At 39.8% G+C, this 72089-nt stretch overlaps 4 protein-coding genes across 4 annotated transcripts; 1 reads left to right on the top strand and 3 right to left on the bottom strand.

Annotated features, from left to right (window-relative positions):
• Positions 1-2145: 2145 nt before the first annotated feature.
• On the bottom strand, positions 2146-30637 carry ahnak (AHNAK nucleoprotein). The gene is given in 17 exon segments (XM_078260527.1): positions 2146-5977; positions 5980-6488; positions 6490-7031; positions 7033-7229; positions 7346-7390; positions 7393-7456; positions 7458-7619; positions 7621-10407; positions 10409-10516; positions 10518-10610; positions 10613-10804; positions 10806-17306; positions 17432-17658; positions 17778-17931; positions 18059-18117; positions 22969-23032; positions 30437-30637. Coding segments are annotated over 14 exon segments (14442 nt in total). The 5' UTR covers positions 18059-18117; positions 22969-23032; positions 30437-30637; the 3' UTR covers positions 2146-3116.
• A 16086-nt stretch (positions 30638-46723) lies between these two features.
• Positions 46724-54312, bottom strand: eef1g (eukaryotic translation elongation factor 1 gamma). Its single transcript, XM_078260529.1, has 10 exons — positions 54208-54312; positions 53080-53238; positions 52771-52834; positions 52094-52236; positions 51779-51922; positions 51551-51680; positions 50303-50507; positions 48776-48948; positions 47614-47738; positions 46724-47089 (listed from the first exon to the last, which is right to left on the bottom strand). The coding sequence occupies exons 1-10, from the start codon at positions 54217-54219 to the stop codon at positions 46931-46933; spliced, it is 1314 nt and encodes a 437-aa protein (XP_078116655.1). The 5' UTR covers positions 54220-54312; the 3' UTR covers positions 46724-46930.
• A 136-nt stretch (positions 54313-54448) lies between these two features.
• On the bottom strand, positions 54449-58233 carry polr2g (RNA polymerase II subunit G). Its single transcript, XM_078260531.1, has 8 exons — positions 58096-58233; positions 57674-57783; positions 56930-57089; positions 55982-56032; positions 55804-55869; positions 55394-55465; positions 55233-55266; positions 54449-54808 (listed from the first exon to the last, which is right to left on the bottom strand). Exons 1-8 carry the CDS (start codon positions 58105-58107, stop codon positions 54795-54797), a joined length of 519 nt encoding a protein of 172 aa, XP_078116657.1. The 5' UTR covers positions 58108-58233; the 3' UTR covers positions 54449-54794.
• Positions 58234-59089: 856 nt separating this feature from the next.
• LOC144524348 (uncharacterized) lies at positions 59090-62847 on the top strand. The gene is made up of 5 exons (XM_078260530.1): positions 59090-59440; positions 59515-59676; positions 59804-59903; positions 61478-61608; positions 61797-62847. The coding sequence occupies exons 1-5, from the start codon at positions 59387-59389 to the stop codon at positions 62085-62087; spliced, it is 738 nt and encodes a 245-aa protein (XP_078116656.1). The 5' UTR covers positions 59090-59386; the 3' UTR covers positions 62088-62847.
• Positions 62848-72089: the final 9242 nt, after the last annotated feature.

Consider the following 72089-nt stretch of genomic DNA (forward strand, 5'->3'; position numbering starts at 1 on the left):
TCAGACTGACCGGCAGGTCGCCGGTCATGGCCGATGACGTGAAAATCGGCCAATTCCGGTCACCGGCCGGTCAATCGGTGCATCTCTACTATCTTTATATTCTTTTATATATGTATATAGCGTCTCAGAACTGTGCATCTTACCCCCCCTTTTGCACTACTTATTTTATTACATGTTGTTACATTTCTCCTACATACATGTTGACACTGGAAAAGGAGTTGCTTTTAATCTCGTTGTACATGTGTATAATGACAATAAAAGGCATTCTATTCTATTAAGTAGGCTAGGTAGGAAGGCTATCTTCATTTTGATTTGTTGGTATTTTCCTGTAACAAAGTATATTCATCAAGTACTGTACTTCAGTACAATTTTGAGGTAACTACTTTTTAATTTCCATTTAATGTTACTGTCTACTTAGACTAGGCTTGACAGCTTTAGTTACTAGTTACTTTGCAGATTTAGATTATTAATGCAACTATAAATCAACTAATATTTCGGATTATTCCCTGTATTCTTTGCCTGAACTAGGGCACTTCCGCATTCTGTCGTTTTGTAAACCTACTTACGTTTTAGAGTGGAAGTGCGATTACTTCATTTAGCGTTGAAAACTTCATTACCCTTCATAAGAATATACACTTGCGGTATATGTGCAATTGATGCTTACCTGATTCTTTGTATACTGCATTTTGTCAATACATTTTTTTTTTTAAATCCTTTAATTGCCAGAAATGCTGTTTTTTAAACTTCAAAAAAGCAGTTTTTTGCATTTTAACATTTTATCAGGCGAGAACCATATAGACTCCCAGTGTGTGATTAGTTTATACAAATAATGCCTGCTCTTTGCAATGACATTTTCAGAGCTGTAAATATTAATTAATATAATATATATAATATTGGGAGTAAGGACTGAAAGATAAAGGCATATACAATTGTGTTGGAACTGGTAGAGAAAAATGGACAGGGCAGCATAATGTGAATAAGTTACCAAGCAGTGTATAAAATAATTAAAATTAGTCACACCTTTACCAGCTTCATCATTAAAGGACAATTCCGGCGCAAAACGAACCTAAGGGTTATTAACAGTATAAACTGTCTGTACACTTACAAAGTTCTCAATGCTTTGGTTAACATTTTGGGACCCTCATTATGCTACCGTTGAAGTGTGGTGACATTTTGAGCCTTTTTAGTGGTATAAATAGCTATTTGTTTTTACTTTCCCTGTGCCCCGAATACTAGCGTTGTAAGCTAGCGTCTTTCAAACTACAAACACATTCAATTAGCATGAAAACATGTCCCTAGGTTCGTTTTGTGCCGGAATTGTCCTTTAATGTACGTTAATTCATCAATAGTAGTATATATGATTCTGAAATGGGACATTCGGCATAATGAGTACTTTAAGTGCATTTTGATGCTAATACTTTTGTACTTTTACTTAAATACATTAAGAGATTGATGCAGGACTTTTACTTGTAACAGAGTAAGTAAAATACCTGAATACTTCCTTCACCACTGGTATGTTTATGTCTATTCCAAAGTACCACACAGTTTCCTGCTTTACCGAATTATGAAACTTCTGACTCCATAAAGGTAAAAAAGAGAGGGAAAATAGTAAAGAACAATTTTGGGGTACTTGTACTTTACTTGAGTTTTTTGTCCATGTCATGCTACTTCATTCTTTTACTCCACTATATCTCAGAGGCAAATAGTTCTTTTAATCCACTACATTATTTATTATTTATGTATTAGACAGATTTAGTTGATATTACTTTTCAGTTAATAAAACACATGGTAAGCTTATAAAATGCATGATGCATTAGTATTAACCTAATGATGAAATGTATAATAATATATCTGTCATAGAGAATATTTTTCTGTGGAATGAGTACTTTTACTTTCAATACTTTATGTTTTACTTAACTAGGATTTTGAATGCAGGACTATTACTTGTAGTGGAGTATTTGTATTAGTACTTTTGCTTAAAAGATCTTAATCCATCTTCTGCCTCTTTTGTGTAATGAACTGTTCACTAGATTTAATGTATCCTTGTATCCAGTGTAATCAGTGGTGACATAACCAGTATCAAGACTCATAAATACAAATGATAATTCAAGTTGGATTGATTGATGAATCAATTAATTCCATAAATCATTTTGTTTAGTTTATTTGGCAAAATGCACACAAAAGAATAGACCCAAAGAGTCATGCTTTATCTCCATCATATCTGATCAAAACTATGCAACTCTCTATAAACTCAGATTCTTGCAATCAAAAAGTGACAGTTTATTTGTGATTTTGTTAACATTATCATAATGTGTGTGTACAAAGAGAGAGAGAGTGACAGAAAAATAAAATACAGAGGATCATAAAACAGGTAAAAATGTAAATGACAGGATTAGGAAGCAAAACATGTTAAAAACTAATAAAACAATGCATATTTTGGTAAATGTCAGAATAAGGTTTCTTAAAATATGAACAGAAACATAATGACAGCACTTTAGAGAGTTGGTGGTTTCCAAACAGTGGTTGTCTTTGCAATTATGTTGTATACAACACCATTAATCTTTAGAATGTGTTACAAGGGGCCATCTCTATGTTGCCTAAATATGCTCCTGCACTGATTATATAACTATAAAGCTTGAAAATAAAATAATTTCATTCATAAAAAAACTGATAACTGTTTATATTTGTGTCTGGATGTATAAACAACATTTTCCTTCAAAATAACTATTTTAACGATCTGTCCTGTGCAATATACCCCTGAATACAAATATACCACACCCGTTCATTTATAAAATTCATTTAATAGAATGAAATAGGACAAAATGACAAACCCTGTAATAAACTATGAAAATTTGGTAAGATGGCATATGCTCAATAAATCTGGACTATGTACAAAAAACATTTATTATTACAATACAAATTAATCTTATTTACAGTTTGAAGGGATTTTAAACAATCTCATGCACTCGTGTATAACTACTGAAAAAAGAATTACTCATAGTTAACGATATTGAGATGACTATGTACGTCCCCTTAGGTTTTAAAGATCTATAGCTGACATATTAGGAGAGTGTATTTGGGGGTACATGAGAAAGTTTAATTTACCTCATAATTAATCATTTTTTTGGTGAAACAGATAGTTCAAGTCTTGGGAACCTGAAACCACCTCTTGAACCACTGTCACTGCTGGAAGATGAAGACAATCTCGATTTTTTAGAGGGAAGAGAAACACCTCCACCTGCTTCACCCTCCTCACCAAGTGACACCTCATATGAGCCCTTTGACTTTGAACCAAAACCTCCGAAGGTGCCAAACTTCAACTTGCCTTTCTTTCCTTTGACCTTGCTTCCTCCTAGGTCTAATGAAATGTCGCCACCCTCAGCTTCTAAGTGAGATGGAGAACTAACTGCAAGCCCCCCCTCATCACACAGAGAAGAAGACAGATGCCTTGTTTTCTGAAATAGATCCAGTGAGGCTGACTTGCCTTTAGTTGACACACTGAGCCCAGGATCACCCTCTAATTCTAATTTTCCACCCATCAGTTCTGCAGTATGTACCTTACTCGATTCTACCTTTGGTCCCCGAAGATCACCTGCACTACTGCCTTTTGCTTTTGAGTTGCCAAACAGTTTTGGCATCTTTCCCTTTACTTTACCTTCTCTATGCCTCAGTTCTGGACTGGGAACCTCAATATTTTGTGCACTGACTTGGCAACTAACAGATGGAGACTGTATGCTTATGTCTCCACTAGCTGATTCAACATTCCCTCCACCTCCCTGGCCTTCCAACTGAGGCAGTGCAATACCAAATTTTGGTACCTTGATTTTGGGAAATGTTACAGTGCCTTCTGGGTAATGAAGGTCACCACTTGCACTGCCCCCTGAAGCACTTGCATCAATCTCTGCACCACCTTTCACATTTATTTTTGGGCCTTTAAAACCTGCAGACATGTTTGCCTCTCCTTGTCTGTTTAGATTTGTATCAATATCAGGAGTGGACACACTCACATTTGGCATTTTAATATTGGGAGTCTTTAATTTCAGATCTTTCACTCCCAAATGAACATTTGGACTGTCAATACCAGATCCTTCAATAGCGGTGTTCAAGCTAGCAGATGGAAAATCTATGTCAGATGATTTTAATCCCTCTGATATAGATCCATCACCTTTCAATTTTGGTGATTTGATATCAAATTCCACATCAGGAAAATGAAGCTTACCAAAAAGCGGCTTCTTTACCTTTGTTCCTTTGACATGAATATTGGGAGTGTCTACATCCAGGTCTACTGCTGGTCTTTCTATGTGAACATCAGGCTTCTTTGCCTTTCCTTTGACTTTAGGAAGTTTGAATTTCCCTGTTTTTCCTTTTACATTGATATCAATGTCAGGGGCATCAAGACTTGCTTCTGGAAGACTAATTTCTGTTTTGGAACCTTTTGCTCCCACACTGAACATGGGTGTCTTCCCCTCTACTTCTGGGGATTTCATTCCAAACTTGGGACCTTTGAACTTGGGAAATGTAACACCTGTCTTTACAGGATCAATAGACACACCTTCCATAGTGATGGTGGGTCCTGCAATGTTAGCATTGTGACCTTTAATATCTGCTTCCAAATTGGGCACTGTTGCATCCATCTTTCCTTTGACTTTAGGCCCTTTTAGCTTGATGTCAACATCAGGTGCTTTAACATCAATGTTTCCTTTGGGAAGTTTTATATCAACATCTGAACCCTCCACTTTTGGACCTTTAATGTTAAGTGATGGCATTGTAATTTGAGGCATTTCAAATCCACCCTTAGGCCCTTTAAAATTGACCTCTGGACCTTTAATGTCAACGTCGGGTGTTTGTATGTCTCCCCCTATCTTTGGCACTGATACATCCACATCACCTTTGAGTGTAGGACCTCTCAGATTGAAATCCATATCTGGCATGTTAAATTTGGGCCCTTTCAGTTTTGCATTAGCTCCTTCAATGTCAATCTCTGGTCCTTTAATGTCAACTTCAGGTACTTTCACATCAATATTTGTTTTGGGAAGGCTTAAATCAACTTCTGGCCCTTCAATATTTGGACCTGTCATGCCAAAGGAAGGCATTTTCAATTTAGGCATTTTAAACCCTCCTTTCTGGTCATCAAAGTCAACATCTGGTCCTTCAATATCCACCTTGGGAGCTTTTATGTCTCCTTCAATCTTTGGAACTGATACGTCAACATCTCCCTTTATATTGGGGCCTTTCAGACTCATATCCCAATCTGGCAGCTTGGGCCCTGATATTGATGGCATCTTAAATTTTGATCCTTTGATTTTTGCTTCTGAACCTCCAGTATCAACGTCTAGCCCTTTCAGATCAATGTCAGGTGCATTTATGTCAATGTTAGCTTTGGGAAGGTTTATATCAACATCTGGACCCTCCAGTTTTGGACCTTTAATGTTCCATGATGGCATTGTCATTTTAGGCATTTTGAATCCTCCTTTGTGGCCCTCGATGTCAACATGTGGTCCTTCGATATCAACCTTGGGAGCTTTTATATCAGCCTCAATCTTTGGAACGGACACATCGAAATCTTCGCCATCTCCCTTTATTTTGGGTCCTTTCAGGCCAATGTCCACATCTGGCATACTAAGTTTTGGTCCTGAAATGCTTGGCATGCTGAATTTGGGTCCTTTGATTTTACCACTTGGACTCCCAATGTCAAAATCTGGTCCTTCGATATCCAACTCAGGGGCTTTAATATCAATATCAGCTTTTGGGAAGCTGGCATCAACTTCTGGCCCTTGAACATGTGGACCTTTCCCCCCAAAGGACGGCAATTTAAATTTAGGCATTTTAAATCCTCCTTTGTGACCCTCAATGTCAATATCTGGTCCTTCAATATCGACCTTGGGAGCTTTTATGTCACCCTCAATCTTTGGAACTGACACATCCACATCTCCCTTTATTGTAGGACCCATATCTGGGATGTTGGGTCCTGCTAGATGGCATTTTGATGTTTAGGGATGTCAAATCCACCCTTGGGCCCCAATATCAAACTCTGCCCTTTAAGAGCAATGTCAGGTGCATTTACATCAATGTTTCCTTTGGGAAGGTTTATATCTACATCTGGACCTTCCACTTTTGGACCTTTAATTCCAAATGATGGCATTTTGATTTTAGGCATGTCAAATCCACCCTTTGGCCCCTTGATATCAAACTCTGGACCTTTGATGTCAACTTCAGGTGCTTTCACATCAATGTTAGCTTTGGGAAGGTTTATATCAACATCTGGACCCTCCATTTTTGGACCTTTAATGTTCCATGATGGCATTGTCATTTTAGGCATTTTGAATCCTCCTTTGTGGCCCTCGATGTCAACATCTGGTCCTTCGATATCAGCGTTGGGGGCTTTTATTTGACCCTCAATTTTTGGAATGGACACATCGCCATCTCCCTTTATTTTGGGCCCTTTTAGATGTAAATCCACATCTGGCATGGAAAGTTTGGGTCCCTGAAATGCTTGGCATACTGAATTTGGGTCCTTTGATTTTACCACTTGGACTCTCAATGTCAAAATCTGGTCCTTTGATATCCAACTCAGGGGCTTTAATATCAATATCAGCTTTCGGCAGGCTAATATCAACTTCTGGCCCTTCAACATTTGGTCCTTTCAGCCCAATGGATGGCATTTTAAATTTAGGCATTTTAAATCCTCCTTTATGGCAATCGATGTGAACATCTGGTCCTTCGATATCGACTTCAGGAGCTTTTATCTCACCATCAATCTTTGGAACTGACACATCAACATCTCCCTTTATTTTGGGCCCACTCAGACTCACATCCCAGTCTGGCAGTTTGGGTCCTGATATTGATGGCATTTTGATTTTAGGCATGTCAAATCCACTCTTTGGCCCTTTGATATCAAACTCTGGACCTTTGATGTCAACTTCAGGGGCTTTCACATCAATGTTAGCTTTGGGAAGGTGTATATCAACATCTGGACCCTCCATTTTTGGACCTTTAATGTTCCATGATGGCATTGACATTTTAGGCATTTTAAATCCTCCTTTGTGGCCCCTCAATGTCAATATCTGGTCCTTCAATATCAACTTTGGGAGCTTTTATGTCACCCTCAATCTTTGGAACTGACACATCAACATCTCCCTTTATTTTGGGCCCACTCAGACTCACATCCCAGTCTGGCAGTTTGGGTCCTGATATTGATGGCATTTTGAATTTGGGCATGTCAAATCCACCTTTTGGGCTCTCATGTTCAAATCTTTAATGCACTCAACTTTCACTATGCTTTTGGGAAAGTCCATATCTGACTATGTTTGGGCCCTAATGCTTGGCATGTGATTTTGCATTTTACCACTTGGACCCTCAATGTCAAAATCTGGTCCTTTGATGTCAACTCAGGGGCTTTTATATCAATATCAGCTTTGGGGAGACTGACATCAACTTCTGGGCCCTTCCATTTTAGGACCTTTAATGTTCCATGATGGCATTGTCATTTTAGGCATTTTAAATCCTCCTTTGTGGCCCTCAATGTCAATATCTGGTCCTTCGATATCAACCTTGGGAGCTTTTATCTCACCCTCAATCTTTGGAACTGACACATCAACATCTCCCTTTATTTTTGGGCCCACTCAGACTCATATTCAAATCTGGCAGTTTGGGTCCTGACATAGATGGCAATTTGATTTTGGGTCCTTTGAATTTTGCATCAGGGCCTTCAATATCAACATCTGGCCCTTTGAGATCAATGTCAGGTGTATGTACATCAATGTTGGCTTTGGGAAGGTTTATATCAACATCTGGACCCTCCACCTTTGGACCTTTAATGCCAAATGATGGCATTTTGATTTTAGGCATGTCAAATCCACCCTTAGGTCCTTTGATATCAAACTCTGGAACTTTGATGTCGACTTCAGGTATTGATATGTCTCCTTCAATCTTTGGAGATGACACATCCATGTCACCTTTGAGTTTCGGACCTTTCAGATTGAAATCCACATTTGGCATGGAAATGTTTGGTCCTGAGATAGTTGGCATTTTGAGTTTTGCTCCTTTTATTTTGCCATCTGGATTCTCAATTTTAACATGTGGTCCTTCAATGTCAACATCTGGGGATTTTATTTCAATGTCAGCTTTAGGAAGATTAATATCAACTTCTGGCATTTCAACCTTTGGGCCTTTGAAACCAAATTTAGGCATCTTGAATTTCGATCCTTTAGTTTTCGGACCAGTCAATCCCAGGTCAAGATCAAGACCTTCAGAGCTACCAGTCTTCCCCTTGATGCCGATATCCCCTTTAACCATTTTCACATCAGCTTCTGGGGCCTTTATCTTTGAGCCCTTAAATCCAAACTTTGGCATTTTAAATTTAGTTTTCTTTGTGCCAATTTCCGGAACGTCAACTGTAACATCTGGTCCCTCAAGTTCAGCTTTTGGCAATTGAACATCCCCTTTCAAGTCACCCTTCAACTTTGGCCCCTTCAGATTGATGTCAACATCTGGCAATGATATTTTCGGTCCAGATATCTTTGGTAACTTCATCTTTTGCCCACTAAGCTGGCCGTCTGGAGTTTCAAAGTCAATGTTAGAACCTTTGATCTCAACTTCAGGGGTTTTTAAAACTCCCTCAATATTTGGAGCTGAGACATCAACCTTTATTTTGGGTCCTTTCAGACTGATGTCGCAATCTGGCAGCTTTGGTCCTGATATTGATGGCATTTTGATTTTAGGCATATCAAACCCACCTTTAGGCCCTTTGACGTCAATCTCTGGACCTTTGATGTCAACTTCAGGTGTTTTTATTTCACCCTTAATCTTTGGAACTGACACATCAACATCTCCCTTTATTTGGGGCCCTTTCAGGCCACCCGTTGGCCCTTTGATATCAAACTCTGGACCTTTGATGTCAACTTCAGGTGCTTTCACATCAATGTTAGCTTTGGGAAGATTCATATCAACATCTGGACCCTCCATTTTAGGACCTTTAATGTTCCATGATGGCATTGTCATTTTAGGCATTTTGAATCCTCCTTTGTGGCCCTCAATGTCAACATCTGGTCCTGCAATATCAAGCTTGGGTGCTTTTATGTCACCCTCAATCTTTGGAACTGAAACATCAACATCTCCCTTTATTTTGGGCCCTTTCAGATGGAAATCCACATCTGGCATGGAAAGTTTGGGTCCTGAAATGCTTGGCATGCTGAATTTGGGTCCTTTGATTTTACCACTTGGACTCTCAATGTTCAAATCTGGTCCTTTAATGTCAACGTCAGGGGCTTTCATATCAATGTTAGCTTTGGGAAGGTTTATATCAACATCTGGACCCTCCATGTTTGGACCTTTCATGCCAAATGATGGAATTTTGATTTTAGGCATGTCAAATCCACCCTTTGGCCCTTTGATATCAAACTCTGGACCTTTGATGTCAACTTCAGGTGCTTTCACATCAATGTTAGTTTTGGGAAGATTCATATCAACATCTGGACCCTCCATTTTAGGACCTTTAATGTTCCATGATGGCATTGTCATTTTAGGCATTTTGAATCCTCCTTTGTGGCCCTCGATGTCAACATCTGGTCCTTCAATATCAAGCTTGGGTGCTTTTATGTCACCCTCAATCTTTGGAACTGAAACATCAACATCTCCCTTTATTTTGGGCCCTTTCAGATGGAAATCCACATCTGGCATGGAAAGTTTGGGTCCTGAAATGCTTGGCATGCTGAATTTGGGTCCTTTGATTTTACCACTTGGACTCTCAATGTTCAAATCTGGTCCTTTAATGTCAACGTCAGGGGCTTTCACATCAATGTTAGCTTTGGGAAGGTTTATATTAACATCTGGACCCTCCATGTTTGGACCTTTCATGCCAAATGATGGCATTTTGATTTTAGGCATGTCAAATCCACCCTTTGACCCTTTGATATCAAACTCTGGCCCTTTGATGTCAACTTCAGGTGCTTTCACATCAATGTTAGCTTTGGGAAGATTTATATCAACATCTGGACCTTCCATTTTGGGACCTTTAATGTTCCACGATGGCATTGTCATTTTAGGCATTTTGAATCCTCCTTTGTGGCCCTCAATGTCAACATCTGGTCCTTCAATATCAAGCTTGGGTGCTTTTATGTCGCCCTCAATCTTTGGAACTGAAACATCAACATCTCCCTTTATTTTGGGCCCTTTCAGATGGAAATCCACATCTGGCATGGAAAGTTTGGGTCCTGAAATACTTGGCATGCTGAATTTGGGTCCTTTGATTTTACCACTTGGACTCTCAATGTCAATATCTGGTCCTTTGATATCCAACTCAGGGGCTTTGATATCAATATCAGCTTTCGGGAGGCTGACATCAACTTCTGGACCTTCAACATTTGGACCTTTCAGCCCAAAGGATGGCATTTTAAATTTAGGCATTTTGAATCCTCCTTTGGGGGCCCTCGATGTCAAAATCTGGTCCTTCGATTTCAACCTTGGGAGCTTTTATCTCACCCTCAATTGTTGGAACTGACACATCAATATCTCCCTTTGATTTTGGGCCCACTCAGACTCATATCCAAATCTGGCAGTTTGGGTCCTGATACTGATGGCATTTTGATTTTAGGCATGTCAAATCCACCCTTTAGGCCCCTTTGATATCAAACTCTGGTCCTTTCATGTCAACGGCAGGTGCTTTCACATCAATGTTAGCTTTGGGAAGATTTATATCAACATCGGGACCCTCCATGTTTGGACCTTTAATGTTCCATGATGGCATTGTCATTTTAGGCATTTTGAATCCTCCTTTGTGGCCCTCGATGTCAACATCTGGTCCTTTCGATATCAACCTTGGGTGCTTTTATGTCACCCTCAATCTTTGGAACTGACACATCAACATCTCCCTTCATTTTGTGACCTTTAAGACCGAAATCCACATCTGGCATACTAAGTTTGGGTCCTGAAATGCTTGGCATGCTGAATTTGGGTCCTTTGATTTTACCACTTGGACTCTCAATGTTCAAATCTGGTCCTTTAATATCAACGTCAGGGGCTTTCACATCAATGTTAGCTTTGGGAAGGTTTATATTAACATCTGGACCCTCCATGTTTGGACCTTTCATGCCAAATGATGGCATTTTGATTTTAGGCATGTCAAATCCACCCTTTGGCCCTTTGATATCAACTTCAGGTGCTTTCACATCAATGTTAGCTTTGGGAAGGTTTATATCAACATCTGGACCCTCCATTTTAGGACCTTTAATGTTCCATGATGGCATTGTCATTTTAGGCATTTTGAATCCTCCTTTGTGGCCCTCGATGTCAATATCTGGTCCTTCAATATCAACTTTAGGAGCTTTTATGTCACCCTCAATCTTTGGAACTGACACATCAACATCTCCCTTCATTTTGGGCCCTTTAAGATTTAAATCCACATCTGGCATGGAAAGTTTTGGTCCTGAAACGCTTGGCAGGCTGAATTTAGGTCCTTTGATTTTACCACTTGGACTCTTAGTGTCAAACTCTGGTCTTTTGATATCCAACTCAGGGGCTTTAACATCAATATCAGCTTTTGGGATGCTGACATCAACTTCTGGCCCTTCAACATTTGGACCTTTCAGCCCAAAGGATGGCATTTTAAATTTAGGCATTTTGAATCCTCCTTTGTGGCCCTCGATGTCAATATCTGGTCCTTCGATTTCGACTTTAGGAGCTTTTACGTCACCCTCAATCTTCGGAACTGACACATCAATATCTCCTTTTATTTTGGGCCCACTCAGACTCATATCCAAATCTGGCAGTTTGGGTCCTGATATTGATGGCATTTTGATTTTAGGCATGTCAAATCCAGCTTTAGGCCCTTTGATATCCAACTCTGGACCTTTGATGTCCACTTCAGGGGCTTTCACATCAATGTTAGCTTTGGGAAGATTTATATCAACATCTGCACGCTCCATGTTTGGACCTTTAATGTTCAATGATGGCATTTTGATTTTAGGCATTTTGAATCCTCCTTTGTGGCCATTAATGTCAACGTCTGGTCCTTTGATATCAACCTTGGGTGCTTTTATGTCACCCTCAATCTTTGGAACTGACATATCAACATCTCCCTTTATTTTGGGACCTTTAAGATGTAAATCCACATCTGGCATGGAAAGGTTCGGTCCTGAAATGCTTGGCAGGCTGAATTTGGGTCCTTTGATTTTACCACTTGGACCCTCAGTGTCAAATTCTGGTCCTTTGATATCCAACTCAGGGGCTTTAATATCTATATCAGCTTTTGGGAGGCTGACATCAACTTCTGGCCCTTCAACATTTGGACCTCTCAGTCCGAAGGACGGCATTTTAAATTTAGGCATTTTGAATCCTCCTTTGTGGCCCTCAATGTCAATATCTGGTCCTTCGATTTTGACCTTGGGAGCTTTTATCTCACCCTCAATCTTTGGAATTGACACATCAACATCTCCCTTTATTTTGGGCCCACTCAGACTCATATCCCAGTCTGGCAGTTTGGGTCCTGATATTGATGGCATTTTGATTTTAGGTATGTCAAATCCACCCTTTGGCCCCTTGATATCAAACTCTGGACCTTTGATGTCAACGTCAGGTGCTTTCACATCAATGTTAGCTTTGGGAAGGTTTATATCAACATCTGCACCCTCCATGTTTGGACCTTTAATGTTCAATGATGGCATTTTGATTTTAGGCATTTTGAATCCTCCTTTGTGGCCATCAATGTCAACATCTGGTCCTTCGATATTAACCTTGGGAGCTTTTATGTCACCCTCAATCTTTGGAACTGACACATCAACATCTCCCTTTATTTTGGGCCCTTTAAGATTTAAATCCACATCTGGCAGTTTTGGTCCTGATATTGAAGGCATTTTAATTTTGGGCATGTCAAATCCACTTTTAGGTCCTTTGAAATCCAACTCCGGACCTTTGATGTCAATGTCAGGGGCTTTCACATCAATGTTAGCTTTGGGCAGGTTTATATCAACATCTGGACCCTCCATGTTTGGACCTTTGATGCCAAATGATGGCATTTTGATTTTAGGCATGTCAAATCCACCCTTTGGCCCTTTGATATCAAACTCTGGACCTTTGATGTCAATGTCAGGTGCTTTCCCATCAATGTTAGCTTTGGGAAGGTTTATATCAACATCTGGACCTTCCATTTTTGGACCTTTAATGTTCAATGATGGCATTTTGATTTTGGGCATTTTGAATCCTCCTTTGTGGCCATCAATGTCAACATCTGGTCCTTCAATATCAAGCTTGGGAGCTTTTATGTCACCCTCAATCTTTGGAACTGACACATCAACATCTCCCTTTATTTTGGGCCCTTTAAGATGTAAATCCACATCTGGCATGGAAAGGTTCGGTCCTGAAATGCTTGGCATGCTGAATTTGGGTCCTTTGATTTTACCACTTGGACTCTCAATATCAAAATCTGGTCCTTTGATATCCAACTCAGGGGCTTTAATATCAATATCAGCTTTTGGGAGGCTGATATCAACGTCTGGCCCTTCAACAGTTGGACCTTTTAGTCCAAGGGATGGCATTTTAAATTTGGGCATTTTGAATCCTCCTTTGTGGCCATCGATGTCAATATCTGGTCCTTCGATTTCGACTTTGGGAGCTTTAATGTCACCCTCAATCTTTGGAACTGATACATCAACATCTCCCTTTATTTTGGGCCCACTCAGACTCATATCCCAATCTGGCAGTTTGGGTCCTGATATAGATGGCATTTTGATTTTAGGCATGTCAAATCCACCCTTTGGCCCTTTCATATCAAGCTCTGGACCTTTGATGTCCACGTTAGGGGCTCTCACATCAATGTTAGCTTTGGGAAGATTTATATCAACATCTGCACCCTCCATGTTTGGACCTTTAATGTTCAATGATGGCATTTTGATTTTAGGCATTTTGAATCCTCCTTTGTGGACATCAGTGTCAACATCTGGTCCTTTGATATCAATCTTGGGAGCTTTTATGTGACCCTCAATCTTTGGAACTGACACATCAACATCTCCCTTTATTTTGGGCCCTTTCTGATGTAAATCCACATCTGGCAGTTTGGGTCCTGATGGCATTTTAATTTTGGGCATGTCAAATCCACCTTTAGACCCTTTGAAATCCAACTCTGGACCTTTGATGTCAACCTCAGGTGCTTTCACATCAATGTTAGCTTTGGGTAGGTTTATATTAACATCTGGACCTTCCATTTTCTGACCTTTGATTTTTAGTGATGGCATTTTTATTTTTGGCATGTCAAATCCACCCTTTGGCCCTTTGATATCAATCTCTGGACCTTCCATGTCCACTTCAGGGGCTTTCACATCAATGTTTGCGTTGGGAAGGTTTATATCAACATCTGGACCTTCCATTTTAGGACCTTTAATGTTCAATGACGGCATTTTGATTTTAGGCATTTTGAATCCTCCTTTGTGGCCATCAACGTCAACATCTGGTCCTTCAATATCAACCTTGGGAGCTTTTATGTCACCCTCAATCTTTAGAACCGACACATCGACATTTCCCTTTATTTTGGGCCCTTTCATATGTAAATCCACATCTGGCATGGAAAGGTTCGGTCCTGAAATGTTTGGCAGGCTGAACTTGGGTCCTTTGATTTTACTACTTGGACTCTCAGTATCAAAATCTGGTCTTTTGATATCCAACTCAGGGGCTTTAATATCAATATCAGCTTTTGGGAGGCTGACATCAACTTCTGGCCCTTCAACATTCGGACCTCTCAGTCCAAAGGATGGCAGTTTAAATTTAGGCATTTTGAATCCTCCTTTGTGGCCCTCGATGTCAACATCTGGTCCTTCTATTTCGACCTTGGGAGCATTAATGTCACCCTCAATCTTTGGAACTGACACATCAACATCTCCCTTTACTTTGATGTCAACTTCAGGTGTTTTTTTGTCACCTTTTATCTTTGGAGCGGAGACATCCACATTTGGCCTGGAGATTTTCGGTCCTGATATGGTTGGCATGTTGAATTTGGCTCCTTTGAGTGATGTATTCAGTCCTTCAATGTCAACTCCTGGCCCTGAGAGGGTAATATCAACATCTGGGCCTTCAGCCTTTGGACCTTTGATGCCAAATGATGGGATTTTGATTTTAGGCATTTCAAATTCACCCTTTGGCCCCTCAATATTGACCTCTGGACCTTTGATGTCAACATCAGGTACTGTTTTATCTCCTTTAATCTTTGGTACTGACACAGCCAAATCCCCTTCAAGTTTCTGACCTTTCAGGTTAATTGATGGCTTTGTAAATTTAGACCGGTTGGATCCATCTTTTGGTCCCTCAATGTCAATATCCAATTTTGGAGATTTTATGTCCACATGTGGGGTTTCAACATTAACTTTGGATGCTTTAATGTCGACCTCAGGTGCCTTAATGTCAATTTCAGGTTTGGTAAGTTTTATATCAACATCTGGAGCTTCCACCTTAGGATCTGTTAAGCCAAATGATTTAATTTTGATTCCAGGCATCTTATATCCACCTTTAGGCCTTTCAGTATCAACTTCTGGTCCTTTGATCTCAACTTCAGGTTTTGTTGTGTGTCCCTCAATCTTTGGAACTGACACATCCACATCTCCCTTCACCTGACTTCCTTTCAGAGTGATATCCCATTCTGGAATTATGGTTCCTGTTTTGGATGGCATCTTGATTGTCACTCCTTCAATTTTTACATTAGAGTCCCCACCATCAACCTTTGGTGTTTTAATGTCAACCTCAGGAGCGTTAACATCAACTTTTGGTCCCTTGGCCCCAATTGATGGTATCTTTATCTGAGGCATTTTTAAATCTCCTTTCCCCTCAATATTTATAGCTGGACCTTTAATGTCTATTTTAGGTGCCTTAACTTCTCCCTCAGTCTTTGACACTGTTACATCAATATTTCCCTCTACCTTGGAACCCTTCAAGTTTACATCTATATCTGGCCCAGATAAAGATGGAATTTTAACCTCAGACACTTTCATTTTGTATTTGCTATCACTCTTTGGTACTTTAGTTTGAATGCTAGAATTGATTTCAGGTGCTTTGAAGTCAGCCTCTGGAAGTTTTACATTGACAGCTGGTCCTTCAATGTTAGCACTAGGACCTCTGACCTGCATATCTTTCCCTTTGGTGTCTAGTTCTGTCACAGGTACTGATATACCTGCATCACCAAGTTTAACTTCAACACTAGTTCCATCTTTCTTGTTTCCTTTCATTCCAAACACAGGCGTCTTGATTGTTTTTATGCCACTCACAGTGCCCTCATTTTCATAGCCTGGAACTTCAGTGTCTATTCCAGATGCTTTTATTCCTCCCTTTGTGCTTGGCAGGTTGCCATCAACCTCACCTTTCAACGTGGAACCTGTAAGGTTGACATCCACACCTGCCACTGAAATCTTGCCTGGCCCCGAGGTATATCCTGAGGTAACATTGCCTAATGTTTTTGCTGATCCTCCTATCCTGCCACTTCTCGATTCAGTATCAATACCTATGGAACATCCACCAAGTATGACATTTGGAATATCAATACTGCCTGATCCCTTTGCCTGCGAGGGACTGATGGTAGTTTCAGATACCTTCACTTTTGTCCTTTCACCTAAACTAGTGTCAACACTTCCCTTCTGTGTTTTTTTCATGGATGAAGTCAAAATATGCATGCTTTCTCCTGGTAAAGACATACTAATTGACCCTCTGTTCTCATCAGTTGAGGTTATCTCTGCACCTCCAAACTCTCCTATTGTAACATGCCTACTACCAGTGTTTGTGCTGTCTCTTAGTGTCGTGCTTGTTCCTGACACCTGAATGATTCCATCACCTTGTTCTCCACTTCCTCTTGAGATCTCAAAGCCTCCCTGTTCTTTACCTCCTGTTACTCCAAAGTTAGGCCCTTTAAATCTGAGACCTTCTATCTCTCTTGTAGTTGTTGTGGTCTGAACTCCCCCACTGCCCCAGCATGTCTCTGTGGAGCTAACTTGGGGCCCAGTGTAAGAGACATTGCTTGACTCAAAACTCCCTTCTGCTCCCACTTTACCTGAAGGGCTGCCATGTGAGATTCTGATATGAGGAGAGCCATCTCCAGATTCGTGCCTTAGGCCCCTGAACTCTGGGCCTGAAAGTTCAAGTTGCTCACTTATGCCACCGGGCATATCCACGGTGTAGGTAGTGATGCGGCGGGTGATGGTAGTAATTGTGCTGCCATCGCTGCTTGTGCTGCTATGCCGCTCTGTTCGAACATCTACTCCCTCTGCAAGGTCTTCAGACTTCAGCCTTGGTTTAATCTTTTTTTTGTATATTCTCTTATAGTCCTCATCCTCCCCACTCTGTTGATAGAAAAAGACAGGAAGATATACAATATTGAAATGTTATTATAACATGTATTTCTTTCAGAAATTTCCCCATAAACAAATCACTGATCATATAATAATAATTTAAAAAAAGAACTTACAAGGACGATGTCTGGACTGGAACCTCCGAACCGGGTCTTCCCTTCCCATGTCAGGGTGCCGATTGGTGAACGGCATGGTGTGCTAAAGGGCGAGCAGCAAGGTGATTTGTCTCCTTTGTTTTGTAGTTTCAGCCCAACCTTGTGGCGGTTCAATGTCTTCAGTAGCTCAGCAGTTTCTTCTGAGCTCATGTTATCAAAGTAGACAGTGGCACCCACAATCTGGTCACCTATGAGTTTTGAAGAGACAGCAGCAAAGTCTGTTAAGTATACTAGAATAATAGTCAGTATGTGGGTGAGACCAATATTACTTCATACTTTCTGATTTGAGAAAACAATTATTTGCTACCTTCATATACTTTTCCAGAGCGTGCTGCAGGTGACTCTCCTTTAACCTCCTTAACAAAGATCTCTCCTCCACTCTGTTCAATGGTCAAGCCAGTTTTGTCTGGACCCTCCCAATCTGGAAAGAGCACCTCTCTGGTTTCCTCCTCTTCAGCCATCTGTAAACATTACCATACAAATAATGTGTTTGGGAGAAAAATACAAGGAAGTCACCAAGGTATACAGGATGACATATATAGGTACAAGGGATTTATTGTGAATTATGTATTTAACTTTATAAAATACCTTGTTTTTGCTTTACTCTATTTAAGCCCTGCTGTCTTGGAAACTTTATCTTGGTTTTCCTGCATAAAGAAAAGACAGTAATAATCATTAAGACAAAATCATGACACACAATGCATCACTTTATGTTCACAAAGTCTTTTATTCCAGACAAAATGCTCTTCTTTCACCCTTAGGATAAACCCTATATTTATCATTTACCAACCCCATTCTGTAAGTATGTCTGACTTGTAGGACCCAATGATGAACACTAGATGGTGATAAAACCCTTTCAGAAAACACAGCCTCGACCCCCTTCCTCCCTCCTGGGCGTTCTGTGTTTTGGAAATTTGGTTGGAGTCAGACCACACCCTGCCCTGAGGAAAGCAGCTTAATCCTGCGCCTATACCACAGCTCCAATGTCAATAGAGAGAACAATGATTGTTAAAGCTGCCTTGCTTTATGAAAACACACACAGGGGTGCAGAAGTGCACAGTAACGCATACACCAGCATGTTGGTTCATGCCGTCTGTTTAACACACAGGCAAATTCACTCACAGTAGTCAAATACTAAAATGAGTACACATTGGTATATGCTCACAAACACAATGCACTCAAACTTCTTATTCTGTCAATTAATGACAGCTACATATATCAGTTTCAATCTAGGTTGATATTCGTTGTAATTGTATTCATGACTACTACTGCATCACATAATTCATCACCTTAAGGTCTACTCAGTAATACAAAAGCACATAGCTTGTTACTTACTGGGTGTGGTCAATCATAAAACAGAATACCTTATAATAAGCAAACAATGATGTAACAATTCACCATATTTATATCAGCTCATATCAAGCCAATTTACAGGCCTGCTTACCTTTTCTGTAACTATCTATCTCTATCTTTGTGTGTGCTGTAGTAAACACATTTGCAACCATCACAAAGATAATAAGGTTTGTTAACATCATTCTCAGACCAGCCTCTTCAAACATGTTGACTAGTCCCACCCACTCTGCTCTATGAAACAGACAACACATTGTTTAATTATTACCAAACTCTCCTCAAACCACACCTCCAATTACACAAAGCTGTTTGAGCCATGCATCTCTACATAGCTAGCAATGCTTTGCATGTTTTATATTGCATTCATTTGGCAAACACTGTTGTGCAAAATGACTTAAATTTTTCACACTGATCACAGATTGTGGTTGTATATAGTTTCATTTAAAGGTGCCCTGCCACACAAAACCGTTGAATGTGAAAATGAACTGCTACCTCCTCTCAGCTCTAGCCACTGAAAAGAAATAAGCGGAGAAATCAGGCCATTTACAAAAGCTGGTCAGTATGACGTGGTGTTGCCTGAGCTCATTACTATTCATGAGCTCGCCCAGATGTGCTGGGTAAAGGATGCTGATAGCCAGGCTCTCATTGGCTAGCTGTTAGCCAATCAGAGTCAAGCAGCTTAGCTCGTTGAATATTAATGAGAAATGGCACAAATCGAGCTGAGTCTTCCTGCAGGCTTTCTATACCACACTAGAATGGCTTGTAACCAAGGCAACAACAAAATGTTACAGAGTCCATGGTAGAACTTCAGACATTACCAAAAAGTAATGAAATACATCTGACAGGGCACCTTTAAAAAGGCAAGGTCATTCTGTGTGCTGTGTTTTGATCAAATGCTAGAGCATTTGACTTGATCATACCAACAGCAACCAGTCAATATTTGACAGTACTTAACAACTTTTTTACCAGTCATTTCAATAAGGGAATAATTCTGTTACTGCCTGGGGCATCTTATCACATACTTGTTTAGAGGATGACAAGATACAACTTCTGGATAGTGAACTATGCACTTCATATTTGGGGGTGTCAATTATGTGTCTTCCTTTGTTTGTGTGATCTCTTTCTCTTTGTATTTCACTTGGCTTGTCTTGGCTCTATCTTTACCATGAGATAAGTAAACCACCAAGACCATTATTTAAGGCAAACTGGGCAATCATTTAATTCACATACACATAAATATATATACCAAGATAAGAAATGTAAACTCATAAGGAACTGCCTCAAGAGATGGATCTCCATGTGATCAGAAACACAAATTTACCAAAGCTTGCAAAAAAAATTAATTTTATTAATATTACTGAAAAACACATTTATTTCCATACTATTTTGCACCACTGTAAATAACATAATTATACCAGTAAGCCACACATCCCTTCCCTATTCACTGAAGCTGCCATACTGTTCTGCAAGATAACAAGCTTCTGGGAACAAGAGGAACCTGAGGCAGAGATAAAGAAACAACTGTTTCAAAAGGGTCTGTAATAAGCATCACTTGGTCAACAGCCATCTGGCACACACCACGCTGCAAGTATACAGTATTTTAAACAAATGACAAGGTTAGAAGAAGGCAACACTGATGTTTTGGCTAGTTCACTGGGACGTCAAACAATAAGCTGTAAATCTAGGTGGTGTGTGTGTGTGTGTGTGTGTGTGTGTGTGTGTGTGTGTGTGTGTGTGTGTGTGTGTGTGTGTGTGTGTGTGTGTGTGTGTGTGTGTGTGTGTGTGTGTGTGTGTGTGTGTGTGTGTGTGTGTGCGCGTATGGGAGACAGAGACCTGTTTGTCATTTGATGTAATTGTATCTCGACCATTAACACACCAGAATTTTTTGGAATGTTAGGGTGTGTGAGAAAGCACTAATAAACAGACAGTGTGGAATGCCAAGTGGATTGCAAACTAGTCTCCCTAGACCCTGTCCAAGGCCACACAATAAGTAATACGCCAATTAACACAAATCAATAAATAGACTGGTCCTTTTGATTGGGAATACTGGAAAACGCAAGAAATGCTTTGAGGTAGTATTAAGCCCACTCTCTAAAATAGCTTTTTGAACACTCTCAGGACTGCATAACAAGAGCCAGGGCCACAGTGATAATACCAGAGTTTGGGATGGTGTTTATGTCAAATGTGACGGCAACCACTCGCAGGCATCTACAACCTGATCTTCTCCCTCCTTTCTCTCACTCTCATTGCCTCTGTCAGTGTGATTTAACTAAAGCTAGTCTATCAAGAGCTCAAGCCTTACAGTATCTGCAACAGTATATGCATCAAACAACTGAAATGTGTGAGTATGAAGAGGACAAACAATGTAGAATAGCTGACAAACTTTGTTTCCGCACTTTTTTTCTCTTCCACATGCTTCTCAGAGCTTGTTGACATTACATAGATCTATTCAGCTTCAGTATAAGAGGGGGGAAGTGAATATGAAGCATTTTCACTCTCACACAAGACACATATTATTGTTGGCTGGATTAAGTTTTTGAAAAGAAAATCCATGTTTCATGGGAGAGAAAACATATTTTTCATTCATTCCTCTCTCACTCACAGGGATAACCTTAGGACATATCTCTCTTACTTTCTCTCTCCCTCCATCTATCTATTTCCATACATAATTACCTTTCATATTTAAACTTCTTTTCCTTTACCACATTTTACCTCTGAGGCTCTCCATGATCAAGAGTGAACTATTTAAGCTGTCCTTGTTCTCACAAGCGGCAGGGAGGAGCTGAGGCTCGCAGCAATATAGGAGGGAAGGAAGGAACTTAAAGAGAGGGGATGTAGAGAAGAGGAAATAGTAAAAAAAATGAAAGTGAGCAAGATAGTAAGTGAGAAAGGGAGAGGAATGGTTGTGAAACTGCTCCGTGGAATGTTAGCATACAAGTTAAGAGGGGAGAGAAAACAGCCAAGTAGGAATGACATTATAGGGCTATAACTGAAGAGACTCCTCAGCAGCTTACAACTGCTGCTGTGCAGAGGGGATCCTGAATATTTACAGACTTCACTATCTGTCTTCATTCTTTATCAGTCTCAAGAAACCCCCTATTTAGACAAGCTTAGAATATGCTCTAACATAGCATAACCTATTTTGGAAGTAGAGCACAGAGGAGCATAAAAATTGACAAAGATCATATGATTAGATATAACTTGTGTTGTAAACAGAAGCTAAATAAGTAAGGCTCTGTTCTTGGGATCATAAGACTGTCAGGCAGTATGTGACAGACTCAAAGCAAACAGGCAACATGAGAATCAACCAGTCCTTTCAATTCTTTCCCTTTCATTTCTCTGACATGCCTGAAAATCACATTCTGGATGCCACGTGTCCTTAAATTTGATTAATTATGTAATCAAACGCATATTTGAAGATCAAACATAATTACATTTTTGCAACAAGAGTTAAAGGAAACCATGGAGGCATGGGGGCAAAGGGAAACAGAGGAGCTCATTTTACTATCATGTTTTATTATGGCGTGGTATGTGTGTTGAGCAAGGGGGGGATGTGAGGACAGCTAGCCAGACAAAAGCTTCTGTTACCTAGAGTGCAACCACAGAGCTTTCCTAGATACGCCTCTCTTATAGCCTGTCATTGGCCTGCATACAGTTGAGGTTTGGTAAAGCTTCTTCTGCTAGCTTTTCCTCCACTCCACTACACCACAAGGAATAAATTACCCACAACTGCCAACTACAAACAGTTAAAACAGTATAAGCTTGACAGACTTTTGACAGGGTTTGTTTCATAAGAAGGGGAAAGGGTTTTGAGTGGAACAGGTGGTGTCTGGGGGAGGAAAGAGGGCTGCAAAGAGGAGGCACAGGGAGCAGAAGCAGCAAAGTGTCAGGTTTCCACAAGGTGTGCTTTTCACAGCTGAATGGCGGTGGCATGACCTTCCAGGTTCAAAGGAGGCTTTGCAACAAACATTCCAACAGAGGTTTGGCATCTGGACGCATAATAGAACACTGTTCTAAGGTGACACTGACTAGATAGCCTTGGAGTGGAGTGATGGGTGATAAGAAATGTAGTTTTCTTTTCTTTCCTTTACTTAACCAGTAACATATGTGTTGTGTGAATCTCTTACATTATGTCTAAGGACACTTACCTTGGATTGCTCAAGCAAGGCAAAGGCCTTCAGTCTGATGCTGTGGTTCTTGTATTCTTGGCTTCTGTTGACAGAAGAACAAAAACCGGATTGTCATTTAAATAGTATGGTTTGAAATTACTTAAATAACAAGAACACTAAGTCATGGGTAATAGAAAAGAAGACTACCCTGAATTCATCATGCTGCTCTTTTACGCAACAACACACCACATTACGACGCATGTTTGACAGATAACGAAACATATTCCTCACATACTGTTACATTTAGAGGTAAGTCCCAACATGACACATATACTGTGGTTATATTCAGGATTTACTCATGACATTTAAGTGTACCTCAATAGACCTTCCCGTGACCAAGCAGAGACTTAAGAGGATTTAATAATTAACTAACCAATAGTAGCAGTATTGACCCTGACATTCCCTTTGAGTAAATAAATCCAGCTACTTGTTTGGTGTGGCCCTCACTTCTGTAGATTAGATGATAGATGGACACTAACACAATATCTATCCAAGATCCTTTTTTTAAGTTTGATGGAATTTGAAATTGAGAGTTAAAAAGAAGCAAATCCAGTTCAAAAGAAATTTTAAAAGTTTCTTTAAAAAATGTCTCTGCTCTAGTTTAATTGCTTGAGTGATGACTGTGAGACAAGACTGCATTGCCAAGGTGTGAAGTATAAAACCAATGTAGTATAAGAGCAGAAATGGTGCAGCCATATCAAACCAATATATCGATAAAATAATGTTGCAACTGTTATGATCATTTTTCAACTGTCATCATGCATACCAAGTCAATCGTACTTTTTCCCGCTGTGACTAGCCCAAAATATTACCGGACTTTGGGAGGATTATTGCTTCAACCCACTGGCATATTGTGAAACAAAGCCTTCTCTTTGTCAGTCCCAGTACAAAAAGAACCAGACTTGATGTGTACAGACAGGCACCTACCAGTGGGAACATGTCCCTCAGAAAAATTCTTTCTCTTCTGAGACAGTCTTTCCAACCCCATCATTAACTTCCCCCACCCCAGCCCCCCATGTTCAATAACTAAATTGCTCATTACTTTTTGAAAAATATGCCAAATGACTGTGTTTGTGAGACTCTGATACTATTTCTAAACAGTCTGATTTTGAATACCTATGCTAAACGCTAAATGCAATATAGAGAATGTGAGTAAACATGCTCCTTAAATCAAGCGACATTGGTGCAAAGCTTGTAAAAGCTTTCTCAAAGTTTTGCCTTAGAATGTGTTGTTGTTGGTTACTTTTTTGAACGGGACCTATACTGAAATAGATGGGACATAGCTGAGACAAATGCCAGCCAGTATGGGGTTGTCATTATGTTTGAAACTTGTGCCACAGCAGCTGTGTACACTCTCTAACCCATACTCTTGTTACAGAGACATATTAATCAGACTGCCATGTCGGGAGTCATTCAGGTACAGGGTTGACTGAATGACAAAGGTAGATTTTTGTCAAGTATCAGTCTAAAGGTAATGTGAGATTGAATTATCCTGGGTCACTTGTGCCAAAACAAAATGAGATAAAGGGTATGTGAGATATCTGACTGTGAAAGAGATGCTACCTTGGTGAGGCCACACACAAACACACACGTAGGCATGCACCATAAGGTGAAGTGTGGTCACTAACAGTGGAGAAAGCAAATAAAAACACATGCCATGTGAAGAGTAGAATACCACGCCATAGTCCACGAGGCGGATCATGTCGCTTTCCCTCTGTGCTCAGCTTGCAGAGGGAGCAGCTCCGTGCATAGCCCCACCCAGGCCCCCAGTCACATACATTCCTTGATAGAGCCGTCAGGCCAGCTGGAAGGGAGCCCAGCCTCTCCCCACAGTGACTAACTCCAAAGAAATGTCCTGTTTCTCTCTGACTCCAGCCTCATTCTATGCCGCCCACCCTGCACCGTGCCTGAGTGCCCCCGCCCCTTTCAGTCACCCCCCCAACCTCAAGGTTCTGCTCAAATAAACAAGAACACCAGATTCAGTCAGATATGCACATTTAAATGCATTCTGAAACACACTATCTCAAATAAACGCTGTGAAGCAACATTGTATCAGCGAATACATCTGATACATTTCATCATCCATGTCACCATCATCATCATTATCAATTTAGTTGGATCTACTTGTGCACCAAGTAGATGCAGCAAACTCTCAGCACTCTACACCTCACTGTTGTGCATTTATACCCCATCTTAAGTCTTGTGTCTTCTATGCCTTGAGGTGACACTGTTTGACTGATCGTTTGTGCTTAAGTAGGTCACAGCACACTAGAAACTGATAAAGTAGCTGTAGTCAATCTATCAGTTTGATTGCCAAATCCAATCTTTTTGGTGAACAGAAAACAGGAGCAGTGTGACAATGATTAAAGCTCAATCGTAAGTGAATCAGGCACAGTGGTGCTGGTGAGTGATAAAATTTGATTATGAACAACTAAAAAGGCCTTAGTGCAGAGAGGGAAAAAGAAGAGGCGAGCAGTGATCAAATCAGTCGTGTTGTCAAAACAGAATAGACTCCCTGTTCCTCTCTCTCCATTGTAGTTTGACGTAGCAAGTCCAACTAATACAAAAAGAGACTCAGCAGTCCCCAGTGTGGGTTCACTCTTTCTTTAAAAACGCAGATAGGACATGCATGTGTGACACATATAAAAGGAATGTGCGTCAAAATAAATGGTTCTTTTCTGCACGCCATAGTCCACATAGCCCTAAACCAAACCACAAGTCCTGCATAAGACCAAAGCCTGTCCACTGACGCCAACTTGGCCTGCTGCTGATTAAACTATTGTGACTTTGGCAGGAGTTGCCCACAAAATGGAAAACTGAAGAAAACTCATCTTTTCTTGCTTTTACGAGATCACAAACAAGACCAGGGCTTTTGCTGAGAGTCAGCTATGTCTTAATTTTCATGTAAATTATATTCTACACTTCATGTTCACAAAAGGACAGTCAACTAAACTTTCTATACTAGATGAGGCGGTAAGTATCGAATAAATTATGGCACCTATTACTACTCATTGTTCTCTACTACACCCCTAGACATCTAAGGAGGGAGGATCTCACACAAAATCCTCTCCAGGGGTTTCTTCCATTTTTTCCTTATGCACTAAGTGAGTTTTTCCTTATTTTCTTAGGCTGCATCACAAACTGTTGCCGTTATAGGTCTGTACATCCGACTAAGACATTGTATGTAATATTGGGCTATTCAAAAGAAAACAACTGTAACATGTTTTGCAAAAATGAAGTTCTGAAATGAGAAGTGATCCTGGGCTGGTGACTACAGGCAGTTTCAGAGCCAAGAACATTCAGCAACTAACAAAGTCAAAAAATAGGATGATGACAACCAGAGCTGCAGAATAACTGAGTTGAGGATGCAACTTTTGAATTGGCATAACTACACCAGAGAGAGAGAGAAAGGTTTACACAGTTCTACCACATCAAGAAGATATCAAGTGAGATTTACAGACATCCATAGCAACTTTATATAGGCCATGGCATATAACTGCCCAACTTCAACTTGATTAAGTTTGTCTTCCACAGCTGCTGTTTGAACAAGAACAAATGCAAGTCCATTCATGGAGCAGGAGACAAGAAGGTTAAAAGGAGGGCTACATAGCAACCATAGCAGCAGAATGTATATATAGTCATAATACTTCCTTAGCTGTAAAGCTTGAAGCATAGGCACAGTGTTAGGATATGTATTCATACCAGCATTTACCACACCAGAGTAGTGCAGAGTTGTTTAGAGCAAGATAGTGTTGGATTGTGATGATTGTCATGCTTAAGTTTCTTCTGACAGATAAAGAAAACCTAAACAAAGCTGAATGTACTGTATTTCCAAATTTACATTCCAAGCCCTTTTGACCTGACATTTTGGCAGCCTCATTCCAAATAGAGTTTTTGTAACAGATGCCGCGTGTCATTCCTTGCACATAACAGTGTTAGTGGGGGTTGGGGCATAGGTCAGACAAGTAGTTGGGGGCAGGTAGACTGTTCAGTAAGGCAACCATCATGTAAGATTGAGTGTTTTTGGATGGATTTGTATATCAGATGTCTGGCAGAGCAGTGGTGAACGTTATCGGCTTATCAGAAAAATGATTCACACCCTTTCTAAATCCCATGATTGCAGAAGCCCCACCAAGCTTGAAGCTACAGTAAACGTCTGAATTGCATGCATGTGCATGGGTGTGACTTACAGAGGTACCGTGTGTGACCTGTGATGACTGTCTCATCATATTTCTTAAATCACTATTTCTCAACAACAAGGCAGGCAATGCTAATGATATGTGTGCCACAGGGTATACTGACAACATGATGAAACATCCCAACCCAGCAGTGGATGGATGAGAAGGGAGTGGCTGTTGGGTGGATTGCCTAGAAAGACTTTTTTTTAAATCTCGCACTACAGTTAGCTGCTTATTTGCAGCTGTATGAAAACTAAACTTTCCTCAGTTGTGCATCTACAAATTTGCTATTGTTTTATTTAACCAATTCCTAGGGTGGGACTTCAGAGTGTCTGCTGGCAACTGCAGAATGTCCAAAAGCCGAGCTTTGCTTTAAAATGAATGCCAAGTGTTAAAAAAAAATAAGCTATGGTTTGATTGCAACCACCCTCCCTTCTTTTAGCTTATTCATAACATCCACCTCCCTTTTTTGCCTCTCCTTGCTGTCCCCCCTTCCAACCACCCACCCAACAAACCCATGAGGAAATGGAAGAGGAAGTGTGCTCGAGACCAGTTTCTTTCCGTTTCACACTGGCACAGCTGAATAACACCTCGTCTGTACTGCCAGTCAACATGGCAAGAATATATAGTGCCTCTGTGAAAAATATCTCAACATGATGGAGGTAAGACTCCAAACAGTCATGACGCATGTTCTTTTCTTAAGGCAAGTAAAGATGCTGTTTGTCACATGGGTGGCAAGTGCAACAAAATCAGCGTGACCCTAACCCAATGTCGGCTAATGACTAAGCAATAAAGCTTCTTCAAAATTTCAGTGAGGGTTTTCGGAATTCCAAATGTCTGCCAGGTGACAACATAATGTAGTCTCTGTACTGCTGCATTGGTAGACAGTGCAAGTATTTAGACAAACAGTCTACGTCCCAGGCCAAGATGAGGCCCTGTTAACCCGACAAACGTTTTAGCTGCAGGCAGTCAGGAACCAGTTTTGAAAGTTTCAGCGCTTGAAATATTTGTTTCATATGTAATATGTTTGTGTAAGTCCATACCCTTGCTTGCAGCAACACTCTACACCTGTATATGTAATACAGTACTTTGTGCCATATTATCACCAAGTAAAACAGAATTATTTTAACATATTATAGCTTAAATGACAACCTACTACCCAAAGACCTTTTAGCCCTGTGTCACCGTGTGGTTCTTCAAGCAGTCTGTGTCACAATCAATCACCTTGACAAGGGCAATTTGAGAAATGCCAGACATTTACAACTACGAGGCACCCAACATGAGTAAGTGCGCATTGTAGAATAGACTGTGTAGAGTGGCGCAAACAGCAGCTCTCCCTACACTGAAATGATTTTTGGGTGTGGCAAGACGGAGCAGTGGATGACAGGCAACTCCACACCAAGCAATTTGACTTTCAACAAAGGATCACATCTGGTCTGCTTTTTCCTCAACCTTTACCTCAACTTAAACAAATACATCATAACAAATGCAGGCAAGACTATATGTGATGATTCTAGTTTGAACCGCAACTGGAAAGATGGCACTTATGCTTTGAATATGTACGCATGTAGAAAAATAAATCTCTCTCAACTTTTTGGGCAGATAGAGTGCGTTTCTCTCTTTCTCCAAAAGTGCGAAGTCTAAGCTCCTTCCTCTATGCCTCAAACCTGGTTTCAATTAGCTTGTCTTTCCAAACCACTACATTCCATTACTCCCCTCCTCACCCCCACTCAACCCATCCCCCCTCACTCCATGACTCTCTTCCCCCGTCTTCCTCCCTCCTTACCCCTCCCTGCTTTCCCCCCTGCACACCCTGGCCAGGCGCCCAGGTTAAGAGACCCGAGGTAAAATAAAGACAGAGAAATCTCTCTCTGTCCAAAATTTTTAAAACGTAAGTCATAAGAAACAAACATGCCTCAGTACAAAGCAGCAGTGATAGTTGCCAACTTTATCTTACATAACACTAGCTGGGAATGAGGTATGCCTTGTTTAAAAAGTGATTTATATCAAATGAAGACCATCTGACGTGTTTGCCGCATTCCACAAAAGCAGACTGCATTTAAAAAAATGTCAAATGTGAGATTTTCATTGTTCCATATGACTGATAATTGTACAGCACCTTACAACGCAGTGAGTAAGCAGAGAAAAAGTTATGATCAGTACTTTTAATTTTGCTGAAACGCCCTGGAAACACCATGAAGGACCTTTGAATGTGTTAAGAGGGACACACTGCGACGGCCGTCTGCAGCATGTATGGTTTTTTTTCTTCTTCTTTTTTTTGGCTGTAAAGGGTGTGCCTCTATGAGGAGACAGCGAAGCAAGAAGGGAGGGAGGGGGAAAAAAGGTGGGGGTGGAGGAAGGTGAAAGAGAGGAATCCACACCCAAGCTTGTTGCTGCAGGCTTTCATAGAGAATTACCTTTAGGCTACATTTTAAACTTCACAGTCTCAGCAAAGGGCATTGGATAGATAAGAGAAACACCTGAGCAGTAACATCAGCACAACAACCAGAATTTTTTTATCTTTACACTGCTTCTACTATTCAACTTCCATTTAGTGTGTGGAATATTCCAGTGCTGTAAAAACATTGCTATCTCAAAGACTAGAGATTATGTGTTTTCAAAGGACATCCACATTGCACAATAGTCACAATACAAGTAGAGATAGTTTGGTTATCTCTTATTTCTTGACTAAAAGCATATGGAGATACCCTATATTCTTTCTACAACAGTGGCTTCAGCACTCATATGCACCTTGGATAGCAAGCTTTGTATGCAATTAAAAGAAAAGTGAAGTGCGCAACTCCAGTCAAGTCCTCTGCATTCATGTGGTGGCTGTGGGTACACACCCACTTCTTGTGTCTTTCACTATTTTAAATCAGTACTCACACAGAATCACTGTCACGTTGCACCTTTACTAAAAACACAAGTAATAATACATGTTTTCTCTTCATACAAAACTTCCCTATAGCGAAACCTCCCTTTAGGAAAAACCATAGGATACCACAGAAGATAACCACATGTAATAAAGTAGGACAAAGTCACTGTAATCTTACCATTTAGGCCTAAACACACTTTCTACAAGAGTCTGTTGAAATATGTTGGATTTTGCAAGTAGTTGCTTGAACTTTAAACCAAGTTATTATTAAGTGATTTGCTATTTTTACAGCACAATTCAATTTGGAGCAAAGCACAGCTGGCAACAAAATGTTAAAACACAGATTTAAAAAGCATTTACTTCAATCTTCGAAAAGAAAAAAGTGCATCTTTACCTGTGCGCAGTCTGAGCGCCCAAGAAGCCTCAGATCAGCGTGAGCATCCTTGAAAACGTGTCCTGTCCCCTTCTCCCCAGCCCAAGAAAAGCACTTCTTCCAGTCACAACTTCGCAATCTGTTAGGATTCTGTCACTCTTTTCCTATTACTCGACCAACCAAGTTTCCAGGGCGTTTTCTTCCCCCGTCTCTCCCTCCCTCCTCTGCGCTGAGTTGATTTAAACTTTTTTTCTGTGTGGCTGCTCCTCTTGGCTGAGCACAGTGGTTGGACAGGGAGCTGGGTAGGGCTCCTGGTTTGCAGAAGAAGGGCGATAGGCATGGGAGGGGACCGGTGCAAGGGAGTGGCTCTCAGCAGCCGTGGGACCACCCACTGCTGCACATAGAGGGCTCCGATGACTTGCAACATGAAAAGTAACTTCTGCTTAAAAAATTGAAAGACATGTTCATTTATTATAAAATATCTACATTAAATGTCCATAATAACCTACATTTATCACCAAACCTTTAGCAGCAGTCAGTGCTTTGGAAACTGCTTTTATCAAAAGTAGGCTAGCCTACTCTCAAAGTAAGCAACTAGCAGTGACTGAGAAGATATTGTTTGAGCCATATCATATATTATTCAAGCAAGGCATAGCTTTAGATATTTTGTCATTCATCTTTGTTACCAGTAATAATGATATAAACGTTTTGACTGTTTTAAGTTAGTTCAAGGCATGTGACGCACCTCACTATACCCAAGTGACACCCATGCACAAGAGGCAGCCTTTAACTGCCTTGCATAAATTCTTACACAATGATCAGCGCAGCAGTCAAACCCAACTGTATCTTTTTTTTCTTCTTAACTTCTTGTATTTTTTTAATCTATTTAAACACAAATAAAACTGCTTTAAAAAAAATTATCCTTTTTTGTTTTACATTTTAGAGTAAGAATGAAGTACAGAGTAACACCACATGGGTATCATGTCACAGACAATGACATAAACATGTTATTACAGCATTTAAACTACCGCACACAAACTGACACAAAGTTATCATTAACAAAAATGACTAAGGAGAGAGTCCTTTACTTACATACAAAAGGCAAAGTGTGTATTTACTGTTATTTCAATTATCTTAAGAATACATTGAAGGCATGAGCCTACTGAATTATGTTTCAGTTTTCCTCTCTCACAATACTGTGGCTGCACACGTTTCAGTCTACACAGAGAATCAGCATCAGCTTTAAATTACTTGTATGAGGACATACAACGAATTTGACTCTGGCTTTTTTTTGCTCTCAAAGTACACACAGAAATATACATAACAAGGACAACAAAGATGAACAAGGTAAACAAACATTTTTATACTATGTACAGACATAAGTGTGTATATGGATGAATGTCAACGTGTTTACATGTGAGTATGCATGTACAGTACATACAGTATGTGTATACGATAGTATAATATATATATACCCATTACTTTTAGCTAGCTATTTTATCAATTACTTTTAGATAACTATTTTATCAATTACTTTTAGCTAACTATTTCAACCATTTATCCATTACTTTTAGCTAGCAATTTTATCAATCACTTTTAGCTAACTATTTCAACTTTTGATCCATTACTTTTAGCTAGCTATTTTATCAATTACTTTTAGCTAACTATTGCAACCATTTATCCATTACTTTTAGCTAGCTATTTTATCAATTACTTTTAGCTATTTCAACCATTTATCCATTACTTTTAGATAGCAATTTTATCAATCACTTTTAGCTAACTAGTTCAACTTTTGATCCATTACTTTTAGCTAGCTATTTTATCAATTACTTTTAGCTAACTATTGCAACCATTTATCCATTACTTTTAGCTAGCTATTTTATCAATTACTTTTAGCTAACTGTTTCAACCATCTATCCATTACTTTTAGCTTTTAAACCATTCATGCATTATTTAGCTATTTCAACTATTTCCGTCAACCTTATGTTTCAAACATTTATCCACAACTTTTAAGTAGCAAGTTCAACAGTTGATCCATTACTTGTTGTTACTTGCTTGTTCACTTCTCTCACCAATGTTCAGTGTCAATGAAGCAACCTCCTGGAACACATGTCACACCCGTGAGGTGAAATATCAAACATGCAAGGCGTAGAGCAAACACAGAGGAAGTTACTGTGTGGCTTTGCAGGGATCGAACAGGGAGTGGCACACAGACACAGACGCTCGTATATGTGCACACACATACTTTAATATTACACCACCATGAGACAAGACAGCTCTGATTTAGTTTTCTCAAAAACAAGGTGCAGTTCTCCCACAAAAAGAAGAAGCCCCACTGTTTGTGTGTGCGTGCATGTGTGTATTTATCTGTAATTGTGTGCATGCTGAGATAAAAGTGAAGAAATAATCCCAACTATGTGCAAGATAAGCAGATATCCGAAAGAACTCTGTATGTGTATATTGCTTTACTCTTTGGATTGCAACAGTGTTTAAAAAAAAACAATGCTAAAGGACAGTAAAATGCTTCCAACTTAAAGCACATTACTGTAGGGCTCAGAAAGTTCTAAACAATTTAATTTTGTTGTACACTTTTAATGATACAATGACAATAAAAGGCATTCTATTCTATTCTCATTTTATTGACTGCAGGGATCGTTTATATTCTCCACATTATGTCTTTTCTTAAAGAAAACCTCTAGCACCTTTCAACCGTGTTGCTTAAAGGCCCAGACACACTGACCAGACGGCCGACCCTCGGCAGAAAAGGCAGTTGGACTGATCATTCTCCCCGAGTTGGTCAAAAAAGTGCCTTGGAACACACCAAAGCAATGAGACGTAATACGTCATCGCTAATCTGTATTGTCACCCAAAATTGAAAACCGGCAGCTGATTGGATGAACGCGGGTCTGGTTTCTCCGGAAATTCAAAGACAGACTGTCATGGCGGCTTGTTCAAAATACGATCTCAGATTGTACTAAAATAGTTCACCAAAACATGTTTCTGAAAACATTTTAAGCGAGAAATAGGCCATGCAGTTGCTGAATCTGTCTTCATTTCAGATCGACAAAGGTCAGTTTAAAAGTTTTTCGTCAGATTTTGAGAGACTCTAGTCATGCTCATTCCGCTCCCCGTTTCCGGGTTAGCACTCTACCAATCAGATGGGTCATTTGAGTCCGACTGCCAGCAGTGCCCGCCCCGCCGATTATACATGTCAAATCGGCCAAAATGAAGGCTGACGGCCCCTCCGACCGACGACGGCACGGAACACACCGAAGAGACTCGAGTCACTGACCTCACCAGACTGTCCGACGGCCAATTATCGGCTCGGTGTGTCTGGGCCTTAAGCTAAGTGCCTACTATAAGACTTTTAAAGTCTCCAGTTCGCTGTACTGTTCACACTACACAACTTGCTGTCTTGTTTAAACACTACCTGATTGACCAACGACAGGGGCTCACACATACTAGATCTTTCACCAGGAGGAATTCTCGAGTTTAGTCGTTTTGTTATATTTTGTTATGAAAACACGTGCAAGAAGTGACATGACTTAATACCATACGCAAGACAGGATTTTTGGATGTCTGTTTTTGGAGAGCAGAAGACAGGCTAAGGGGAAACCAGGGGAAGGGGTCACCTGTAACTTTACTGTATGTGTTGCTTGCTAGATATCTGGAATGTGTCTGCGAGGCACCAGCGAGCCTCTCGTCCCGCGTTTTTGAATAATTCACACAGCTCCAAAAACTGTCTAAAAATCAGGACTTAAGTTCTGTAGTGTCCACTTGCTATTAATGGGTGAAAAGGATCATAATCCTCTTCACACAGTGTTCTGCTACTGCATCTGTTTGCTCAGCTCTACGCATGATGGCTTTTTGCCACTAAGGTGTGGCTGTTGTTGCCTTTGAAGAACAGTTTCAGCTTAGAACAAATAGTGCTTCCAGACAGACAACTCCTAATGTGTGCACATGTAAACAGTGGAAGGCCTGCCTAAACTGTTTGCTGCTCAATAACCTTTCTGCAGTCTTTTTGGTCTTTCAGGTCACATAACAACCCCACAGTAAACACTGTCGTTGCTGTGTGTTCTTTACTATTCAGAATTAGCATATTTACGTGCTTTCACTGTTACTTAAAAGCTCATTCTTACACTGATGAGGTGACTCCAGATAAACGCCTTGATTACTTATCGCCTGTATTCACCTGTATTAAATCTAAATCAATCCACAGCAGGAGTTGAAGTTCAAGATAAACAAATAACGTAGAGTAGTAAAGTAGTAGAGTTGGAGAATGAGCTTTGAGAACCTGAAGGGGAGATCTCCTAAATATTTTGCACATGCAGTCCATACTTTTACAAACTCGATCCGCTTTGACTGTCACCGCTTTGTCGCAGATCACTCTAGTTGAATACAAGGATATGTGGGAATGGGTGTGCTTCCTGGTGCTAGGTGTGTCAGCTAGTGTGAACCAGCACAAATAGCTTGGCTCAGAGGCTCAATGACTCACGGCCCATGACTACAATGAAAACAGGACAGCTCAGACTGTAGAGGAGAGGAAAACTAGAGGATTAGATGGGGATGGACGGTTGAATGTGTGTGGTGTGTGTGTGTGTGTGTGTGTGTGTGTGTGTGTGTGTGTGTGTGTGTGTGTGTGTGTGTGTGTGTGTGAGAGTGTGTGTGCCTGCGTATGCTTGCTTGTGGAAGTGTGACTGTGTGTGTATGATTAATGTCTCCCGCAGGATAGGGGAAGTCACATAGCACTGGCTTGAGCAAAACTGTAACTTGTGATACAATTAAAGAAAAATGACACCACACTTGGATATGATGATTATTTCTTCCTATTTCTATCAAAGCTACTGCCCATTATCGGCATAAGAGACATATGGGTGGGAGTTGCACATTTGATTGTGTAACGCAGGTTTAATCAGACACAAGAGACTATCTGAACACATTTCAATAGAGTTTTTAACCCAAAGGAATTTTCAATAGTTGAAAACAGCTGATAAAGGTTAGGATGGATTCAAAAGAGAGAAAATCCTTTTATTAAACTTGCAAAATGTCACAATTATCCACTGAAATTCTTTCCTAAATTCAGACAATGCAGACAGTGTCCTTTTTTCAAGGCCTGTTTGTATGAGTCATCAAGATAATTTGTAAGAACATGAGATACAATAGAAGGGTTTTAATCCAAACACACTTGATAATGTAACTCAAAGTTTACTACAGGTGACTACAACATTTATTTTGCACTATAAGGTGTAACCATGCATGTGTCACATTTTCAAAATGCTGGCGTCTGTAGGATTTATATATCACGTCTGTAATGAAAGCATGAGGAGTATTACTTTCATCGGCAGTAATAGCAAACTGAGTACAGATTCACATAAACAGCAAACCTATTCAAAGTGTCCGCTTTCACTGAAACTGATCTTGTTTGCTGCATTTGTGTTTGCTTAAAAATATTTAACTTAAAAGTCTTAAGTCAAGATTATTGTTAAAAGCAGGCACTCACTACGCAAACCTGATTGTGTGCAGATAGAAGAGTTCTTTGTATACCAACTTCATTAGATTTTTTTTACACAATGCAACATTGTCAATATTGCGACTGCCAAAAACAGACACACAAACACTGTCAAAGAGGCATTGTCAGTGTCGAAGAATGTCAAAGGAAATCTACTTCAGATTCATCTTTTCTTTATTCTTTGTTCTTTATAAATGAATGAATGGACTATTGCTGAAGATGCGTCAAAAAGGCTGCAAAATAAATTAGCATAAAGCGACACTGATCATATCTTTCTACTGCTGTTTACTCTTGGTCTTGTGACTGTTTATTTTAATAGCACTTGAGTTCCTGTCCTTTATTTAAACATATAGACTAATTGAGATTAGGATCTCTCTTTCACATGAACAGGGAAACATAAAAATAAAAATAAACCATCATTTCCGGTATAAAGATGACGAATGCAAGTTATGATCCCCTGCAGCATCGGCTCTCTCAGCTCAGAGAGCTTAACTCAGTAGGAGCAACACAACAAAAAACAGTTTTTGTGTTGATGTTATCTTTCATTTCTTGTATGTGAATACTTAACATAAACTCTCTGGGTTCCACACATCAGTTGGATTTTTGTAACTATCATTTCTTGTCTGCATTGCTGAGAAATGTTGATCAAATAATTGACCCCACAGGTTGTTGTTTTCCCTAGATCCCCTCAAATGTGCATGCTATTATAATCAGAAGTTTAATGTAATGTTATACAATACCATATAATAACATGCAATTCGATAATATAGTAGCCTGGGAAAACCCTGACGAACTTCCGGCAAATTTCAGATTTGCTCTCCAAGTCAGTCTGGCCAAGAGCCCATTCAAGCCCATTTCCAATTTTTCCAAATCGAGGCACCAATCACAACCGTTGAGGCGGGCTTTACAAGATGACGATAGCGCAGCGATGGCAAGCAGCTTTTTGTTTACATTCAACATCGAAGCGCAGCAACCCGTTGATGCTGCTGTCACCATAGATATATATATAAAGGCTAGATGTCTCGTCCGCACTGCTGGCCAATGGAGGTCGACGTCAGCACCTGGCGGCCATCTTGCCACAGTCAGCTCGCTCACTCGTAACATTGTGTTTTAATGGTGCATGTACTTTTTAAATAACCATAACTTGCTCAATTATCTACTGATTTTCAAACGGTTTGGTTTGTTATAAACGTCAGAGATGTAGTTATGACACTGCATACTTATGAATAATTATAACATGGACTTCCATATGAAAATAGCATTAAACAAAACAGATAGGTGCAATGAATATACACACGCACAAGGTATTTATGTTAAATCAATATATAGGCTACTAAAACTCAGTGTACATAATGGCAACATGAGATATATATATATATATATATATATATATATATATATATATATATATATATACTTTTATAATATGAATATCCATCCATCCATCCATCTTCATCCGCTTATCCGGGGTCGGGTCGCGGGGGGTAGCAGCTCCAGCAGGGGACCCCAAACTTCCCTTTCCCGGGCCACATTAACCAGCTCCGACTGGGGGATCCCGAGGCATCGGGGAAATCCCCACCCTGTAAAGAGAACTACACTACTGTGGAGGTATACACATGGAGGATAGAGATAAAAAATTCTATTCAATTTATTTGTATAGCGCCAATTCATTACAAAAGTTATCTCAGGACACTTTTCAAACAGAGCAGGTCTAGACCGAACTCCTTATAACATTATTTACAGAGACTCAACAGTACCACCATGAGCAAGACATGAGAGAGAGAGAGAGAGAGAGAGAGAGAGAGAGAGAGAGAGAGAGAGAGAGACAGGTGCACAGCAACAACAGTATTGGCAATGGCAGTCAAGCAGGACCATGGCAGGCGGCTCCACTAGGATCCATGAGAACCTGCGAGACGAGAAAGCACAAGAACTCCGGGGAAGAAGTGAAGTTAGTAACATGCATTAATGGGACATGAATGAGTGCAGAAAGAGAGCGAGAGGAAGAGAGGAGCTCAGTGCACCATGAGAAATCCCCCGATAGACTAGGCCTATAGCAGCATGACTAAGGGATGGTTCAGGACTCACTTGATCCAGCCCTAACTATAAGCTTTATCAAAGAGGAACGTCTTAAACCTACTCTCAATTGTGGAGAGGGTGTCTGCCTCCCGAACCACAACTGGAAGCTGGTTCCACAGGAGAGGAGCTTGGTAACTGAAGGCTCTGGCTCCTGTTCTACTTTTAGAGACTATAGGAACCACAAGTAGCCCTGCATTCAGAGAACGTAGTATTCTAAAAAAAGGTAATAGGGTACTATGAGCTCTTTAAGATATGAAGGGGCCTGACCATGAAGAGCTTTATAGGTGAGGAGGAGGATTTTAAACAGACAGCAGCTCTGCTTACTGGTCCCAACTCTGGGTTGGCTCTTTTGATTGAAAAGGTTGCCTACCCTTGGGTGTAGTTTCAATGTTCACACGTTTATTCATTCAAGTGTATGAGTTGATACACCAAGATAAAGGATTTAATATAATAAGCCATATGATGCTCTCATTTGTTTGACATTCCACATGCAAATACTCACAACATCAGGTTGAGGTGCATCCTGAGACAAATCCATTGGCAGGTTGTCTTCTGCTCTTCTAGAGGTGGTTGTGCTTCTTGTTGCTACCAGCTAAAATAAACATAAGTAAAGACGTTTTGTCTAAAAATGTGCTGTAATAAACAACAACAAACACATTATATAACTTGCAGTAACAAAAACTAAAGTGACATTTAATCACATATTGATATATCAGTCTTATACACCTTGAATTATTGTTGGTCAATGATACACATACCCTTTAAAGATGAGCTGGAAAGTTGAAAATGGTTGGCACAACACCATCTTTAAGCCGGACATTCTGCCCCGTTCTGTCAAAGTCCTCACTCCTGATGTGCTCACTGCAGAGCAGTGTTCTGTCAGAGACAACAAAACCGTCCCTTCTTAGGGCAAGTTCCCACTGCCTCCTCATCTTTCCGGTTTTGGGAAACCTTAAAAACGTGAGAAATGTACCAAGATATATAAATTATTGTCAACATTTCCAACCCTTTCCTTTTTTCAACATTAACGGTAAGGACAAAAATACACACCTAAATTATCATATGTTTGGGGTAATTGTATGTATGCATGTGTGCATGTATGCATCATGTATGCATGTATGTTCTTTAGAATAAGACAACCACACTAAACTATTTAAGTTAGTTATAAAAAGGTGTCCAAAAGAAACATTCAGCGATTGTGTAAACAAATTTCTAAAAAGCCTTGGGTCAACAACAATCTTGTAATACTATTATGTCATAGCCCCGCTGTTCCTGTGTAACAGGACCTGTATTGTACATACATCCACTAAGTAACTAACGATTATCCCAAATATCATCATAATATTGTCATATCTTACAGGTGAAAGGTGATCCCACGGGGTCTCGTTTTGAGACTCCGGCGATTGGAGCATCCGTAGGCTGCACAAAAGTCTGGCATCTTCTCTTATAAAGACAGCAATTTCCTGTATCATAATGTAAGATGTTTTTAACAAACCAAACCGATTGGAAATCATGTGCAACTTAAGTTATATTGAAAAGAAAGAGCAATTCTGCCCCTCCCACTAATGTAAAATTGCTGGGTAGTACCTAAACTGTAACGTTAGCTGCTACTAGGTCTCACTCAAAGCTTCTTGTTATTAGCCAGCTAGGCTAATAACTACAACCACACTCACAGGTTCTTGTTATTAGCCAGCTAATAACTACAACCACATCCACAAAGATTGTAATTTAGACAAAAGATTAGTTGTCATAAAATCGTTATAGGTGTCAGTAAAACCTATATAATTGAACAGCTCCATTGTGGTCTCAGCCTTGATAACTTGCGCAAGTATGCTGCACGATTAAGTCGTTTTTTGAAAAGAAAAGCTGCAATTTCAACATGTTCAAGCATCCAGAATTATAGCCACGTTAATAACGTTTGTAAGAAACCAAACCGTTTGTAAATCCGTCAAGATTTCAGCGAGATAAGAGTATTTGTGTTTGTGCAGATCACTCACCTTACATCAGGTACCACAGGGCCCGCAAGAAAGCTTGCCTGTGACAAGATGGCCGCCGGTGATGACGTTAGACTCTGCCGTAAGACATCTAGCCTTTATATATATCTGTGGCTGTCACTGCTACGTCACTCGGATTGTTGGTCTGATTGGTTAAAGGACTATCCAATTGCGCCCAGAGGCATTTGAGCGGCGTCCGTTGGTGACGCCCCTTTGGAAATGGGCTGTGAATGAAGCTTGCCAAGACCCACTCTCAGTTCTTTCTTTCTTTCTTTCATTTATTATACAGGAAAGTTAAAAGTAACATTAAGTTACAATATAAACGGGCCTGACTCAGTTTAAAAACTGGTTTCCAGCAGGTTCTGCAGAAACATAAAAAATTAAACATAACTTACAGTACATAAGGACAGAAACATTTGTACAGGACATCTGCATGGACTAGACAGATACAGACAGCTAAAACAACAATACAGTTACAGCACATGAGGACAAAAACATAGGTACAGGACATTAGTATGGGTTAGCCAGATACAAACAACGAAAAACAACAATATAGACAGTGCAAACAAGACTTGGACAATACATGAACAATCAATGTGTGCTACAACTGAGAAGGGTCTGGTGTCAACCAGGCTAATAATATAGGGTAACCAAAAAGAAAAGGCATAGAATTACTGTTTGGAAATGAATAACCTCAATGTCAACTTTTTTTTTACAGAATGTTTTCAGTAAGCTGCATAGTCTAAGGATGTAGTTTAATAAGGTTTCATGCAAATAAACATAGCTTCATTTACCTGATTCATTAACACCAAAAAATACCACACTGCACAATTATCTTTGCATAATGGTTATTACTACCTGGAGAAGTAGAATATTTTCTTTATTATCAGTGGTGGAACGTTATCATGTAATTCAGTAGCATTTAGTGAATGCTACTGGATGATTTATGATTAAACTACCTAACAACATATTAAGTACTTAACATTCACTCCACCTCAACCTGCTACAACAATAAAATGCTGCGTGTAGATTATGCATCAGTAATTATAATCACGTAATATAATATCTAATCATATAATGCCTAAAGGGACCATTCTGCTGCTTTCTTTCACTTTCTTTCATTTCATTTTGCCGCTAACAATTTCCAAACTGTCTGAACTAAATTAAAAATGTTACCGTTGTCAAAATTCACTGGCTTTTCCCTTTCATTCTTTATTTCTCTCACAAACTGAAACCAGTGAAGCATTAATTATAACTGGAAAATTCCTGACTTGTAAAATTGCTGTGAAAGTTAAGGAATAGCCTCATCCTGTTTTTGAAATCTAATTTAATTTAATTTAATTTAATTTAATTAGCACAGATAATTTAATTTTCTTCATCTTCTTGGCAAATGAATCAGGAACCATGGAACTGAAACTAAACCAGAGAGACTATGTTAAAAAAGTTCACCTTAAACTTAATTACCACATGCATCGTTTGTTGCATCGTATGTAACATGTTACTGTGAGCCCTGTGAGTAAGCAGACAGCAAGCTGAGACTTCTATAAAAAAAATTTAAAAAGTTGACCTTAAGTAACAACTGAGAGCAAAGTGTATCCATAGAGAGATTAAGTACAAAGAAATCACAGTCATCCAATGACAGTGTGCAGTATTTAAGATACACTATCTTGCAACACACAGGTCACCCTGCCTGATATTTGCCATCACCATAGTAACTCATCATTGGTAATCATTTTGGAATTCCCCACAGCGCGTGCTCTCACACGCACAAACACACACTGATGACTCAGAAAGGCGAGCTGGTCCTTTGGTACAGAGAAGAATGTAAAGGGAAAAAGGGGAATGAGAGACAGATTGAATTGTGGTTTCCACTGCGAGTTGTGAGTCACGAACACGAGGAAGGGACGGAGAGAGAAAAAAAGAGACTATTCTGGGATGGCTGTTATAGCAACATAATAAGCAAGGGGGCAGGTACCTACAGGGCTGTTTCCATAGCAATGCCCTGTGTGTGTATGGATAAATATCACATGCCATAAAGCAGTTTGTAACGTAGTAAGGAACTTTGCTGTACTTTGTTTGTAATTGTTTTTTAGATGAGATGGTCTCCCCCTTTCTGTTCTTCCAACACAGCCTGAATCATCTAAACGGACTGATGCGGGGAACACTGGGAACACTTTCACATGTTCAGTCTGGCCATCGCTGTCACAATGTGCAATCAAAGTATTTAAGTTACAGAAAGCTTACTTTTGGGTGTACTTACTGATGCCCAATTGTTTCAACATATCAGCCCCTGTAAAGTGAAGTAACTCCATAGATTTGACACATTCATGGAGACAGATTGTGTGTGATTAGCCCACTGTGTGATCAATGTCTGGACAGTGTCTGACAATCACTCACTGTTAACTGTTTCGAATCATTAATCCAAGAAAGCGATAATGGGGGTTCCTCCTCCCTTTGGCTCACTACCCATCTGTTGTGAACAGATACCTTCCTGGGCATTCCAGTCATAGCTGCAAATGTTCCAACACTCTGATTCTTTCTTTGTAAGCCATAAACCACCAACAAGTCAGTACATGAAACGGCAGTCTATGCTTTCACGAGCTTGGTTGGGGTATCCGTTTGTCCTGTAAGCTAATCTAGGCCTAACCTGCCTCTTTCTTAACCAAACATTGAAAGAAGAAGCTCATTAAATGTCTTGAACCAATACAAGTTACTCTAAACTGTGCTGATTTCTGTTCCTATACCTGTAGTCTCGTTTTAAAACAAGGTACAATTGCAGTTGTGTTTGATGGGAAGATAATGGATAGCCTGGGGCCGATGTGAAAATTGAAGGTTCAGTACACACCCAAACCACAATGTGCTTGCAAAGCTATTATGACTAACTTTTAAATGTAGGATTATTTTAACACATAATGCTGAAGAGGAAGACACAAAGGGAATAAATTAGTACTATTATATTTATTTCTTTTCTTTAATGACATGATCAATATTTCTACACTTGGTTGTCATGGTAGTGCGTATTACTGTTTTGCTTAAGTTTGACAACACCACTCCCAGTGTCCCACCTCCAGATTCTGGTAATATGAGCCAGAGGCAACTCTGGGGTTTCATGTCCAAAAGCACAGGGGCTGTCTGTTTTCCCTTCGCAGTACCTCTCGCTCTCTCTTCCTTCGTGTCACGCACTTTCCTCTCCACTCTCACACTGGCACCCTCTGTTGCAGGGCAACGCAAAACCACCAAGAAATAACTAATAAACAATCCCTGTTAATAATCCCTGTTCTAAACAATGGTGTCCCATTTCAGTTTAAGGATGTTACTTGCAGGCATTGTGAGCAAAGCCTACTTGGTTGCTGTATCATATCATCTTGTCACTCCTTGCCTTCTTCAGCTATTTCCCCTCAGAAGAATCACCTTTGACCTCACTCATTCCATTCCCGTACAAAATTACTGCCACAGTGCAGACAGCACGTTCCGCAGAGAAATGTGCAGCTCACACCCCTTTATGTGCACCAATGGGAAGAAACTCCCCTCACTCCGGAACCAAGGTTAAAGGGATAGTTCGGATTTTGGTGGGGTTTTATGAGGTATGTATCTATCTAGTCAGTGAGATGGTGGTCGGCACGCCCCAACGTCGGCATAGAATTCCAGCCTTCACCTGTTCCTGGCTCTTACATCAAACACAAATAGGGGACACTTAAGGTGAAGAAACCCTTATGTGCTGACTAAGGATCCATTTTCCTGCCCCAATTCCTTTTGCGCAAGTTAAGTGTGTGTATGTCAGTGGGATTGCAAGCCCAACCCCAGACTAGAGTCTAAGAAAAACTCCATAAAACTCTGAGGGTGGGACTGTGTATATGTGGTGGCTGAGTGTTGTTTCTGTCTGCCTAGAGACGCCCCTACGACCATCTGACAATACTTACACACGCTTGTATCGGCCATTACGGCCAAACACTGTAGCAGAGCTATGAACATGTCTAAAGTGAAATAAATATATATTCAAGGACTTTTAGACTGCAGCTACAACTTAAAAAAAACATCTGCTTATTCTACTATAATTATAACTCTCATTCTAGAATCCCCAAAATGCTAAACCCATAGAAAACTAACTTCTTTGGCAATAGCATCTGCAATGTATTGAGCTTCTTTAGAAAACACTTTGTTGGATTCCTTAGTGTCAGCTCTTCATCTCACAGTTCCAAGCCCCTCACTGGCCGCCTCACTCTTTTCCAGATGTGTGTCTTGCACCACCAGATGCTCAGCACATGCAAATCATGCCTAAAGCTCCTTTAGGGGGCTGACAGCCACACAGGGACCTTGTGTGATGAAACAATACACCCTGTCTCTGTGTTCCTTCCTCGCCAGCACTCCTCACTGCTGCAACTGTTTTTAAGAACCCCCCCCACCACTACCACCTCCTGCAAGAAGTAGTGAGTGTGTGGCCAAGAGAGAAATAAAGACCGGGGGGGGGAGGAAGGTTGGCAGGGCTGGAAGAGGAAATGTTGCTGTTGGCATAAAACTGCGTATTGTTCTTGTGGCTGGCTTAAGTTTAGCTTTTTAACTCTTAATTTACTAAACACAAATAAGGACCAGAATATTGTATGGACTTAATATTGTAGCCATTGCATAGGAAACTTGCCTCAAAAGGGTTAAAACTGTGTGTGTTCTCTCTTAACATTAATTTCATATTTGATTGCATGATGAAAGGGTTTTTGTAACACCACTCCTTCAGCAATCGAAGGGTTAGCCATCAGCGGTGTTGTAACTGCCGCAAAGCTTTGGGTGCACAAGTTGAAGTTATTTGCTCAAGTTACAGCCCTCTTCCACCACGATCCACAGGATGGGTGAGTCATGTGTTCAAGGACTTGGGCGCTTCACTGTTGTGGGAACATTTCCATTTTCTGATTTCCATGAGACCACAGAACAAACTAAAATGGCCTCCCTGATTCAACACTATGATGGAAGATGGTTGTGCCAAAATTATCTTGAATCACGCTGGTTGGAAAAAATGACACATCTGACTCACTCTGGGATGGGATTCCTTTCTTGTGCATTTCTCGTGTGTGTGTGTGTGTGTCGGAGAGAAAAACAGATCCACACAAAATCTTAACTTTAGATTTGAACATATTCAGTGATTAAACTAGGGTTGATTGTGCTTAATACTGAACATCGCAAGAGTGACATTGAAAGGTGAAATTCTTATTATGAATATAAATCATCTTAATTCATATATAACAATCCTATATGGGCTGGTCCAGGTGTCCTATTTTACCTGCAGTTATAGACAACACACAATGAAGCACTGAACAAAGAAATCAGTTATAGCAGAAGGGAAAGGATTAGCCACACTGCAGGTGTGGGAACAGTCAACAGCAAATGATGAATAGAGCGATATTAACTTCAATATGGTTGGGTGTGTCTCTTAAAAACAAATGATTCATCTTTACAGTCCAATACTAACTCCACCAGTCAGAAACAAGTCATATGAAGCTTCTGAAACATTTACCTTAATTTTTAGGAAATAAAGTTCGCAGTTCAATTTAGGCATTCAGTCTGATGTGAAACAAATGTCTTAAGATATGAAGGCTATGCACAGAAAATGGCAGACTATAAACATGGTCTATTCCTCTTCATGAAAAGCTTTCCTTTAATACCAACTTGCGGAAGTAGGCAGCGAAATGTGATATTTCTGCATTTTAGTAGGGTGTGGTCAACAGATTCTTATATTGGCCTATGAAGTCATGCTCAAGTATGATGCATTTACAGTTGTCTATTTGAATTATTTCAAAGTGTGCTGGCTTTTCTCATTTTTCAATGCTGATTTCCAATTTTCAGGTATTCATAAAATTAACCTGTAAGTTGATTTAACATAAGGTTTTTAGTAAAATACATAAAAGTTACTGGCATAGCACTTTCTCACTCAGTGTAAGAATTATGTATGTTAATAACCCATGGCCTTGTAGACAAAAAGCGCCCGAGTGGATGTCTTTGTAAATACGTTTCAGGCTTCCTCTCCTTGGGGAAGCACCAGAAACATCAAAACAAGAACTGTTTAAAGCAGACTACATTCTTGTCTTAGCCAGAGCAAACCGCAGAGCTCAACCCAGTAATTTTCTCTGCGGATGTTTCCCATTCAACAGCTTACTAATGACAAGTCTTTGCTTGCCCCCTGCAGGAATAAGAGAACACTGCAGCATCAGCTGAACCTTTAGCCTAGTGTTGAAGGAACTGATAAAACAGCAGCTCTTTTAAGAACAAATTAAAATGTTCCTAAAGAAAATATTTCCCAGTTAGGATGCCAAATGTATTCACAACATCAACAGTAGAACACAGTTTCTATGAGTCGCAAATGTTAAGTTACTTGACACCAAGCTGAAAAGCTTGGTTTCACTGACCTCTTCTGGTGGAAAATAACAGACCGATTTCCGACCACACCCGGCATTGCCATTGGGTGTGGTCAAGTGTGTTCGTATCACACAACACTGATGTCAAGTGTTTAACTTCTACATAACGTTTACTTCTACAGCAAGATTTTTAGCAGCTGCTACATTACTCGTCTTTTTATTGATATAGTAGCCTGAACCATATTAAATGTTCCACCATTAACATTTACGTGGTCCCTTTTCTGAGTAGCACTCTTGAGAGGGATGTAGGAAATTAAATTTATAGATGAGTTTCCACACAAAACAAAACTTTGAACACAGACTGAAGTCAGACATTAAATCCCATAGATGGCATTGTGGAAAATGCTTTATTTCGCAGGTCAAACAACAAAAAACCAGTTTGGGGCCACTGAGACAATTCACTTGTCTTCAAAACGCTGTCATTCCAAGTCATTCTTGCAGTAAAGTAAGCACGTGGTGGCTGAAAGTCCATTGGTTTCAAGTGCTGGAAATCAGAAGCGCATAATGCTTTTGTTCAGGCTGTCCCAGTGTCCTCTCACTTGAAGATCTTGCCCTGGTTGAAGGCTTTGCCCACGTGCTTGAAGTCTCCCTCCCAGGCAAAGTACTCCTTTACCATGGTCTTGCACTCCTCACTTTTTGAATCAAGCTTGCGCCAGTCGTATGATTCGTAGTCAATCTGCCAGTCTTGAGACAGCTAGGATGGGAATTTCAAAAAATATGCTTTGTTAAGACTCATTTACTTGAACATTGTCTCACTGTTTTAATTCTGAGCTGCAGTCACTTGACTGAATACAACAAATGACAAAATCCCAGACAGCAGTGCAGACATCTAACAATTTACAACATCTAATATTTAAAGTAAATTTTAACTTCAACTTGGATATCATTTGTGCCCATAGCATGAACCAGCCTATTGCTCACTGAAACAGAGATGACTGGGATGAATATGGTCTCAAGTTTCTCTTCCCCCATCAGATTAAGACTTTGTGCCATGATTAGCCACCGCCTTGCCCATGACAGGGGACTGTCCACTAACTCTGAGTCTCATCCAAGCGAACATTTTGTCACTTAGGAAACATGCATTTAATTTGAGCTGTAGTCAAGTATTTCATAGTGACTACACACATGAATGCCCAAATCAAGTACTAAATGCTTGATGGTTGGAACATCAGGACAGGACATTTTGGAAAGGGTGTGTTTACCCTTTTCAATACTTACAGTGAAGGCCAGGTCCTGGCCTCTGAAGATCCAGATGCCAGAGATGCTGCTGTCATTGTTGGTGCCAAACAAGATGACACTGGCGAAGGCGTTCTTTCTGAGTTTGTCCAGGCGCTGGAACATACCTGTGAAGGGTTTGAGACATTTTATCAATAGAAACAAAGTCATAACATACAATGTAATATCAATTCTGCTTCAAACATTAACCAATTTTTTTTTTTTTTTTTAAATGGCCTAATGAACACTAGAAGTTTATCTGGATGATCAACTTCCATGCCCACCTTTTCAAATATGGCCAAACAGAGACCAAAACACCTGTAGGGTAGTTCTAACTATATTTCAGCACCCTTAGATCAGACTTTTTTTTTTCTTTTTTTTTTTTTTTACTGTGCCCATAGCATGAACCAGCCTATTACTCACTGAAACAGAGATGACTGGGATGAACATGGTCTCAAGTTTCTCTTCCCCTGTCAGATTAAGACTTGGTGCCATGATTGGACACTGCCTTGCCCAATGACAGGGGAGCATCTGTTTTCCCCCTAAAGAGGGGAGTTTCCTGGTTGGTGTACAGGCCTGTTTCTGCACAAAAACTTTTGAGAAGCAGCTGCTAAGGTTTTAAAATGTAATTATTCCAAAGACAAGCAGTGGCTTGAGCGGCAACCAAACCTGCTTAAACTTATCCTTAGTTATGTATTCTGAGCATGATCTTTTATCAACTTCACAGAAAAGCTGTGCTACTTTGAAATATGAACCAAACCACTCAGGAAACATGTTCATGTCACTAAAGAATCTAAGAACTAGGCCTCCAGGTGATTTTAATTCTACAAGCCTTACTTGCAATCCATTATTAAAAGAAATCATTTACAAAACATTTAAGTAATGATCCATACCAATTTGGCTAACAAAACAAACATTTACACCACTATCATAAAACAGACTTGCTTATCTTTGGACCAAGGGAGCCAACCGGAACTGATGGAGGAAACTCACAACACATGAACCAGCAACCCCCCCCCCCAATACATGACCACATTTAAAAAGTTTCTTTCCTACCACTGAGGCACCCTATTGCTCCAGATAACATAAGTTGGACTGACATACAATAAATGTGCATTCACTTTATATCCAAGATGTTGGAGAAGTGGCAGCTGCTGAGTCTCACCTGTGATAAGGTTGCAGCTCTTGAAGGTAAGTGTAAGCTCCTCTGGGAATTTGTACTGGCCGTACCAGATAGAGTACCCCTCATGGTCAAAGTGCTCCCAAAAGTGGGGAATGGCTACGGTCATGGTGTCCTCATTAGAATACTTTCTCTTGAACTCGTCCATGACAAATGAGCTAAAAAAAAAAAGGAAAAAAAAAGGGAAAAGGTCAGGTCATATATAGATCTGTTGTCTGTACATGTGGGGTAGAGGGAGATAAAGACAAGGTGTGGAAATTAGGCAAAGTGTCAAGGATCTGATTAGACAGGTTATGTTTTAACTCTAGTTTCTTTATTACCCCAGCACACCAACTTCACACATGTTGAAATGAAAATGCAGCACAGCAGTAACTGGGGTATGGTCTTACGGTGTATGGTTATGCCAGTTCTCCCCATACACATAAGCGGGGAAGAATGACGGGAGTAACTATATCCGGTACATTAGGTGGGGCTCGGCAACGTACAACTGGTCAGAATAAGGCTCTCTTCCAGTTGACCTTCGTCAAGATCACATCTTGGAAAGCGCGGGGTTAAAAACACACACACACAGTGGGGCAGTTATAACCTACAGAGCATTCGCAGGCTCCTAACTTGAGTTTACCCCGGTTAAGGTGTATAAATGCACAAATAACCCGGTTACTAAAGGAGGACCTAGGTCTGTTAACCGGGGTATGAGAAAGGGATAAGGTGTTTACTTGCCTTTTGAGAAACCGGGGTATTGCCTTAAACTGAACATAAAAATTGGGTTTTTAAACTCAAAAAACGGAGTGTACATTAGGGCTGGGATGATATGCTTTTGTCCCGATTCAATTCTTTCACGATATATATGGGTGCCGATTGGATTTGTATTGTGATTCAATAGTATTGTGATTTTCTTTAAAAATAAAAAGGTTGAATAATACACTATCATGAGACATTTCTAAAGACCAATTGTTTTCTAAAAAGATTGTACATCACATCAGTCTGACATTTCATTTATAAAATACCCAATGTACTTTCTGCTATCGACTTTTTTTTTTGGTGAATCATTGGTAAAACAAAAATTGATTCTAAAAGGAAAAGAACCAATTTTAAAAATAGCAAAAACAAAAAAATTGCTATACATGTGAATCAATTTTTTCCCCACCTCTACTGTATGTTACGAGGTGGGAAATCAAACTGAAGCACTACGAACTACTTACACAATCCAACCTCTCTTAATTTGTGGCCATATTATGAACCAGCCTTTTACTCACTGAACCAGAGATGGCTGGGATGAATATATGGTCTTAAGTTTCTCTTCCCCCGTCAGATTAAGACTTGGTGCCATACTGGACACTGCCTTGCCCAATGACAGGGGACCACCTGTCAGAGTTTCCCAATTGGTGTACTGCACTGTAAACATTAATTGTTGTTGGTCACTGCCATCTAAAAAAAAATGTTAGCTAAAATGCTGACCCAAAAAAAAAAAAAAAACACAACAACTTTAGACAAGCATTAAGATCGTTCTACCTCTTCGGCAGGTGTGCAAAGGGGTCCTTGGCTTTGGGCTCAGAGGCCAAAGCAGCATCACAGTCATCCATCTCCTCTTCTGGGGCAGGCTTCTTCTCTTCTTTTTTCTTTTCCTTCTTCTCCTGGGGCTTGGCTGCCTCTTTTCCACCCTTCTCTTTCTTAGGAGGAGTCTCTTTTTTGGGCTGCATATCAGCAAACTTCTTGGCTGGAGAAATAGAAGAAAAACATCAAACATGTTATCTGTTAAATGTTCCAATTATCTGGCTTTGGTTTTGCACTCAAAACTAAAACAATCCATAAAGTAGTTCTGTCTTATAGAGTAACATTTCAATACCCTAAGGTCAGACTCCTTACTGTGCCCATAGCACCAACTGGCCTATTACTCACTGAAACACACACATGACACAATGGAATATAAATTGTACTTCAAACATTAACCAATGCTGTTATGATGCATTTTAAATGACTTAATTGAACACTAGAAGCTTATCTGGATGATCCACATCAACTTCCATGCCCACCTTTTCAGATAAGGCCAAAACACCTGTAGGGTAGTTCTGTCTATATTTCAGCACCCTTAGAATAGACTTCTTTTTTTTACACTGTGCCCATAGCATGAACCAGCCTATTACTCACTGAAACAGAGATGACTGGGATGAACATGGTCTTAAGTTTCTCTTCCCCTGTCAGATTAAGACTTGGTGCCATGATTGGACACTGCCTTGCCCAATGACAGGGGAGCATCCTTCTGGCTAGGTCTTTGGAGATGAATTTTAAAATATTGCAAGAAGAAATTTGATGTTTAAGGGAATTAGCAGCACCCTTGATAAGTAATTCAGTATTTCATTTACACTAGCTCTGTAAACCCAGTGTTAAATGGTATCTAGTTCTTTTAGTGTCAGCCTTTAGCCACAAACATTTATCTACCTTAGATTTAAGAATACAACAGTTAAAAATCAACATTATTAGATGGCATTCAAACATAATAGCCTTTCAAAAAGTGAGTGAAAATGACAGCATAGGCTACCGTAAACGATTTAGGGAATGCAAAAGACCGGAATAATGTAAAATAAGTTAGTTAAGTTGCAGTTATTTTCTTACATCTTTTTATTCAGTTCAAAAAAAAAAAATGAATGCGACACAATGCAAGTGCATGTCTAATTACATTCTTTAAAAATGACATGCTCCAGAAGCCAGACTCATGCTCAATATGTATGCCTTTGTATCTAATTGCTTATGGTTACTCACCATCAAACTGGGCCATCTTTTCACACAGCTTGACCTCGCCAAGGACAGCCTTGAACTGGGGCTGGTTGACACAGGTGGTGAACCAGCGAGTTGCGTTGGGGTAAGACTGACGGAAAGAAGGCTCAAGGACCTACAGGGGACAAATATCGATCGAAGAAATGTCACTATCAAAGGAAATGGTGTTTCAGATGCTTTGTGTTACTGTTATCTGCTGTGTGCATGTCAAACCTGTTTGTAGAGCCAGAGCATGGAGCAGACCACAGTGATGTCAGCAAGACTGACCCTCTCTCCCACAAGGAAGGTACGGGTGTTCAGGTGTTGGTTCAGCACTGCAAGGACCCTCTTCACATCCTCCTTGGCCTGCTCTGTGGCCTGGACAGCCCAGACAGAAGAATGACCATGCATGACTACACAACATACGTGCCAAGTCTCAACTACAGGGTGTCACACTCTGACAAACTGAAACTGGCACCCAACTTCCACCACAGCTATCAAATAATAATTTAAGTCTTAGGCTTGACCAGAAAATGCTGAGCTGCACACCTGCTTGTTGAACTGCATGATTCCCAGAGTTGGGAAGACCCATGCGCTGGCTGGAGGGATGATCTCTGAGTCAGCGAAGCTCACCCACTGCAGCACTTGGGCTGCGGCCTGGGGAGTGGCACCACGCAGGGCATCATTGCTCACTGTGGTTGAAAGGGTGGAGAGCGTTTAGGAAAGCAATAACAAAAACCGTAGAATCATAATCATTCTAAATTTTGTACACAGGGTGCATAAGTTTTTTTTTTTATGGATTTAACTCTATTTCACCGATGTAGTCCCTTTAAATGCATGGAAAAGCTGTTGCGTTAAGTGCAGACTAGTTACAAATTCTGACAGAATGCCACATACAGTGCAGACATTTCAAACCCGTCCATCAGGTGTAACTATGATGGTGCAATTCATTAAGGTGTGCAGGCATCCATGTAATGTACGTGCTACAGCACAGTGACCTGTTAATTTATGAATTTACTAATGGTTTGCAGATTCAAGTGACAAATTCCACCACAAATTCTAGACCTGTGGGAAACACCAAGTGTTCATGGAGAAACTGTCCATTACACCAAGCAGTATTTACTCTACTTCTTTAAAAACGTAGGGGCACAATAAATAGGGACCTTTTGGAAAAACAAATTCTGCATAAGACACTTAAGTTAACCATATTAAGAAATGTGACTTACAGTAGTGAGCAATGGCATTACTCTCAAACAGACAAAAACCGTCATCTCCCTGGTAGGCGGGTACCTACAAGGACACAAATCAATAGTGATTTAACACATGTAGCATGTTTTTTTTTTGTTTTTTTCATATGTAGAGCATCATGCAGTCAAGTGGAAACATTTTAGTTACACAACAGTGTCATAATCAAAATAGTTAAAGCCCTTATAGTTTATTATATATTTCATTATTGGTTACTGGACTTGAAGGCAGTAACTGATTCACCACATTCATTGTTGCTTGTTGTACAAGCCAAGCACTACTACACTAACCTTGCCCAGAGGGAAGTTGTTGAGGAAGGCAGGAGTACGGTTCGTCTGCCCGAAGGTGAAGGCAGGGGAGCTGCTGGCGACTTTGAGGCGAGCCCCACTGTACTGGGCTGCAATCTGGGCCTTGAAGGCCCGCCAGTTCTCTGGGTACGTGTACAAAGTCTGGAAACAGGGGAGACAACCCTACATTAATCAAACACATAAATCTAATTTGAACATACAATAATTACATTTTTGCTGCCAGGTTAGCAAGACATTGAGCAAACCTAAAGGACGTTCTCATGGCAATATCACGTAACAAGAACAAGAAATGAAAAATCTCGCTCTGTAATGCAAATTCGGTTAATTTAAATTACACTAGGGCGAAAGAAAAGTATGGTAAATAAAGCCACACATCCAGTAGAGAAATATATTGGTCTGGTAGTGTTCTTGATACAAATGTTCAAAATGAATGATGCTATCCAAATCTATAAGCTCGATCTGTTTAAAATGGACTGGGAGCAGGGTGATGCTAGGTCATAACGTTAGTTAGATAAAACTACCGACTGCCAAAGTACTTTATGGACCAACAAGGGAAAAAAAATATATATACACACTATATTCACATGGCTGTTGACTAACTACTAGGAGAAAAAAAAAAAAAAAGAGCTATATTCACGTGGCTTTTAGCTTGCTTTAAATGCTAACTTATGCTAGCTATCGTTACCGGTAATATAACTCGACCAGTCTTCGTTCGTATAACGTAAGCTTTAAACAAAATAAAATACAGCTTAGCCTTTGCACTACAACAAAGGACAGAAGCACCAACGTCTGGCGAAAACACCTATAAATGCGACACTAAGTTTTCACGGCTAGAAAATAGCCACGTTAACGTGGCAAAAGCCTGGGCCGGGAGAGGGGCGTCTTTTACAGTGAATGCAACGTCAGGATAGCAAAAGCTAACCATAGTTTGTATGAACACTGAATGAAATTCTTCATAAATACCCCCAATAACAGCTACCTAACAGACAGAGGACACTGTTAACGTGTAAAGGTGCTCAGTGAAAGTGCAGATGGGCAAGATTTTCGGCGGATTGCCCCAGGAAAGTTGAAAGAAAACCCAAAACCTAGCTATCTGTCCATCTTACTCACCCCTGCCGCCATCTTCAGGACGAGAGAAAGAAAGAACGAGCGTCCAACTGACGTATTTACGGCCCAAAGCCGTGCGCGCCGTTGCAATTTCCGCGTTCACGTTTCGGCTCAGGTTATGTACGGCCACAGAGCGATGCATTTCACACAGTTGCAGCTGCGCATCAAGTCTCTTTGCACAAAAAGAAAGATCAATGCTCTGACAAGATATTCAATTTAAAACATGAAACAGCATACAAAGATATAACATAAAATACTTTATTCCAGTACAAAAAAAACCCAAAAAAAAACATGTAGTTGAGATAGACATTTTGAATTCTACATGTAAGAAACAACAAATGAATAATGTGCTGCATTGTGTGCCATCTTGCTATACATTTAGCAAGCAGTCTCTGGGTTTTCTTTGAATCTTACACCAGTTCAAATAAAAGCAAATGTAGGTTGTGCATAATAATACAATGGTGTCACTATGATTCTTCTCTACCTGTAATACCTTATCAATCAGTGTAGAAAAATATTCATTTTAACAAAGAAATGACTAGGCTACTACATAAAATGTCCAATGTGAAATGTGCTTCCTCTGGGGTCAATCAGCTCACAAGACCTGGAAATAAAAGTACAGAAGGCAAGTTCAACGATCAACCATAAAACAGAAAATAAAAACACAGCCAAAATTGTTCCATTGCAACCAGAGTAACACAATTAGAGCAATAAAAACCTGTTTTTGTCAAATTATGAATCACATTTTCCATATTGTGCAGAATAATTTGACATGAAATAAATCTATGTAAGGCATTATCAATTAGATATAGATTTTTATTGATCAAAAAAAAAATTGGGAAATTCCAGTGTTGCAGCAGCAAAATATCAGACACAGCACACATACAGAATATACATGCATGTAATAGGATACAATATACATGAAATAATAATAGGATAGAATATAAGAACAAATCATTTAAAATATATACAATACATCCAACGAGCAGATCTACCACCTGTATGACAATGTTATGTGTAATACTCACCCAGATAATCATCCATGAGAGATCCAATAGCAAACTGAAGAAAGGGAAACGCTTTATTATAAATCAACATACATCCATTTAATAAACTACTGTGTAACATCTGAGATATAGTGACACAACCTTTTTTAATGTCTTTGGCTATGGCCAGGAGAAACACTTACAATGTCATTCTTGTCCACTCTTGTTCCCACAATCTTTAGCCGGATCTCATCATCTTGCTGGATTACAATGTCCTTAAAAGGAAGAGAAGAAAACATCCTTAAATGCAAGACTCGGCAACAGTCAAATGACAGGAGCAGAACAACAAGCAGCACTGCAACTACTTTGCCTACAGAATTTATGACATTATACTTTTTGTTCCATTCTTGCCCCTGAAAAAAACCTTCTTAACACCAGTGTTACTAATAAGTACCTGGATTTTTCCAAGCTCATTTAATGTTAAAAGATGTCAGAGGCAAAGCAATGAAAATATTTGGTGAACATTTATTTGATTAAAAACTTTTGTGTAATATTGTGAGCTTTTTTTATTTTTTATCTCCATCGTGTAATGAGAAATAATGAATATTCTTACCTCATCAACTGTCTTATAACAAGGAGGATTGGAGTTGGGGTCAAACTCCATTTCTGAGGGGATGGACTGCAAAAAAAAAGTTTCTTGTGAGATAAAGATAATATAAATCGAAAGGGCATTGAAGCCAACCGAGTCGGTCAATAACTATAGATTAAGTTGTTAAATTAAGATGACTCACATGGCGAGAGATGAAGCAAGACATGGGACCAATTTCTGTGAACAATCCAACCTGCGAGAAAATAGAGAAAAATATAATTTAGATAAGACAAGAAAAATGTCTATTATCATTTAACATTTCTTTATATTCAACACATCAACCACTTCAGAAGAATAAACTCTTTACTGAAAGCACATTGACTGTGATAAAGTTAAAATATGTGCTCTATTAACAGTAGAGAATTGCATTAGCCAATATCAAATACAATTAACTTATAATTAATATGATTTACACTACCGGTCAAAAGTTTGGGGTCACTTAGAAATTTCCATTCCACTCCATTATAGACAGAATACCAGCTGAGATCAGTTGCATTGTTTTTTCAACCAGGGCAGCAGTTTTCAGATTACATTATGTGCTTACATAATTGCAAAAGGGTTCTCCAATGTTTTCTCAGTTAGCCTTTTAAAATTATATCAGATAAGTAAACAGAATGTGCCTTTGGAACATTGGATGAATGGTTGCTGATAGTGGGCAGACACCTTTTTTATTTATGTAAGCACATAATGTAATCTGAAAACTGCTGCCCTGATTAAAAGAACAATGGAACTGATCTCAGCTGGTATTCTGTCTATAATGGAGCGGAATGGAAATTTCTAAGTGACCCCAAACTTTTGAACGGTACTGTATATCACAAAACAGCTCGTCGTTCTACTTTTTTAACAACATAATAAGTTGGAAAACGTATGTAAACATAACCAGGCCGTTATAATACTGTGCAGATCTTTCAGAAGTAACTGTACATGTTTTGGACATCAGAAAATGTTAGCAAGCGTGTCAGAATGATTTATTACAGTATCAATTATATGTCAGAATTAATGTCAGATTTCACGTGTCATCATATAAGAATAATGTTTCAGTTTAGCAATCTGCATAGAGTCCGGAAACCTGCACTGTTTTGTCCCTCACCTTGTTAACCTGAGTAACCACAGCGTCAACCACCTCCCCTTTAAATGGGCGGAACACAATGGCCTTGTACTTGACTGGGTAGAGGACAAACCCTCTCCCCGGCTGGATTACACCCGCCCCGATGTTGTCAATAGTGGTGACTGCGATGACGAAGCCATACCTGAAGGAGAGACATTAATCAATGTATATGTGCATGCTGTATTATGAATACAAAGTTACAAACAAACAAACAAATACAAACTTTGTTATGCATTGTTGATAATGTCATGATGACTTAAAGGGCATAACAAATATCAGATTTGATACGTTGCCTTTGCTTGTGTGATTTGTTTTAAATTGCCAAGTCAAAACTCTCTTCCACAGATCATAAATCAAGACGACTAAAGTTAAACTAAAGTATAAAAATCATTACTATACACATAGTATACACAAGTTGTCAAATAGCACAATGCCTAAGTAAGTCCTACCAGAATTTCTATTATTATTCTATGGTCTATCCCCTATAAAAGGAGACGGAAATGCCGATTTGTTTATTTCTGCCTATATCCCTCAAAGTGTGTACACGCATCTCTGCATTGGGTTAAAGTTCACTGCACTTTAGTAACATCTGTTTCAATCTAAAAGGTCTAACATTTCACTGAAAAGACAACTCTCCTCTGTACCATTTAACTAATGAGTTCTGCTCAGAACAAACACAAGTAATTTGTATGTAACTGCACATAATTGGGTCTTGCAGCCACTCACTTGCCAGTGCAGGTACCTTCCACTTCTGTGAAAAGCTTCTGCTTCACGGTGTTTAGGAGGTTAGGGCCAAAATACCTTGGGTGTAGTAAAATTTCATGCTCCAAAGAAATCTGAGAACACAACAAATATACGTGCATTACAAGACAACGCTTCTATTAGTAGTGTGGGTCGCATAATGTTAGATATTTTACTTTTTTTAAGTTATTATAAATGTGATAGTTAATCAAGACTAAAACTGTATATATTATTTCTGCATTACTATAAAACAACAACGCTAATCAATGCAGCGAGGATTTTAAGTTTTGTTCAGCTACGTTAGCTAACGTTATGCTAACAGCTTAAGCTAGGCACACATTGACAAACAAAACACGCAAACACTGCTATTAGCCGGCTCATACACGGAGGGTATTGCAGATACTTACATGGTAAAACATTTTTGCTGTAATGTTCAATTCCTACTCAATTAATTGTCTTATTTTGATAAACTAGCAAACACGTCTTTCTCGTATGAATGAAAACCTGTCGCTCATTTGCGACTAAATCGTTTCCGGGGCACGGGGTCGAATTTAGGGCTTTTGTTCCCTGGGTGCTGTCTCGCAGGGAGCGTTCAGTCCAAATATTATATAAATGTATATAAAAAGCACCAATGGCCAACAATAAAAAACGAATAAATAAATTGTCTATGTAGAAGTCAAGTGTTCTGTAAGTGTAAAACTATACAAATAGAAATAGTGCAAACAGATGGACTGGATGTACAGTGGTGCGCATATGTGTCTATCGTAGACTGTATATGGTGCATGTTGGATTTATAGTCAGACCATGACAGATGATGTGGTAGTTAATATTGGGAGGCACCATGGATGTATTAAGAGAACCGCCACCTACTGTACAGCAGTGTAACATCATGTCATTTTACAATTATCTTAAATTCTATTCAATCCTGTCTTTTAAAAATTGAATTAGTGCCTTCCTGGTGATTCTTATCTCCTCACCCTCTCCTTCTGATCCCAGTATCCCCATCATATTCCACTCCTGCCCTGCCTCCTGAACCCTAACTTTAAACACCCGTCTTTATTTTTCCTTTCGTTTTTAAAGTACTTTATTAAAGTTTATGCAATACAATTTTATAAACACAGTAGAAGTAACAACATATAAAAACAAGACAAAACATGTGCAAACCATTGCATAATGTACAAAATATAATAATATGCATCAAATGTGTAAAGTGTAAGATCTTCCATTTCCACCTCATTCAATGTGCAGTACACATTTTCATCTCAAACCTAAATTATACTATCTGTAGGGGCTTGGTGGCGGGGAGGATTAGTGCACGGGGGCGGGGACAGACTGCAGGCGTGACTCAATTCGGCTCTATGATTGGGTTGTTTGACTGGTCAGTCAACATCTGACATGTCATGAAGCAAAACAGAACCGCCAATAAGCACCAAAGAAGAAGAGGAAGAAGCAAAACAAAATACTTTAATCACACGAGGTAACTTAAATGGTTAACGCTGTCGAGATCATTGGATGCTTATAACCCATTATATTAATTGAACAACAATGACAGGCCACTGACAGTTGAAAAGACTGATACATTTTTATTGTACTAAGTTGCATTAGCAGCAGTTAATCGCTTTCGAAAGACTGGAAATACCCTAGCTAGCTGACAGGTAGTTTTTGACGGTCACTTTCCAGCCAGGCAAGGCGACTGACATGGCGAGTAACCTCGTCTCGAAGTTATTTCGTCCCTCTGTGTTCACACAACTGGTAAGTTGTCGTACTTACTTTCCTGCTTTGCTAGTCTAGTTTCTGTATAACTCGTGTGACTTTCCTCTGTCCAGGCGTCTCTCCGGTCGGGTTGCGTGTCTCGGGGGACGGCGGCGTCTGGCATTAGACATTTCTCCAGCGATCCGCCACCGGAGAACATAAGTCGCTATCCAGTTCCTTACAAGAAAGAGCTACCTTATGATATGGTGGAGCTTATGGAGGAAGTTGAGTCAAAGGTAAAAAAACAAACAAAAACGAAACAAAAAAAACTCATTCTTAATATATGAGGCATTTAACTGCACATAAACATTGTCATGAGTCTTATTTTACAACCTGCTAAACTTAGCGTTTCCTTCTTTACAGGGAGGCTTTTTGCCCAACGTCTTCAAAGTCCTCTCCCATAGACCAGCTGAGTTCAGAGCCTTCTTCGCTTACTACAATGAACTAATGAACAAAGAGTCAGGTGTGTGTTTGTTATCGTGACAGTAAGTGCAAAGTGGTAAGGGCGGTGATAGAAATGCTAGGCATCCTAAGGACAGCGCTTGGGCCCCTGAAACAGTATAAACATCTAATTTCTGTTCCTGGGCCCCTATGACACTCTACAAGCTTTAATCTAAACTTAAACCTTTTATAAGCAGTATTGCTGACTCTGTTTACAGGGCTGCACTCGGGCTTTTCTGGTTGTGTGCTGCATTTTAGTGACAGCAGGGGCATGGAAACCCCCTTTTGGAGTGCAGCTGAAACATGAGGAGTCAGGTGGGATATTTAATCTGTTTTAGTTGATGAATGAACAGTGGCAGGTAGTGTGGTCAAAGCTATGGCAACTAAGGTCTGGTAGAAACAGGTAAATATCAGGTAGTGAAACAAAATAGACAATTTATGTGGAGAGGAAACCACTCCCACCTGATACAGACTGGCGCTTTAAACAGGCACTGTGGGTTTTGTTGTGCACCCAGTGTAAGGGTGAAAAGGTGCTCAGACATGCAGATTCAATGACACAGACTGCATCTTGTCTCTCACTGAATCTGTAGCTTTCAGGCACGTTCACTTTGCAAACATAATTTACATGTTTTGCTCTAGTTGGGAATTTATGGCGTTGCCACTATAAGAAAGTGAGATTAGTATAATGTTTGTGTCTTGCTGCTGCATGGTGTCTGCTCTCTGCTACTCACTAAGCAGCATATAAAAACATAGATGTCCACAGCCACACCACAGCCATAAGAAGCAGGGAAGCTTGCAGACTCATTTGGAAGTATTAAGCTACTCCTTAAAAAAGAAGGTAAATACTGTCTTCTCATAAAGTTACTTAAAGTGTCCATTGGCTCTTGTTTTACATGAAGTCACCAATGGAGTCTCAAAAATGTAGCAACAAATACAATAAGTTGGCAATGCTGTTAGCAAGTAGAGTGAGTCCTCGTGGTCATAGGGAGAGGGCCATAATAAAACCAGAGTAGTCATTGCAGCAAGAGATCTCCAAGAGAACATTAGGATTTTTTGTTGCTATGCCTTTTATTTAATTGGGTTTTAAAGTTCAATTGCACTTTGTTTTGTTTCTTGTGAAATAAAAGTGAATGGGTGCTTAGTAAGCCCACATGTGAACCGTGACTTATTGACTAAGGAGAAATGTGGACCCTGAGGGTAGACCAATTAAGGCTTGAAATATGGACAAAGCACCCCATTATCATGTTTCAGCTTTTCAGAAGTGAATGATAAAAAAGCCCTTATTGAGAAGACATTAACACAGTTTTTGGAACAAAAGCTAACCTGTAAGTATCCCACTCCACTTCAGCTAAAATCGCACACTACAACCTCAGAGGTCTCATAGATGTGAATGCAAACCTTTTTGGTATTGTGGCTACTTCTTCAATATCCTGGACCTGAACCAAGAGGGAGTTTACTCAGTTATCTGGATAACTTTGTTCACTAAAACCAGCCAGCCAGCTCTGATGCTATGTTCTTTATATTTGTATTCTTGTTGTGTGAATGGGTGTTATTTTTTCATGATTTCACATTCATTTGATAAGTAATGTCTTTCAGGCGGATTAACCAAGGCAGATCGTGAGTTGATTGTAGTGGCTACTAGTATCCACAACAAGTGTCTTTACTGTGTGGTATCCCACAGTGCACTGCACCGCATCTACTCTAAGAAACCCACTCTTTCCGATCAGGTAAAATCTTTAATTGATTTGTACTACTTGCCTCTGCTTTGCTTATTATAATACACAGTTACTGTTGTAAGTTAGGCATTTTAATCAATCAGAGCACAACACAATTTTGGGGGTTTCAAAGAAGTTCTTTATTAAATCACATACATTTCCCGCTCTGTCTAATTGGCTCCATCCCTTCTTCCACGCAGGTCATTGTTAACTATGAGAATGCAGAGCTGTCACCTCGGGAGCGTGCCATGCTGGATTTTGCGATGGCTGTGTGTCGCTGCGACACCATTACAGAGCAGCATTTCCAGTCTTTGGAGGAAGTGGGCTTTGACCGTGAGGATGCGTGGGACATTGCTGCCATCACTGCTTTCTTTGCCATGTCCAACCGGCTCGCCCACCTCACAGACATGAGACCAAACTTAGAATTTTATAACATGGGCCGGTTACCACGGGACAAGAGCAAGGACAAAGGGCAAGTGAAAGGGGAGTAGCGTTACAGACTAGATTATCAGATGTCAAGATGGTTTTTTTGAGGTGCAATTTACAGATTTGAACGTCAACATTGGAATTAGTCAGTTTTTCCTGAGATCATAATTTAGGTTCCACAGTTGCTTGACTGAGTCAGGGTAGGCATGGAGAACAACTAGAGACTGACATGTGAAGGAAGCAAAATAACTGACCTCCCTGATATTTTAGTACATGCTTAAAATCACTCAAAAGTGTTTTTACCTGCCCTTTACTTTGAACATAGCATGTCAAATTCAGGATTCTATAAAGTATGTGTGCCTTTTTAAAAATGGTGCTCATTTAGATGATGAAGAAGCACGAGAGAGACTGAGTTTGAGTTTCCTGTGTGTGTGTTGATGGAGTAGACATGGTTTTGTTGGTAATATATATAATTTGTCATTGTGTGTTACTCATTGTGTCTGCTTATTTACCTTGACATTTAGAATTTTAGGTGGCTCTGGTTGTTTACTGGATACTTGCCATCTGATGGGGAAAAGTTATTTTTTCGCAGCTAGTTGTCTATTACATTACACTTAATGACACAGTTTCATAATTGTCTTTTCCATGTTTGGGTTATAAAATCTATGAAAAAAAAAAAAAATCACATAAAACTAAATCTCGAACCAGCTCTTTATTTCCTTGTTCACCAGTTGAAAGTGCTTTGTGTTATGATGTGTTGCTCAATGCATTGTTACTGTGACTACCAGGAAGAGTGTAAAAAACTTACTGGCATTGTTCACAGCAATGTAAGCGTGTGTTGGAAAGTATTAAAATGAAAACTGCCTTCCCTTTATCTTCTAAATAAACTATTTTTCTTGATAATATGTAAGATTTGGCAGTTATTGTTCTGACTTTAGCACTTAGCTTTCTTTAGGAATAATTTATCTAAAATAAATCACTTTTTTATCACAGTGTACTGTCAGTCAGTCAGTGGTGGGACAGTAAAAAAAGAAGAGATCACATAATGGGAAAGTACTGTGTATCACCACCAGATGGCACCGCACCCATGCACGTATTGGAATGGCTTAAATGTACACTTCTAAACTCTAATTAAAAGATGAAGGTTATACTTCATAAGAGCTGCATGTGTGAAGGACATTAGCCAACACAACCTTATAGAGATAAAATGATTTTTGTCAATAAGTATGATTATTAAGATTAGGATCATACATGATGGGTGCAAATCATAGCTATAATTTAGTTTCTTTCACTGGAGTTGTGTAGAATCGCTGCTCCTGATCTAATTTCTGTGTGCTACACAACATTCTCTCCCAAACTTTATTTTATGGCAACCTACTTTTAATGCTGATGTCCCTGTACTGTCTATTATCTACAGTGATACAAGTCAAACATGACTCAAGGCGTCACCAGATTTTTACTTTGGTGTGCATGTTTGATAGATGTTGGAGTTACAAACTGCAATGAGAGCACGTATTGTATTTTTTTTACTGTGTGCATTTGAAAGCTACCTCGCTCACTTGAGAAAATGTGTTTGACTGTGAACAGAGCTCTGGTGAATGACAGCTCAGTCCAAAGAATAACAAATGATGTTTCGGTATTAATATGTCGAGTGACGAGCTGAAAGTCATCCAGACTCTCAAAGTCATTCAAACTGGATATTTACTTCAGTGTAGTGGTAGTAGTGTACTTTTTAAGTATACACATACTCGCATTGAATTCCTCTGACAGAGCTTGAGACACACTATTGACGTTAGTGAAGGTCATTTCACTCACAATTTCCTTTCAGGGCTGCTCCTGTGCTGTCCTTTCTGTACTGTGATTAAGTGTCATATGTCACTATTACAGGTTCTCTATTATGGCACCAACCCTCCTGACCCCTATGTCTCCTATTAGTATTAAAAGGAGACAACAGTTTCCAGACAATGCTAATGTATGGTATGTGGCTGCTGTTGTCACTCATCTTGTAACTCTTCAGGCCAAGAACAGAATACAAATTGACAGATCACATGCAAACAAAGTTAATGTCTTTCAGGTGGAGGCTGTCACCCATTTCTTATTGTAGACTGTTGGCACATTGATGGACAAATCAAAACACTGTAAAGGCAGTCTGGGGAGGCTCAGTGCTGTCTTTATTCTCAGGCAGATAAAAACAAGTTGTGATACACAAAATGGGGGCATGATAAAGAGCAGGAAAACATAGTTGTAGTGCAAGTAAGAGGATTGGTAAGGTTGTGGGTCAAGTGTCACCAGTGAAGTAGACATCATTTATGAAGCTTAACTTCCATGTGGGTGCATATTACTGTAAAGCAAAGAGCAGGAGCAACAGGTTTAAGGCAGTTTGTAATCTGAGCAGTCCTCACAGCGGTTGTGAGAGTGTGGTCTGGGAACTTACAGCAATTTCTGATAGGGATTTTGGCAACCCTATTTATTTTAAATTGCCCCAAAATCTGAATATATAGGCATCTACTATTTAGAGGTTTTACTCACACCCCATTAGAACCCTCATCTAGAGTGAATGTGCAGTGTAAAATATTATGGTAAAAACGGTCCCCCTCAGACTGAGCCTCTCATGGATGAGAAGCCTAATGAACATTCAAACAAATACACATCTATGACCGTTGGTAATGTGCTATGTGGTGAGATTGCTTTGTCAAGTACATGTGACCAAGGTGAAAAATACACTTTCAATTAAAGTTTTTAGTTATGACCACAGCCATGTCATCATAAATATTTGATTCAAGATAAAGATCAAGTAATTATTTCTGCTTATATGAACTCTAGTAATAAATGTCAAGTGAACTTAGTGCTTTGATACATGAAGCTGTTCATTTGTGAATTTGCCATCTCTTTGTGTCTGCGCTGCGCATGGCCTCCAGATTTCCTGCTGTTAGAGTCAACCCACATAGCTCGAGGAGAGATAAGAAGTGGGGGATCTGTAAGAAGCGCTTCTCATCTTTTATGCCTCTGCTGGGTGTTCAGAGCAAACTTAACACAACTCTGAGAGTTGTCAGACAACTCCTCCATTCTTTCACAGCTGCAAAGGAGTGTGCAGTTAAAGTGGGAAAAAAATAATTCAAGGAAAGATATTGAAGAATCCTCTGCCCCAAATTGTGTGTTCAGCTTTTTCTCTTTATTTTGTGGTGACCAAACTCTCCCAACTGTGCTTATGCATAGTTTGCCTTTCCAACCCACTAACTGTAACATCAAATTCAAAGCTAATGCAAAACCTCACACTGTATCTTTGACTGGATGCGAAGGCACAAGGTTGGACACTACTTGTGGCATGTAAGCAGGGTTGAAGTATTAAGATAAAAAAAAAAAACTTTCACAGTTTGAATTCTTTGTCAGAGCAATATGTATTTTAATGGCAAGCAGAGAGAATACTGTAGATCATAGAAATATTTTACTAGATTAGAAAAAGCTGCTGCATGACAATGAAATCCCTTTTTTTTTTCTCATATAAAATGATAATATTCCTTCAGAGTTTGAGACAACTTAGAAGGCAAGATGAACATCAGACCTAAAAGTCATGTACATGAGATATGATTCTTGAAGTAAGCAGTATTTTACTGTAAGTTTGCATTGCATTTCTATGCTTTTCTAAGCTCAGTCTGTTGAGATGATGTGATATCTTGTTGCAATACCTGTATTTCAAGGACAGCTACAACTAAAAATGAACAGTAAACATAAATCCCTCAAAAGGAAGGAATAAGGGCCTTTTTCTTCATCGACATTATGACCCAGTGTTAAACAATTACATAGATAAGCTGGCATTTGACATTTGAATCTCTCCTACCACAGAAGCCTCAGTACACCAGAAAGCAGTAGAGTCAGGAAATGTGTTTTGAATAGTGCTACTGTGATTTTGGCCACCTATATACAGTTATTTTATGCACATATAACACCTATTTATTAAAATAATCAGTTTAGCCAAAAATCACGTCCACAGGATTTGTTGACAATTGATTCAGGTAAATTAAATCTGACTTGAAAAAGCATGAAAAAGCACTTGATTACATTGGATAAAAACAGACAAACAGGAAATAATAAAATGTAGTGACTGTAACAAACTGATTTTATCAGGAATTCTATTTTAGGATGGCTTTTCCTGCTTTATTTACACATAAGGGATGCACTCGCACTGTGTGACTCATTGAAGAGAATGCAGACAGACATAAGGTCTGAATTCTAACAAAGCAAGCACATATGGGAAATATATTAGCAAATGGACAGACACAAGGATGTGTCAGTTCCTGTTACAGTAAGAGTGTGTGTGAGCATGCATGTGGGCAAGTCTATATGCACAGTGTGTACCCAGTAATGTACATTCTCCAGCTAAGTGTGTGTGTGTGTGTGTGTGTGTGTGTGTGTGTGTGTGTGTGTGTGTGTGTGTGTGTGTGTGTGTATGTGTGTGTGTGGTAAAAAAAACATGTTCTGTGAGCATTTGCAGCTGGAGTCTTTTGCATTCATTTAATTTGATGGAATTTCACGTGTAACAGAGCAGCTACTTGTCCCTTTACTGGGAGTCTAATCCCTACAGATTCTACATCAGAGAAAGAACATGCAGTCAGTCACACAGCTGTGACACAGGGAGGACGAGGGCCAAAAAGGCAACACATCTTTGAAAATAGGCTAAATGAGAAATGTCAGATTTTGGTGTTAGGGCTTCTGTTTGGAGCTGACATTTAAAATATTGGATAACATTTTTCAAATTCATCCATCCCTCATCCACACCCTCAGGAACCATAGATGTTTGCATGGGCCCCCCTGGGCCTTGGGCAGGGGTCTTCTGTACCCTTTGACCCTCCCTGATGGCAGGCCTGCTGATAGCCTCAATACACCAGAGTGCAATACGAAATGTATTTTGAGACACAGGTCACTTTTTTTCCATGGATCAAGAAAAAGGGCGTTTTCATATTAGGTACAATTTATTTGTACCATGCCCGAGTACAATTGCCCCCCTCTCCTCTCCACTCCCCCATGCTCAGCTTTCACATTAGTATGCCACATAGTAATGTTGTTTTGTACCAGACTACACTTGCGTCATCATCTACATGACATTTGTTTAGGTTGTCGCTACAGTGTCGAAAAGGGCGCCAATCGCAAGATCCCAAGCCCAAATTAATTTAGATTAGTGCTATAACTTTTCTTCTGAAAGTGTGTTATTAGATTATGCCTGGATATGCCAAACCTTCAAATACTCCAGGATTGTTTTACAGATTTAAATCAGTATCACCAAGGATACCATGATATTTTCATTGACATCAATGAATACATTTATTAGTATAGTTGACAAGGTAGAACGAGGAAACATTGGTATGACAGAAAAGTAAATTTGAATCTTGAATCTGATCAGAGTGCTGGTAGACTTGCCATAGCATTTGTCACATGAGTGCATCGTGATGAAAAAAGTAACATTGACTCACAGAGAAAGGTGCGACAGCAGGCAAGGGAACTCTAAATGTCAGACAGTGAGAATAGGAATGTTACATGTTACAGATCAACTCTCAGTGATATCCTCTGCTACTCATCGTAACCATAACACTGACACACTCCATCTCCACATGGCTGAAGCTGTTTCATGACCTCTCAATCAACCAGTTTGAGAAGTGTTTCAGATTAGACTGTTCCAGACTGATAATCCAAATGCACATTCACTCAGATTACTTTATGCCTGTGGATTATGGGTCATGCATCATCTCATATTTGCAATAGAGAGATTCATGCTTGACCTCTTTGTTTGTGTATCCTTGCTTGTTTTTTAGTAGGTATTTGTGCCGTGTAGTGTATGTCTGCTTTCTGCATTTATGGCTGTTTGTGCGCTTACAGGTGCTGAATGTTGGTGTTTGTTTCTCTGTTTTTTTAGGATTATATTTCATTTTACGATGAAAGGGCAGTTCAGTTCCTGTCAATGCAGCCATCAAAAGTGTGACCTGCAGCCTGTTATCTGAGCCTCATGGGTACACTGGAACTAATATCTTCAATATTAGATGGAAGATTGTTTAATCGCTTTGATCCGTTTGGTTTTGGCATCACTACCAGTTTACAGTTCAAAGGCTTCAATCTGCTTGGTTCTTTCTCTGTTTTCACAGGTTTCAGATTATGCTCCAATCTACGTTGTAATACTTTTAACTATTTCAGAGGGCTGCTTTCTCTGCGGTTGTCCTTGAAACTTGGCAAAATCATCACTTGGCAGACTAATGTACCTATTTGCAAATGGTGTGCTCATTTGTTTGCGTGTCATGAATATGAATACCATTTGACTCATTTAATTACCACCATATCTCTTTTGGGGAGTATCGTGTCTCACATATAAAACTTGTTTGTTTTGGTTTGAGCCTGCAGACGGAGCCAAGTAAACCGTTATCCAGACCTCTGACCAACAGAGAGGATAAGGGCTCTGCTCTGTCAAGACAACCAGGAAAGTGAGATGAGACTGATGGATGACAGGACTCCCTGTCCGGCCAACCCTGCTGCTGCTCTCTCATTTGGCGGTGTGTCACATTAGCATTCGGGCTGTTGCTTTTTTCCACCCACTGAAATGAATCACAGCTTATTACAGTAATTAAAGTGTCACAACAAAGTTGATTAAATAATGCCTTAATGAATTACTGAAACAGCACAGAAAAAGACAGAAAAATAGCACACAATAAAGAAAATAGAGAAGAGAACACGACAAGACGGTACAAATAGACAAAAAACAGGACATAGACAACATAAGAAATGAACCAAATGCTAACATGCTAATGTATAGCAGGTAAAATGTTTAACATGTTAACATCTTAGTTTAGCATGTTAGCATGCTAACATTTACTAACTGTATTGGCCAACCTACATTGACTTGATGTAGCACTAGATGAAAAGTTAGATGATCACCAATATAAATAATATATAATATATAAAAATAATTATAATTCATCCTGAGGAGAACATGACAACAAGTCCTCCAAATTAAATGACAAAGTATGTTGTTTGTAACTGAACTGCCCTTTAGAAAGACACAAGCTTTTTCTTATCCGATGCCCATATGAGCAGGACCACATCATTTGTCCGTGCCTTCCAAAACTGTAAAAAAATCACTGTTGAAAAATGATTGTTTGGTTAGGTTTAGGCACAAGAAAAACTTAGTCAGGGAAAGATAATAAATCCTTAGTTGGTTAGGAAATATTGTAGTTGAAGATTAGGAGACCTTTGTTACCATGGTTACAATAATAGCTAAATATGTAGTTAATCCATCCATCCACCCAGACCTCCACCCTACACTAACTTTGTCGGTCTATAATATCATTCCCTGACTACATCCTTTGCTCCTGTTGGATGAGTCATAACTCATGGCTTTTGGACAGTCTCGGACATGAATGTCTGTACCAAATTTCATGGCAATCCCTCAAAACCACAAATGTCAACCTCATGGTTGCGCTAGATTAAAAGTCAGGGGGTCACCAAAGTCAGTGAGCTTTATCATCTGGGGACCATGTATGTCTTTACAACAGATCATGTCAAACAATCCAATAGTTGTCAAGATACTTCAGTCTAAACCAGAAGGTGGACTGACAGACCAACCAACCAACCGACAGACTGACATTGTCATCCATAGAGCCACGCCACCAGTATGACTAAAAAGTAAAGCAAGCAAATGGGTAGCAGCAAAGCAGAATAGAGTAAAGTAAGAGCACAAAGTCATCTAACCAACCTAACCAAAGAACTGTTTGGAGTGAGGCAGTGTGTGAAGGTGAGAGACTATTTGGACCTGAGAACTGGACAGCTGGCTGTCCAACTCGCAGGGCAAAGAGGAGAAGATGATCATCTGTTGTGGCAGCAGCGCCCTGCAAGGTTGTTTCCCAACTGCAACCCCATATGGGGATTGTGGGATTGATCGGGACTGGAATGAGAAAACATAAAGAGGGCGCACGAGAGGAGGCTCTCAGGGAAGGTGTGTGTGTGGGGGGGGGGGGCATCCAGTAACTCTGCGGCCATGATGACGTGTCTCTCACAATCCACCTGACACACACATAAACACACAGCGAGAGCTTCATATTTCTTTTAACTAATAATGCTAGGCCAGCAGTTCAGCAGACAGGGGTCATTGCCATATTGGATAATAATAAGATTGAGCTTCAACTGATAACTTTTTCATGAATTTCATTACTTTCCTGCACTTTCCCCACTTTGCCCTATAGCTCCCTTGACCTGTTTATGGTTTGGATTTCAAAATAATTTACCTACAGTATATCACCTACTGTAGTTGCATTATTAACGCTCACAGATCAGATTTTATTCCGGAAAAAAAGGGTAAGTGTCTCTGTTTTGGTTCATAACTTTTGGATTCCCCATGAAGTATACATCAGCTGCATGCTGAGCTCAGCAGTCTGACCGTTTGACACTCTCTGAACAGGCAATCTGGTCTTGCTCAGGCCCCCGCCATGCACAGTGTGTGTGAACGGTGTGTGCGGCTGGTAGTGGCAGCTACAATTGTGTACATGTGTGTATGTGAGGCATCCAAACACCCAGTCTTGCACTTGCCAAGTTACCACTTAGGCTCCATATCATCAAGCTTCCTGTCACTGTCATGAACTAAAAACAACAATAACAAACACAACAACAACACTTGTTTACATGTTGTCATCTCAGAAGCCTGAGTCTGGAAGCTGAGCTGTTCATCCTCACAGGGGGTTTGCTATGTATATCAGGCAGTGTTGATGAGATTGGGGCACATGCATCTGTTCTAAACTGTTTTCTGTTTAAAGCAGCATAAATAAAATTCCAACAAAGACATTTTTCCTTCAGGATTTCTCTGTATTTTGTTGCATCATTTTACCCCGTACCTTCACAAGTCTTCCAGGGCCTCAACCTGGCAAAGAATACTTTATATTTATATATAATAGGTGTAGATTGATAGATTGGAGTATAAATAGTGATCATGACAGAATAAAGCTGTTTGCTTCATGTGGTGTGTATTTGAATATGTATATTGTGTTTTAGTCCTGTGTTCACTGAGCCTCCACCTTTTCACAACTTGTGGGCTGTGATCCCTGATTAAATTCTCATGTGTCTCAGATGAAAATAAGAACGAACAGATTTCTAATTAAACTGTGTGTAATGTGGTGAGTGACTGCTACAGTATGTATTCCCCAAATTCCTGAATAATTACAAGGTTAAAACTGATTTAGAATATCTGACTTTTCCCTCATGACAAACATCAATTGTGCTCAGACTTATTACACTCGTACATAATCAATGTAGTACATGCTTTTACATTCTAAATGCAATCTAGAATTATTATTATATTGATTAATCAGATCACCGCTCACAAATTATAGTCAGGATTGAATTTGGACTCAAATGAGGGTGCAAGATGTAGTTTAATGTTAAATAAATTAAACAACTCTAGTCTATTGTTGTGAGGAGGCACTAATACTCTTCTATTCTAACAGCCCAGCCTTTTCCAAACTTGATCACTTATTTAACACACGCGCACGCACGCACGCACGCACGCACACACACACACACACACACACACACACACACACACACACACACACACACACACACACACACACACAAAACATAACATAAACATATGGACTGCCAGAGGTCACCCTTTATCATGAATTTGACATTTCTCTTCTTAACCTATGATCTACTCTTGCAGCTGGGATTCTCTGTTTATACTTCGTTATGTAATATTCTTTATGTGTGGCCTACTGACTGGTTGCTACCCTAAAGTCCAACCTCTTCCTTTCTCCATTTTCACTTAAGCAGACCATTTACTGGAAACCACACACAATTTATGTTCCAAAATGATTTATTTATTGTTCATCTGAATTAATGTAAGGGAATCATCATATCTGGTTTTGGTCCTTTGCTATTTGCCATTGTCACCCTCCTGAACTGTTTTACCTGTTTATTCCTTTCCTCTTTGACTTCTCATGCTCTCCCACACAATTGATGTGTCTTCTCCACCAAAAAATGTAACATTTTCTCCCCTACAAAACTGTAGAGTTAGGCCAGTGGCATAATGCAAT

The sequence above is a fragment of the Sander vitreus genome, chromosome 10 (assembly GCF_031162955.1).
Source record: "Sander vitreus isolate 19-12246 chromosome 10, sanVit1, whole genome shotgun sequence".
NCBI lineage: Eukaryota > Metazoa > Chordata > Actinopteri > Perciformes > Percidae > Sander > Sander vitreus.

What these genes read in the sequence shown, in the direction of transcription:
- eef1g (XM_078260529.1), bottom strand. An exon ending in ACAACTTCCCTCTGGGCAAG is followed by an intron (nt 52,835 to 53,079) that starts GTTAGTGTAGTA and finishes GTGTCCTTGTAG; the next exon opens with GTACCCGCCTACCAGGGAGA. An exon ending in GAGCTGCAACCTTATCACAG is followed by an intron (nt 47,739 to 48,775) that starts GTGAGACTCAGC and finishes AACCCTTCACAG; the next exon opens with GTATGTTCCAGCGCCTGGAC.
- polr2g (XM_078260531.1), bottom strand. An exon ending in GAAGGTACCTGCACTGGCAA is followed by an intron (nt 57,090 to 57,673) that starts GTGAGTGGCTGC and finishes TCTCTCCTTCAG; the next exon opens with GTATGGCTTCGTCATCGCAG. An exon ending in TGGTTACTCAGGTTAACAAG is followed by an intron (nt 56,033 to 56,929) that starts GTGAGGGACAAA and finishes ATTTTCTCGCAG; the next exon opens with GTTGGATTGTTCACAGAAAT.
- LOC144524348 (XM_078260530.1), top strand. Translation starts at nt 59,387, where the DNA reads ATGGCGAGTAACCTCGTCTCGAAGTTATTTCGTCCCTCTGTGTTCACA. An exon ending in ACTAATGAACAAAGAGTCAG is followed by an intron (nt 59,904 to 61,477) that starts GTGTGTGTTTGT and finishes AATGTCTTTCAG; the next exon opens with GCGGATTAACCAAGGCAGAT. An exon ending in AACCCACTCTTTCCGATCAG is followed by an intron (nt 61,609 to 61,796) that starts GTAAAATCTTTA and finishes TCTTCCACGCAG; the next exon opens with GTCATTGTTAACTATGAGAA.